Source organism: Globicephala melas, chromosome 3 (genome assembly GCF_963455315.2).
Source record: "Globicephala melas chromosome 3, mGloMel1.2, whole genome shotgun sequence".
Taxonomy (NCBI): domain Eukaryota; kingdom Metazoa; phylum Chordata; class Mammalia; order Artiodactyla; family Delphinidae; genus Globicephala; species Globicephala melas.
In genome coordinates, this window is record NC_083316.1 from 537,650 (window position 1) to 606,634 (window position 68,985).

At 64.6% G+C, this 68,985-nt stretch overlaps 1 protein-coding gene across 3 annotated transcripts; it reads right to left on the bottom strand.

Annotated features, from left to right (window-relative positions):
* Positions 1-2,135: 2,135 nt before the first annotated feature.
* Positions 2,136-44,368, bottom strand: SLC12A7 (solute carrier family 12 member 7). 3 transcript variants are annotated; one of them, XR_009563336.1, is made up of 25 exons: positions 44,179-44,368; positions 29,780-29,874; positions 29,381-29,503; positions 26,545-26,691; positions 25,269-25,323; positions 24,192-24,322; positions 23,727-23,968; positions 22,894-23,105; positions 22,220-22,387; positions 20,687-20,785; positions 20,225-20,282; positions 19,745-19,919; positions 18,980-19,098; positions 18,635-18,733; positions 18,202-18,321; positions 17,284-17,388; positions 16,672-16,840; positions 11,686-11,881; positions 11,284-11,453; positions 10,624-10,755; positions 9,891-9,998; positions 8,390-8,568; positions 7,792-7,806; positions 6,633-6,823; positions 4,729-4,853 (listed from the first exon to the last, which is right to left on the bottom strand). XR_009563336.1 is itself a non-coding variant. In XM_030856509.2 (24 exons), the coding sequence occupies exons 1-24, from the start codon at positions 44,300-44,302 to the stop codon at positions 3,515-3,517; spliced, it is 3,252 nt and encodes a 1,083-aa protein (XP_030712369.1). In that variant the 5' UTR covers positions 44,303-44,368; the 3' UTR covers positions 2,136-3,514. The 3 variants fall into 3 exon arrangements, 2 of the variants coding, with proteins under 2 accessions (XP_030712369.1, XP_060151621.1); XM_030856509.2 differs by lacking the exons at positions 6,633-6,823; positions 7,792-7,806 and adding an exon at positions 2,136-3,606 and having other exon boundaries at positions 4,720-4,853; XM_060295638.1 differs by having other exon boundaries at positions 4,726-6,823.
* Positions 44,369-68,985: the final 24,617 nt, after the last annotated feature.

The following is a 68,985-nucleotide window of genomic DNA, read 5'->3' on the forward strand; positions in this document are numbered from 1 at the left end:
CATGCATCAGGGGAAGCAGATGCCCTCCTGGAAGAAAGGCTGTGAGACAGAGGTGGCCGGGGTCAGCGGAGCTGTCCAGCCTGCTGCCCGCTGGGCCTGGGCGGGGGTGACGGGGAGGAGGCCCCAGCGCCGAGTCCACCAGGGAAGCCTCGTGGTGACTGAGCAAGTACAGAGAGATGCCTTCTGTAACAGAAACAAAGAGCCTCGTTACTTATTTAAGTGTAGATCTGGCTACTGGACGATCCCAACTGATCCGACCTGAGTCTTACTTCCTAAGGAGGCCCTCCCGGAGAGTGTGTTGCCGGAGAACCTGGCACGAGCGAAGGTCTTCGCGACACTAGGGGGCGTGGGCCCTCGGCTTGGCCACCCCACCTCCTGGTCCCCGGTCTGCGCGCCGGCCTCCCTCTTGCCCCCTTCCCGGGCCCGTGCTCTTGGCCGCTCCGCTCGTGCGTGCGGCCCCTGCCGGCCCCCGAGCCCGCGAGTCTCTTTCCTCGTGTTCCTCTGAGCACAGACACAACGTGGTCACTTATGTCTCTGCACCCGGGGCACCTGGTGTGGGACGTGGGAGGAGACCCTGGACCCCACTCCTGCTCCCAAGGCCACTCTCTGCCTCATTCCCTCGCTTCTGCCCTCAACCCTCGTGCTTCTCTGCACCTGAGATGAGCCCCGTGCCCCGACCCCGCGTGCCGGGCCGGGCTCGCCTGTGCCTGCTGCCCGCGGGCCCCGTTTCCGTCTGCTCCTGGGGGACCCACAGCTTGTCCTGGGACCAGGCTCTTCACGAGGGAGCCCAGCGAGCATGGAGCGTGAGTGAGGGAGTGAGTGGGTGGATGAGTGAGTGGACGCCGCCCGCCACCACCAGACGCAGGACGGCTGCTGCCCAGTCTGAGCCTGGAAGGATGGGGTGGGCGGTGCCCGCCACTGGCCATCGTCCGAGAAGTGGGACCCAGGGCCTCCCATGGGCTCCGTGAGCCACACGCTCCCACCGTGCGTACGCCCACAGCACCTCTGTCAGGGTTGGGGGTGGCTGGGAGTCGCTGCCCCAGGGGGGGCCAACCAGGGACGAGCCGGCGCCCCCAGCTGCCTCTTCGCCCTCCGAAGCGCCTGGCGCCGAGTCTGGCGGGGCTGCATCCCCACGGCGACCCCAGGCGCTCCAGGCTGAGGGTCCACGTGCACCGCGGCGACGGCTCGACCGCTCGGCGCCTCTGCAGACTCGGCGAACAGCAGGTGGGAGACACAGCAGGGCGGCCGGAGTTAGAGCCGCTGCTGGCGTCCACGGCGAGGGGGCAGCACGAGGGGGGCGCTGGGACGGAGCAGGGGTCGGACGTTGCCAGGGAAACCGGGGAGGCCCAGCCGCCAACACAGAGGTAGGGAGGCAGCACCGGGGCAGCGGCCGGGGAGGCTGAGGAGTCACCACCTTCTTAGAACATTTCTCTTCACCCTAAACAGAGACCCCGTGCCCACCACGGGCCCCCAGTCTCCACCCCCGCCCCTGTGGCTGCACCGTCAGCCAGTCTGGCTCTGGCTCTGCCCACCCTGGACGTGTAACGGGAGCGTGACGGTCGTGCCCGGCATCCTTCTCACAGCAGAGTGTTCTCGAGGCCCAGCTGTACTGCAGCACTTCATCCGTCTCAGGACTGCGTTACACACCGTCACACGTGTGCACTGTGCTCGTCCACGTGCGTCAGCTGACAGGCACGTGCGCTGCTCTACAGCAGGGCGGTTGTGAGCGCTAGGAACCGGCGCTTCCACGTCTGCTCGGGCGTCCATTCCTCTTGGCTTTTACGTCCAGGAGTGGAACTGCTGGGTCTCCTGGACCAGGGACCAGGGCCCCTGGTCACAGACTCTTTGCCGATTCCACCCTGATAGAAATTACAGGTGGAGTCGTGTCAGCCAGCAGCAGGATCTCACTGCTGTGCTGCACACCCAGCCGGGGGGGGGGGACGCAGGGCAGCTCCCCGTTGACAGCGGTTTGGTTTTTACTTCTTTCCGCCAATTCACGTGCTGACTCTTTCGCCATCTGAGTGTGCTTTGGCTGATAGACCTGAAATAAAGTCCTCCAAGAAGAGGGGGAGGGGGGCACCTCCAAACGTTTAATTTCTACGCTGAGCGAGTCACGGGAGACCCTTCAACATACTCAGGTTTTATACAATTTTATTCTTCTACTAACAAAATCATACAAAGGACCTAAAAAAGGAAAACGTGAAATCAACTTTAAAATGGCTGCAGTTACGGTTACACAGTTGACAGTGTGGAAAGGATGCCCTGTGTAGACGGACACAGCAGGAAGCAGGTGGAGGGCGCGGGCACCTCCGTTCCACGTGAGCCGGGGTCATGTGACTTAGGAGAGGGACTGGCGGGCCCCTCCCCAGATGCGCGAGGGGTCTGGAGGCCTAACTCGGCACTGACCCAAGACCCCCCCCCCACTCCCCAGCCCAGCTGTGGCATTTGGCACACGCTGTGGCCGCCGAACGCTGCCCAGCCACCCCTCAGAAGCGTCTGGAAGCACATGCTTAGCCCCTGCCTGACCTGAAATCCATGCACCAGGCCGATTCCCTTGGGAGCCCACGGAAGCCAGAGAAGGCCAACGGCTGGTCTGTTTGGAGCCCCTTTCACAGAAGCTATATCCTCAGGGTCAACTTTTATCACTCAGACTCCCCCAGGTGTTCAAATAAATAAATAAGCCATGGGGAAGTGAGGCACAAATTACTGCGACAATATACAATGGATGTGATCACGTGTGTAAAGTGCAAACAGTCCAGGATCATTGGAAGGTATCGTGTCAGTGCCCCCGATGTCGCTGGGTCCACCTGTCAGTGCCCTCAGTGGGGCTGGGACCACCTGTCAGCGCCCTAAACACAGCTGGGACCCCCGTCGGTGCCGGTGGGAGGGGACACACAGGCTCAGCTGACAGCCGGTTGCTGTAGCTGCTGATGTCACAGGCCCTCCCGCGGCTGCAGCCTCGTCCCCTTTCTCCAGCGTGAAGCGTGGAAGCTGAGATCACAGGCGGGCGCATGTCAGATGCTAAAGCGTGTGGCGCTCCCGGCCCCGAAGGCTCCCCCCTTTGCCTGCAGGTTCCCGGAGCATAAACGCAGGCGGACACCCAGCTGGGAAGCGCCGGGGCCTGAGCCCGGGCCCCTGAGGAGCCTGCACCCAGCTGCCGACGCTCCACCTCAGTCTGTGCGGCTTCTCGCGGGTCGGGGGGATCTGAGTGAACGTAACTGCACGACAGCCCGAAGATCCAACCCAGGGAAATCGATTCTAGAATCCAAGGGGCTTCCCACCTCCTCTGTCACCACGAGACGGCCAGCCACGTCCCAGGTCACGGCCAGCCTCGCCGGGGCGGGGGGAAGGGGGGCACGAGGGCTTCGCGCCTCCCCTCGGCCGCGAGGAAACCTCGAGTCACGTGCCGGCTCTTGGCCTGGACAGGAGAGCCCCCGGGGGCACCAGGTGCTGGTCCGCGAGCATCGCAGCGCCATCCGCACACCGCCGGGCACATCCCCGGTGCGGCCGAACGTTAGGAGTAGATGGTGACCACCTCCCGGCCGCTGCCCCTGACCAGGAGGACCCTGTTCAGCCCCTCAGTCAGGACCTCGAGGAACTCCATGTCTGGGGGCACCAAGTTAAGGACAAAGCCAACCCAACCAGGTGCGTGGCTGAAAGGGTGAACGGAGCACCTTCACCACCCAGGAGCCCACGGCCAGTTAGGCCTTGGCTGGAGAAAGAGGCGAGGATGGGACAGGGAAGGCCGGGACCCAGGGCCTTCGGGGGAGGAGACAGCCAGTGTGAGGGAACGAGGGGCACTGACCCTGCCAAGGAGGGGCCTGTCCACCCCCAAGACCCTGGATAGGCCGGAGAGTCCTGGTTACCACGAGGCAGAGACCCGTGAAGCGTGTGGTCAGCCTGAGGCTCAGAACCCGGGACCAGGCTGCGTGCCTCCTCCCACCTCGTCCTGCCCCCGGGGGACCGGCCTGTGACCCCGAGGCCAGGATGACAGCCTCGCGCCCCGCGGCTGACCCACGAGGGCTCCACCCGCCAGGGGGCTTCAGGGCACCTGGTGCCAGGAAGGGCTTGGGGGTGGAGCCACGGCTCTGCCACGTCCTGGAGACGGGCAGGAAGGGACCCGGCCGGGCGGGAGCTCAGAGCCCGGCGCCGACGAGGACCCAGAGCCGGAGCTGCAGCAGGAAGGATCGGGGTCGGTCATGCGGTGACTCCCCGCCGGGTCGGTCTCTGAGCCCACGTGCTCCTCACACACCACCCTGATCCAGGGGCCACTGTGATCCTCGTGGAGGCCCCGGAAGGCCCCCTCCTCAGTCACGTGGCCACACTGCCCCTCGGCCCCACTGCTCACGCCCGAGGCGATCAGGGGCGACTCCTGGGGCTCCCCCGCCCAGCTGCCCTGGGGCCCCAGCAGCTCAAACGTGGGACAGAGAAGCACACTCGCCCGCTGGCTCGCGCCCCCTGCTGGCCACGAGGGGCCCAGGCAGCCGGCAGGAGCCGCCCGCTCGCAGCCTCTGCGTGCGCCTGCCCACGGCCCCGCGGGCGGCCCGGGGCAAAGCGGCTCTGGTCTGGGCCACCTGGGCTGGCCGCCCCGCCCGACGTCGAGGGCCCTGCGGCTCCTGACCCCTGGCCCGGGTGTCTCCGCTGAGCAGGAGAGGAGGGGGTGTTACCCTGCTGCGGCAGCGGTGCCCCGACGTGGGGACGGCGCCCGGGAAAGGATACAGTTCTCGTCCCCCTGCCGGTTTCTGGGGGGGCCCGGCATGTTCAGCAGGACCAGCTGGGCATCCTGGGACTTGTCAAGGACGACGCCGTTGAGCTTCACGGCCGTGTGCATCCTCCGCACGTTGGACTGGTCCCTGTGGGAGGAGGACGGTCACTCGGCACCTCCAGCCGCGGTCCTGGGTGCCGGGCTCAGGCCCCACCCTGCCCGCTCCACTTCCGTCAGGAAGGCCGGGTGAAAACAGATCAGACCCGCCACCCGGAGCACCCCCGGCACGGCAATTGCACGCGGAGGCCAAGATGACAGCCGGGCACGTCAGCTTCTGCTCCCCGAGCACCGCCCCTTGGGCGGGAGCAGCCCCTTCGACGGCACAGCGTGCACCTCCTGGTCACGGAGTGTCTCCCGTTGAGACCCCTGCCCTGCAGCTGAGCCTGCCCTAAACGCTGCCCCTCGCTGCTTCCGACGCAGAGGGTGAGCGAGGAAGGGCCCAGCCTTCCACCCGCTCTGGAGGCCCCAGGTCCTGGAACAGAGCCAGAGGTGCTGGCTGAGCGCGTCCGCCATGAGGCCCAGCCCCGGCTCCGTCCACCCGGCCGACAGCTGAAAGACGAGAGCCCCCGCCCTTGGAGACCCGGACCCTGTGCCCGTTGTTCCCTGCCTGCCCGGTGCCCACACTCCTCAAGGCGGGCGGGGCATCCACTGCGCACCGGTGGTTCTCGAAGCGTCCCGGGCAACCAGGTCTGGCAGCGGCCCCCAAAGCAGGATCCCCAGGGAAGCAAGACTGGGGACACCAGGTGCGCAGGCACCTGCGTGCTTGTCCTCCCCCCTCCCCAGTGAGCTGGGTTCCGAGAAGCAGGGGGCAGACACCCCGGCTGGGAAGACCCGCCTCACTGCACCAGCACCCCGCCTGCGCTGGGCGCTCCAGCACCACCGCCAACTCTGGGGCCGCACACAGGATTCGTAGCTCAAAGGCCACCCGTGCCTCAGACATAAGAGGGACGGGCGGATGGGCAGACATACAGACAGAGGCCGCCACACAAGGGGAAAGGCCCCCAGGATGCATTCCAGGCCACACCCTTTGCTCAACGCAAGCCTTAAGCTAAATAAACCCAATTACAGCCTCCAATCACCAGGAGGGAAACAGGGAGACGGAGCCTTGCTGCCCTCTCTCCAATTTTATCCGGTAAAATTACAGCTTGGGTCTCCGTCCACAGCAGTCAGGGGTCTTTCGTTACAAGAACCGTGAATCAGGTGCCAGGACGGACCACAATTACCAGTGCGTTTGGGGACAAGGCGATCCCAGGAATGCGTGTGTGACACTGAAGGGCCTCTCAGGGTTCACAGTCTGAAAACACTTATAATCTTAAAATCAGGAGTTTGGGTCTGGACAGACCCGCAGCTCCAAGATGACAGGCCCTGTGGAGGCGAGAGAGGCACGGACGTGGGGCGGGGCAGCCCGTGTGTCCAGGAAGTTAACGGAAACCTTCACTGCCTCCACAACCGGCCACGAGGCCACCAAATGGAAGCACGTGGCCATGTGCTGAGCCTGGAGAGGGGCTTCCCACACGGGGTCCTCTGAGGCTGGGAACTGCGGCTCGGGCGGGGGCCGCCCGGGGCGGAGGAAGGCTCCGTGGGGGCTAAGGTGGAAATCCAGACCCTTGGCTCCAGACGGAGACACGGAGGAGGCTGGCGAAACAGAGAGAGACGCCCACACGCCCGGGGGCCAGCGAACCCGCCGCAGGGCGCCCACCGTGGGGAGCTTTAGTGGGGCACGTGCCACTTGTGGGCCGACCTCCAACCTTCCGGGAGCCCCTCCAGCCCACCCCGAGGAGAAGCCAGACGGGAGTGGGGTTCCGTCCGCTGCTCGCACCCTGTGGACCCCCGGCAGGCGCACGCGGGGCACGGGCCCACGGCTCACCGCGCCTTCTTGGGGGGGACACGCACTCCTGTGTCCACGGGTTTGTTTTTGTCTTTTTAATTAGGCGGCTTTACTCGTAGGACACTTCGAGGTCGTGAAAACACGGCAGGAAGTGCAGGACTCGGCCCAGCGTTCCCCGACTCATCTGCACGTTTTGTTCCCTCAGGGTGTGATGCACTCGGGTTTCGGGGCTGGAACAGGAAGTGCACCCCAAGTCCCGAGGCTCCACGGAGCACACTGGCCGGGCTCCCACGGGAGGGACAGCAGTCAGAAAATCATGGGGGAACAAGGGGTGGACAGATGCACAGACAGACAGCAACCCCAGGCGGGCCCTGCAGGCCTGGCCCTAAGCCTTCAGGGGCCGGCCACGCAGAGGTTCATCCACATCCCCTTCCCACGAGACTAAAGGTGGCAGCTTCCTATGGGGCAAAAAGGCACCCGGTGCTGGGCAGACAGGAGGAAACGCCGTCCTGGACAAGCTGAGATGAGGTCCGAACCCCCAGCCCCAAGGGATGTGGGTGAACGATCGCTACCAGCTACAGGCACAGCACACGCTCTGCTCCGCTGCAGAGCCGCTCAGGACCAACCTCCCTCCAACCTCAGTCCTCACGTGCTGCCCAGAGAAGGGGTTTGGGGTGCGCCCTGAGCCGCTCCAGACAGAGTGAGCAAACTAAACAGGCGAGCGCCACCTGCACACGGACATGCGCACGTGGCCCAGGCACATATACACGGACACGCACACACGGGCCAGACGCATATACGAGGACGTGCACACACACCCGGACACATACACGTGGCCCAGGCACATATACGTGAACACGCACACACACAGACATGCGCACACGGCCGAGGCACACGTACACGGACACGCGTACACACCTGCTGAGCACACATACTGGGACGTGCGTGCACACACAGAACTTGGCACACACATGTACACGGGCACACACACAGGGCCGAGCACGTATGCATGGACACATGCACACACACCGGGACGTGCACACACATGTACTCACGGGCACACCCACACATGGGGCCCTGCACACACACAGGGCTGTGCACACACTCGGACATGCACACACGGTTCACGGGGGCTGTGCGTGCAGCGCATGCCAAGGCAACCACGGCTACGAGGTCCCGCGTAAAGGGAGTGACTTACAGGCTTCCCCATTCTCTACATGGAAGAAAAAACAGAGAGCACGTTACTTTAAGCGGAAACACGACACACGCTTTGAACCGCTACTCGGCTCATCCCCGCTGCCCCTCTCATCTGACTGTGGCCCTCCTCAAGCACACTGACCCCTCGGGCCCCCTCGGGCCCCCCAGGCCCTGCCGATGACTCAGGGCTCCAGGGCTCTGCTCCGCCACCGAAGACCCGGGAGATACTGTCCTAGTCTCCCACTCGGGACCCCTCCCCAGGTCCAGCCACGCCACCAACGGGCACCTCTGCCAGCCCTGGGGGCCCTCAGCTCAACAGCACAGCCAAGAGCCGAGGAGGGGGACGGGCCCCGGCCCGACGGGCAGCCTGGACGTCACCGCGGGGGTTCAGGCCTGACCCCTAGGTGCTGGGACACCCACCAGGAACACTGACGGTGGCACCGCCGCCAACCCGCCACCCGCGTCCCCGCTGACTGGCGCTGGAAGGAGGCTGCGGCCCGGGGCCGGCTCTGGCCTCTCCGAGGCTGGATGTGCCCGCCGCTCCTCGCGGAGGCAAAGGGGCCCCTCGTGGCTGCGGGCTGCTGCAGGTGGACACTCACGGCTTCAGGCTGAAGAGGTCCTTGAACCCGGACACGCCGGTGTCCTTGTTGCGGTACTTCTCGGCGACCAGCTTCTCCTTCGTCCAGGTCATCTGCACCTTGTCCAGCGCGCACGGGGCCTGGGTCCTGGCGGCCACGGCAGAGTGGGAGGTGGTGTTCCTGTCGTGGATTAGCTGAGCCTGGAGGGAGAGCAAGACAGTGACCAGCCTTGCCGCGACGGCAGAAGCCCAGCCCGGGGGAGGGCGCGTGCGCGGGGCGAGGAGCCAGCCAGCCCCGGGCCCCACACAGAGCACAGCCGACAGGGCCTGGGGACATCTGGACCGGCCCTCCCAGGCCCCTCCTCCTGGGCTTCCAGACCAAACCCATCGTTACATTTCTGTCTCCTCCTGTTCGAGCTCTGAAAGCCCCTGAGAAAGGACCTCTTCAGACGTGCTGACGGGAGACGTTGACATGCACGTCTCCACACTGCACATAGCCCCGCCCCCCGCACACACAGGCTCTGCCTCGACCTGCTCATCCATCCATCGATCCATCTGTCCATTCATCCGTCTGTCCAACCATCCTTCCCCTCACCCACCCACCCATCCATCCATCCATCCTTCCACCCATCCACCCACCCATCCATCCTTCCATCTATCCACCCATCCACCCACCCACCCACCCATCCATCCTTCCATCCATCCGTCCATTCATCCGTCTGTCCAACCATCCTTCCCCTCACCCACCCACCCATCCATCCATTCGTCCTTCCACCCATCCACCCACCCATCCATCCATCCATCCACCCACCCACCTACCCATCCATCCATCCTTCCCCTCACCCGTTCACCCCCCCTCACTCGTCAACAGCAAAGGGGCTGTCAGGGAGCCCACATCCTTGGGGTGGGGCTGTGAGCGCCATGGAGTCTGGGGAAGGGGAGGTGCAGGGGGAAGGAGCTCCCATGTCACACGAGGTGCCCGGGAGCTGTATGCAAAGATGGCACTGACGACAACTAGGAGCCGGAGGCCTGTGGGGGTGACGGGTCAGCGCCCCCAGGAAACCGCAGCGGCCTGTGTGGCGAGGGCGAAGGTCACTCAGGCAGGGACAGGGTCGGGCCGTGCAAGGCCGCAGGGACACGTGAGCCGGGGCAAGGCTGGGAGGGGTGTAACGAGTTGGTGGCTGCTGGTTTGAGAATGGAGGGACAGGAGGAGGTGGCCAGTCGGGATATGATGTAAGAGAGGCGGGGCCGTGCACGAGCAGGACGGCCGGGCAGACACGGGCCCTGACCCCAGAGGCCTGTGAGGGCGTGACCTCGAGCCACGTGGCGAGGGGAGGTGGGGGCAGAAGTCGCGCCACCAGCTGTTCACAAAACCAGGTGTGGGGACAAAAGCTCGAGAAGGCCTCAGGGATGCTGTCCTGACAGTCACACGGGGTCCGGGAAAGGACAGGCCAGTGCGGCACCGGGGGACACAGCCCACGCTGTCCAGGGGCCCAGCAGCACCCCCGTGTGGCCCCACGCACCTCCCGCTCCTGTTCCGTCTTGGACAGCTGCATCTGCTTCAACATCTGCGACCTCTGCTCCATCACCAGCGTCCGCTCGTAGGTGAAGGCCGAGATGTCGTTCTCAACCTACAGGTTCCGAGGCACGGAAGCAGACACGATCACAGAATGATCACCACTCACCCCCTGTCCCCCAGCGAGCGTGCTGCGGGCCCGGGGGCCCCCGGGCCACCCTCTGTGGCTCACAGCCCCGGCCCCGGCGTCCCCACCCCTACATGTGAGCGTGCAGGTCACGACTGAACGCCCTCCACCTACCCCGGGGCCCACATTCACTGACACACGAGACACCCCCGAGAAGGCACCACAACCGTGGGCTCCGGACACAGGCCGGCCCACACGCGCCCCACAGGACCGACTGTAACCCTCCCGCCGGCCCCGGAGCTCAGATTCCTCAGGAGGCGGCCAGCCCCGTGGTCAAGCCCGGTCCAGCCGGGTCCTCCTCCCGTGAACCCACGACCCAGTCCAGCCACGAGAAAAGCATCAGGCGAACCTAAACTGAGGGACTCACTACACATCGCCTGACCCTCCTTGAAGCTGTCGAGGTCACGGAAGAGGAAGAAAAGAACCCGAGCCGCCGTCACAGCCAGAGGACAGAGAAAATGCCGCGACGGCCCAGCAGGCCGGCCCTGGGCTGTAAGGGCCGTGCGGACCCTGCAGGTGAGAGCTGCGTCCGCCCGGTGCCCGGCTCCCTCACCATCTCCACCACCTCCACCTCGGCGCTGATGCGCAGGTGGTACAGGAACGTCTGCAAGTCCTTCTTCATCTGAATGCTGTTGTCGTGCACCTGGGCCACCGTGAAGATACGCATCTGGCACCTCCTCCACACCTGGGGGGCGGGGGGCGGTCACTCCTGCCCGCTGTCCACTCCCTTCCCCAGTGGGGCCCCTACCCCGTGTGGCCCCTCCCCCATGACCCCTCCCCGGTGTGACCTCCCTCCCCATGACCCCCCTCCCCGTGTGGCCCCTCCCCCGTGAGACCCCCTCCCCGTGTGGCCCCTCCCCCGTGTAACCCCCTCCCCATGACCTCGCTCCCCGTGTGGCCCCTCCCCCGTGTGACCCCGCTCCCCGTGTGGCCCCTCCCCCGTGTGACCCCCCTCCCCATGACCCCCTCCCCCGTGTGACCCCCCTCCCCATGTGGCCCCTCCCCCGTGTGACCCCCTCCCCGTGACCCCGCTCCCCGTGTGGCCCCTCCCCCGTGTAACCCCCTCCCCATGACCTCGCTCCCCGTGTGGCCCCTCCCCCGTGTGGCCCCTCCCCATGACCCCGCTCCCCGTGTGGCCCCTCCCCCGTGACCCCCATGACCCCGCCCCCTACGCGACCCCATGACCCCGCCCCCTACGTGGCCCCGCCCACACCTTGTGCTGGCGCAGCAGGAAAGGCAGCAGCATAAGCAGACCCCCGTCATGCACGATCCACCACACGTCGATGTGCCCGTCGCTGAAGCGCTCCTGGTTTTGCGGAAACAGATCCACGTTCTTGGCCACCAGCAAGGCCTGCTGCGCCGCCGTGGTGTCACGGACGGTGTCTGTGGAGAGGCGGGCAGGTCACGGGGTCACAGGCCCACCCAGCAGAACCGAGCGGCCTGGACTCACCAGCGGGACGGGGGCAGGGGAGCCCGGGGTCCCCACGAAGCCCCTCGTGGGGCACGCCCCCCCATCACTCTGCGGCCCAGCCGGGGCGCCCCCGGGAACCGCCCAATGGGGGCAAGGCCAGGGGGAGGGGCTCCCGTCACGCGGCTTCCGAACGGCCCGACCCACCAACGAAGTTCTTCCAGGAGAAGGGGCTGTCCTCCCGCTTCCAGGCCTCGGGCCAGGCCATGAGCACCGTGTTATGCTTCATGCCCCCCAGGCCAGCCGACTGGATCAGGTGGGACATGCCGTCCCGAAGGTTGGACGACACCACCAGCTGGCAGAAGCCCTTGGCCTTCTCGGCGCCCATCAGGGCCCGGATGTTCTGCAGACACAGGCGGGTCGGGCTTGGGGTGAGGGGTGGGCTGGGGGCAGCAGGTCCCAGCACACACTCGCCTACCACACGGGGCCGGGCGGGCCCCAGGTGGACTCTCAGCCTCACGCGTGGGGGCCAGAGGCTCAGCGGGCGCCCCTCGGTACCTGGAGTCGAGGCCAGGGCTCGGCGCTCTTGGGCACTGCCTGCGTGTGCGCGTGAGCCCCAGTGCGCACACGCATGCGTGCCCACAGGAGAGCGGGGCCACAGGCCACCCCCTACTGCACACGGACACCCTGCCCTCACTCCTAGCTTGCGGGAACCTTGGTCAGAAAGCATCAAACCACACAGCTCTTCCTGGAAGGTGGTGGTGCGGGAGTGAAGTGCCCGGCGGGTGCACTGCGGCCCCTCAGCCACATGCCACGCGCCCGACTGGGGCAGCTCCGCGTCACAGCGCAGCCCGGCACACCGTGACCACGGCAGGCCTTCTGTCGAGGTAGCGCCACCTGTGAAGCGGGTCCTCTGCCGGCCGCGCCGACCGGCCCTCAGGGGCCTGGCTTGGGGGTGGGGCCTCAAGCCACAGGGAAGCACTGCCGCCCGACACCAAATGGAACTGCCCCCTGGAGTCCAACCCCCCGGCTCCTCCAACCTGTGCCTCCCCGGCTGGGACGTGTCCCCTGTGCAGGTCCCGCAATGCACTTTGGAACGCGGACTGCTTATCTCCGAGTCGCACAGGCTGTGGGCAGAGGGGTTCTGCCCAGGATGGACTCCACTCAGAATCTCACCCACACCTGAGCCAGGTGATTTAGAAGACGAGATTTGGGACCTTTGAACTGCGGGTACTTAGACGACATTCCTCACTTACTTGATGTTGTAAGGGGTTGAGACTTGGGAGGATGCAGTGATGAGATAAACGTACTTTGCACATCAGGCAGGTGTGCATTCTGGGGGCCAGAGGACAGACCACAGTGGGTTAACTGATGGTGGCCCCCAAAAGATACACCCACCTCCTAATCCTGAGAACCTGTGAATGTGGCCTTATTGGAAAAAAGTCTTTGCTGATGTAATTAAGTTAAGGGTCTTGACGTGAAACCATCTTGGATTATCCAGGTGGTCCCAAATCCAATGTCAGGGACAGGAGAGAAGACAGGCACAGAGAAGCCACGTAAAGACAGAGGTGGAGGGCTTCCCTGGTGGCGCAGTGGTTGGGAGTCCGCCTGCAGATGCAGGGGGCGTGGGTTTGTGCCCCGGTCCAGGAGGATCCCACGTGCCGCGGAGCAGCTGCGCCCGTGGGCCGTGGCCGCTGAGCCTGCGCGTCCGGAGCCTGTGCTCCGCAACGGGAGAGACAACAGCGGTGAGAGGCCCGCGTACCGCAAAAAAAACACAAAAACAAAACAAAACAAAAAAAGACAGAGGTGGAGACCGAAGGGACGTGGCCAGGAGCCCAGGGACACCTGGAGCCCCGGGAGCTGGACGAGGCAGGAAGGACCCTCCCCTGGAGCTCAGGAGGGAGCTTGGCCCTGGGGCACCTCGATGTGTGACTTTTGGCCTCAGAGCGCAGACAGAGTGAATCTTGGCTGTTCTAAGCCCCTGTTGCTGATACTTGGGATGGACGCCCCAGGACCTCATATGGAAGGTTGGAGCCACGTCCCCCCTCGACCACCCGGACTTGAGCCACCACGTCGAAGGGCTGCTGGCTCAAGAAAGAAGAGTCCAAACAGGTGCTTGGATGTGACCCAGGGCTGCCGTGGTGCAGCCGCAGTGCAGTTCAGGGATCCCTGGACCCACGCTTCCTGGAGACCAGAGGCCAGGGGCTCGGCCCCGTCAGGACACGGTCGCTCGAGGGGCTTAAAGGTCGCATGCTCTAGCTTTGAGACCAACAGCTTCTCAGGTCACTGGTGGAGATGCTGACCTGATGCTATGGCTTCAGGGAGACACAGCGGGGTTTTGTGGTTCTTCTGTCCCGCTGCTGGAAAGCCCACTCCGCTACCCTGGCCTCGCGGGAACTTCGAGGGCCCAGCGGTATCTTCGGGGCCTCGGGCACTACCTCCACACCCAGCTCCTGGGGCCCTGAGGACCAGGCCCTGTGGGACCTCAAAGTCAACGTGTGAGCCCTTCCCTGCCCCACAGAAAACGAGCCTCGTTCACGCCCCCGGGAAGGGGAGCGCAGAGCACAGCCTCTCCCACATCCCGGCCAGCGCGTCTCAGCTGCTGAGCCATCCGACGTGAGCTGCTCAATCCCCCTAACCCAGCAGGAACCTATAGGGCTCTCCCCTCGCGAGGCCTCTGCTTCCGCGGCGGGACACACGCTGAAAAACTCAAGGCAGGTCCAAGCGCACTGCCCAGTCTTCGACCTACAAAACCGGGTGGGTGCCCAGTGACCCTCCAGCGGGTGAGACGCTGTGGGCTGCACCCGACTGCAGCATCCCTGGGGTCCTCACCCTCTGAGACCCCGTGAGTGCCTCCACCCAGCCCCTCCCCTCGGGAACACACTTGGCCCTGAGCTGCATCCGTGCCGGACATCTGGGGCGAAACCCAGCTGTGCCTTCCTTTTCCCAGGGCAGCAACGGGACAGAGCCCTCCCAGTAAGAGACGCGGCAGAGAGGGGTCTGGGGTCCCCCTGTTCCCGGCCACACGGACCGGCCTTTACGTAAACTACCCGGCAGACCAGAACTGGAACCTGGCTCAGAGCCTCAGGGGCACGGCACCAGGGAGGGAGGCTCTAACCCCAAGAATCCATCCTAAGAGCAACCCCCGTGGACTACATCTAAGCGGTGTTCACACCACACTTGCTGACACCAAAGCAACGGGAACCACCTCCGTCCGCAGGACAGCAATTCCACGGAATAAAACTCAGAGCACGTCCACGAAACACACACCGTGCGGCCGTCATAAACAAAACAAGCACCCGGCCGACTGGAGAAGCAACAGTTCAAAGCAGAGAAAGTGTGTGAGACGGTATTTCTGCGGGATCGTCTGTTTAAAAAACACCAACAGGAGAAAGTCCAAAGGACACATACCGGGCTATGACGTTCCTGTCTGGAAAGAGGGCTGTGAATCCAGCCGAGTCAGCGCCATTTCAGGCAGGGGCTCGGAGCCTTCAACCCCCCGCTCGGTGCTGGAGCCCACCTCCCCAGCCCCACTGTGCCCGCGCCCATCCCCAGAGACGCTGGGAGGACAAGAGGACCCGCGAGTGTGAGAGAGGGAAGACGCTCCGTCAGCGCCTGGGCAACGTCACGACGAGAGCTGGGACCTTCCCACCCTCGGACACGGGTCTAGAGCTTCTTCACACCGACGCAGGGAGCTGTCGAGAAGGCCGAGGCGCCAGCACAAGGAGGCTGTCCCACCAGCGAGAATGATACACCACGTCTACACCCAGGGTCACGGCCACGACCCTGGCATCTACACCTGGGATCACAGCCACAACCCCAGGGTCCACACCCGGGGTCATAGCCACGGCCCTGGTGTCTACACCCATGGCTCACAGATGGCCAAGGTCACCAAAGAAAACGTGTGAGATCACCCAGGGAACTGTAACCCCTAAGGGTTGGGCAGGGGAAAAGGAGTCCAAGAGTGAATGAAACTGGAATACCAGACAGGGAGGATACAATTCTCAGACAACCGTGGCATCTACACCCACGGCTCACAACCAAAACTGGCATCTACGCCCAGGGTCACAGCCATGACTCCAGCATCTACAGACAGGATCACGGCCACAACCCCGGCGTCTACACCTGGGATCGCAGCCACAGCGCCGGCGTCTACACCCCCAGCCAACATCAACAACTACCCCGTTAAAGCTCTGGGCCACGACGATGCTGAGAGAATGGCTGGTGCCGCTGGCTGCCAGGGCGGGTCCCCGGGGGCCGGCTGTCCGGCCAACCAAGGAAGGGGCTGTCGACGCCTCGGGCTACACAGGCCACGACCCCCTCCAAGCAGCCGTGCCTCCCCCAGGTGCTCTGGAGACCTCTGGGCGCAGCCCGGTTTACAGACGCCTGGACAGCAGGGCTGACCCGGACGCCCGGGCACAGCGGGCAACCCTGACGTGGGGACGGCTGACGAAGGACCCACCCGAGAGCAAGACCCTGACGCCCCAGCCAGACGGGAGCCGCCCGAGGCCAGCAGCCGGCAGGCTGCACGCGGCCTGTGGACGGACGGGCGTGGTGGGGCTGCTGTGAGAATCGCCTCCTGTTTCCGAGACAGACACGCGGGGTCTGGGGTGAAGAGTGAGTGGTGGGTCGGTGTTGACACTCCCGGGGTGGGGCGGGCAGGCAGAGGTGACAGGACGTGGGCCACGCTGGGACGGCCATGTGGTACATCTGCTGTTTCTACATGTCTGAAATTGCCCACGAGACGGGGTTTGAGGCTCAGGCGCTGGGGCTGCCCCGGACCGAGATCAGAGGTCGCAGCGGCACCAGCTGAGCGTCCGAGTCAGGGTGACGGAGGCCTGGCCTGGGTGCCCGTGACCCGCCGCCCCCTCTCTGGTCCGTGGAGCCTCTGGACGGGCTGACCCGGCAGCACAGGCCCCAAACGTGGGAGCAGATGCGACAGGTGTGGGGCCCGCCTGTCGGGAGACCTGCCCGAGGCTGCTCTCAACAGCCCGGAGCCCCACCGCCGTCTGAGGTCCTGGGGCCACGCACGTCACACTCTCCTCCACAGGTTTCCCTCCTGCTGGTTTCAAACTGAAAAAGTGCCACCCAGGTTGAGACAGGACGCGGCGCGACACGCAGGGCTGCGCTCGGGCGCACGGCTGGAAACGCGACAGCGCGGCCCCGCCGCCCCCTCCCTGGCGCCTGGCCCACCTCTTCGGCTTGCCGGGCCTCCACGTGCTGGTCCAGGAAGGTGCCCTCTAGCACGGAGCCCACGATGGTCAGGCCCTTGCCGGCCTTGAGCTGCGAGGTGAAGGACAGCAGGCGGGGGTGCTTCACGCACTGCTCGGCGTCCAGGTTCACCAGCACCAGCACCTGCGGCCTGCCGGGGCGGGGGGCAGGGAGCTGTCACCACGGCGACTCGCCCCCACTCTCGCGCCAGGTGAGCTGCGTGAGCCCCCTCCCGGGCCACGTGCCCCAGGCTCCCTGCTGGGCAGCGGGCTTTCCGTGCAGCTAAGCCTCGGGTTCTGCAGGGGCAGCCTCCCCTCCCTCCTCCCAGAGGCGAGAAGACTGTCAGTGCCCTCCATCCACGGCAGGCCCCCGGGTGGGTCAGCTCGCCGCCCTCGTCCCCCTCCACCCCCGATGCATGACCAGCGGGCGCTGAGACCCGAGCTGACCAGCCCAGGCTGACGCAGGGACAAAGGTGCTAACAGCTTCCTTGACAACCGTCTCCTGACGGGGGTGGGGGGGTGGGCACCGTCTTCTCTCTGCAGCCTGCTTTTAGGAAGAGGCATCCGTGGGGTCAGAGGGCATGGGGACACTCACCTCCAGTTCTTGGTGTGGAGGGGGCCGTGCTCCACGTGCAGCAGGGCGTAACGGGCGGCGTTCAGCGACAGCCCCCGGATGCCGTCGCCCCACTCCTTCTCGGCCCTGCGGTGGGGGTGCGGTGGTGAGGCCCCGCCCACAGCGCACCCAGGTGACCACTCAGGGCCTCTCGGTGCTCCTGTGACAGAGGAGGGGGCTCCCCAGAACGGGCGGGAGTACGAAGCAGCAGGACACGGGGAGGGGCACCTGGCGGCACGGGGAGGGTGGCGGCGGCACTGGCACCCACGCAGGATCTCAGAGTCGGGGCCATCGATGGGGCAGAGGAAGGAGAGGGCGTGGGGGGGGGGGACTCTGACTCACAGGCCGTGGCCCGGCTCACCAGCAGGCCCCCAGACCCTCCTTCCAAGCCACCCTGGAAGAGCTGGGAGGGACTTCAGGCAGTGTCCCTGGAGGCCCTCCCACCCCCCGTGCCCTGAGAAGCCCACCCCACGTCCCACCTCCCCAGGGCCTCGCCCCCTGGAGGGGTCCAGGGGGTCCAGGGGAAATGCCCCAGTGACGGACCAGGGGCTCTGAGATGCACTTAACCTGCCCACCGCTTGGGTGTTTTACGGTGTACCTTTCAGAAACGTCTATTTCTGAAAATCCATTGCACATCAGTGCTACTGTTAAATAGATTTCAAAGTTTACAAGGAGCACTGCTAAAAAAGTACGTTACACTTACACACAGATACACGTAGATAAACCTAAGGAAACGTCGTAACAAACGACGTCAATTAGAAAGAGTAAACGTGGCCATCCACTGGTTAGGAGCTACAGGCCGAAATCCACGCAGCCCCCAGCAGGAGGCACGGGCTTTGACCCCTCCGCCGCTGGAGGCCCCTGAGCCCTCACCCGGGAGAGGGGCCGGCAGCAGCTCACCCACGGTACTCGATGTACTTGTAGATGCAGCCGGCAATGAGCATGGCGCAGAGCGCGTAGTACCAGGAGCAGATGAACATCAGGGCGAAGCACAGGCTCATGCCCAGGAAGGAGAGCGTCCTGGGGGACACGCAGCTCAGAGGGGGCCCACCTCACCGCCCAGGCCCCCAGGCCGGCACCTGAGCAGCCGCCTCGGGCCCCAGCAGACACCCTGCTTTGGTCTCATCAAGAGCACGGCAAGGCTGCTGGGACCGGCTTCTCCACCCGGACCATCCCAAGGGCTGAAACGGCCCCGAGGCGCCTACAAGAGACCCGGCTCGGAGACCGGGCCGGTCCCACGAAGGCTAGCCAGGGACCCGGGTGGCAGCTGGCCCCCAAGATGCACCGCGTGCCCCAGAGGAGGGAGGGGACCGGGCTCCCCACGGCCACTCACCAGTGGTAATACTTGAAGCGCGGGCGCCAGTTGGGCGTGCGCAACAGGGTCTGCAGGGCGCAGGCCAGGTTCACGAACATGTAGCACATGAGGAAAAACCTGGGTACGTGAACAGCGGCGTGAGGGGCGGGCCAGGTCCCGCAGGGTCCCGCTGCGCTGCCTGAGCCGCCACCACCTCCCCCGGGAGCCCCCTTGCCCACATCGCGGTCGCCTCCCGTGGGGTCTGCCTGCCCCGTCATCCACCACCTGGCCCCCTCCTCTGCCCTATGCCCTCCCGTCTGCCGTCCCCGGAGCAGGGGCCTCACGTCCCAAGGGTGGCTGCCAACGGGGCCAGTGGCCACTCACATGGAGAGAATGGGGGCCACACTGTCCAGAGAGGCGATGAGGATGCCGGTCTCACAGATCAGGGCCGTCAGCAGCAGGGCCCACGTGGGCTCCCCGTTGGCCTTCCCGTGGCCAAACACCTGCCAGGAGAAAGGCAGGTGGGCTGGGGCCACGGGCAGGTGGCCGCGGCGGGCGTAGGACGCAGGAAAAAGAGCTCATGTTCACGCGAGAAGCCGAGCTAGTTGGGTCCAACCCAAAAGCGGTCTCAGAGTTGCAGCAGAAACAGACGGACTTTTCACGACATGGCCTGGACCTCACCCAGCCACGTCCAGGAAGAAAACCCGACACCCAGAGGGCAGACGGCAGCCCAGGTACCGTCAGACCCCAGACGCCCTCATCGAGCGCAGGCAAGGAGGTGACACCCTCGAGCACTGGACGGGGCTCTCCCCACGGCACACACCCGCTGGGAGGATTCTGTGAGGGCCCGGCTGCAGGCCCTGGGTCCTGGAGCACAGCCCTGCGGGAGGGCAGGGCTCAGGAGGCCTTCCCACCAGCCTTCCCCCTGCGCAGCAGTCCTGAGAAGGGAAATTCAGAACATGCAGCAGACACAGGGTGGGACAAGAAATGCAGGCCTCGGGGTGGGCTGCCAGTCTGGAGGCGGGGATGTGGGCCCCACCATCTTCAACCGTAAACATCACGCTCCCGGGCAGGATCTCTGGCCCCTCCTGACGCGCTCCTTCCGGTGGGGGAGTGGGGGGCGGTTCCTGCTCTCAGCAGCGGGCTCACCTGAAGGAAAGGGATGATGCCGTCCCGGGCGATGGCCTGCAGCAGGCGTGGGGCCCCCGTCAGGCTCTGCAGGCCAGCCCCACAGGTGGAGAAGAAGGACCCAATGACGATGACCCAGGGGGACGGCCAGGCCAGCATGCCAATGACGAGGTTCCCCTGCAGGGCCTCCCCGAACCTGGAGGGGCGGCGAGCTTTCAGACACGAGCTGGAGACAGAAACCTCCTCCCACCTGCTGAGTGGGAACGGCCTCTCCCGGGAGCTCCCGCACCCCAGCTCTACCGGGGTCTGAGGTCACTGTGCGGGCCCCCAGCTCCAGGCTTGAGCGGGAGACAGATGCACAGATCAGACCCCAACACGTGGCCACAGGGCCACCTGCGACAAAGCTAGAAATCCTGGGGTTCTCAATCTCAAAGCTAAAATCACCTTCGAGAAAACCAGCCCTGGCCCCAGGAGTTCCCAGAAGCCATAAATGAAACGTACTTATCCCGTAAGATCACGCCTTCGATGCAAGCCCCGAAGAGCACAATGCAGGACAGGTCTGTGGCTCGGGTCAAGGACGCGGCGGGCACGATGCAGTAGCTGAACCCGCCCTGGACTGACCCCACACCCTGCCCACCCCGCCCTGGGCCCACCTGACAAGACCGTGACGTGAGCACACACGTGGCTACACGTTAGTGACACGTCACAGTGTGGTTACTACGCGTGGTTCTCGGACAAAGCCATGTTCTGCCACCAGCCCAGGCTGGCGTCCAGGAGTCTGTGTTTATTTTCCTAAGTCAGGCCAACGCCAGCCCAGCCCCCTCTGAGAACGGGTGTTGGGCCAGAACTACCCAAAGCAGGGAGGCCCGCCCGGAGGCACAGAGGGCCCGGCAGTGAGTGGAGAAGGGCACAGAGCCGTCGACCCTCAGCACCTGGCCCCCACGCTCGACCCCCCAAAGATACAAATGAAAGACGTGGTCACGATGGCCAGGATGGTTCCAGTGGGGATGGACTTCTGGGCGTCCTTGAGGTCCCCGGACCGGTTAGAGCCCGCCATGATGCCTACGGAGATGGAGGGAGAACTGATGGGTCACAGGGACTGATGGCGCCTGGGAGATGCCACCCGCCTGCCCGCCCACCCTGGCCCATCTGGGGCAGAGTCAGAACGGGCCTGGGACTTCCTCACGACGCAAAGGAGAGACCCCCAGCCTGCACGCCGGGCCTCACAGAGCCAGGCTGGACCTCTCTTCACGTCTTGGGCAGGCTGCTGCAGGGCACGTGGGCAGGTGCCCCCATGTCCCCCACGCTCTCCACGGGGACAGCCAGCCCAGCTGTGGAGTAGCCTCCACGGTGCAGGCTAGGGCATGGCTCATCCCAGACACTCGCCACGGACGCCAAGACCAGACCTGGCCTCCGAGTGCATCGGCCCCGACCGCATCCCCGCTGTGATCTCTGTTGATCCCCGTGGCCGGGAGTGAGAAACTCCCTGGAGAGTGAGGCCAAGTGCTGACTCACTTCTGGGGCCAGGCCTGGGTCAGAGCGTAGCTCAGCCTCAGCACAGACTCCTCGCTGGCCTCAACCCTCCTCCTTCCCACGCGGTGACTGGCCACCGCCGCCTCTGCCGCCGCCGCCCCCACCCCGCACCGGTCACTCCACTTGGCACATAAAGTGTAAGTGATTCCTACTGGGATCAAAGAAAATCCAGGTGGCGGCAGGTTCGTTCGACACCTGTGATCCTATCCCAGGCGTGGCCTGACGCGCCAGCACTGAGCCCGTGGGCGTGCCACGGGGCGTGGAAAGACCCACATCCACAGAGCAGGTGTCCCCACCCTGATCCCTGACAGCGGGGGACAGGAGTACAGGAGAAAGACCCCCCAGGGGCCGGATCCACAACCCCCCACGCCCGTCCAAGTGGCACCGGGGCCTCGGGGAAGGCGGAGGTGAAGTTCGGCGCGGGGCAAGCAGCCCCTGGCAGGCCAGCCTCCCGGAGCCTGGGGACAGGCCTGAGTGGGGGCCAGGCGCGAGGATGGCCCCGGGCCCCTCGGTCGGCCAGCGCCAGCCTGGGGGGCCAGGGCTCCACTGTGCTGGGCCAGGCTGAGGAGCCCCCAGGAGCAGGTGTGCGCCCACGGGTGCGTGTGTGAGCGTGCGGACCAGTGTGTGTGTGTGTGTGTGCACGTGTGGGGGACTGTGCACCGGGGCCCTCCGGGAGGTCAGCAGACTCTTATAAGGACACGGACGCTGCAGTTCCCGGCCTCTGACGGCCCTCGGGTCCACTGCTAAGGGCCAAGGTCGCAGGGCCACTCCGAATAACCTGGTCTCTCACAAGAACACGGACAAGCCCCTTGACGCCCACAGCTCCTGAGCCCCTGGCTCAGACACGTGGGGAACGGAGACCCCGAAGCTCATCTTTGAGCCAAAAGGAAAAGAGAGACGGGGCGGGGGTGGGCGTGTTAGAGCCGACAGGGCCCTGACCCGCCGGGAGCACCGAGGCCTCACCGGTCACGGAGGGGAAGTAGATGCCGACCAGCATGGTGAAGTAGGTCGTGATGTCGGTGAGCACGTAGGGCAGCCCGCCCGCCCTGCTCTCCTCCGGCACGGGCACCGAGGGCACGCCCTTCTTCTCCACAAACACCCCCTTCTCCGCGTAGGCACTCCACAGGTTATCTGGGGGGAACAGGCGCGTCACGAGACTCCACACCTGCCATCAGGGCTCCGGCATCGGGTGCCCATCCCCACCCCAGCCTCCAACTTCACACCAGGACAAGGACGACTGACCCGGAGAAACTGCCCTCTAAGAAAACCACCCTCTCCTGATCTCTGAATGAAAGATTTTGGTCCTTAAGTCTGATGAAAAAACTTACCTCATACAACAATCTACCCGTGAGGAGCTGCCTGAGGGACCCCACCCGTTAATTATTTCCCTTATCGACAGGTGAATCCCCCGTGCCTACCGCTTTGCAATTCTAAGGATAAAGGGTCAACTGAAGCCCTTACCTGCTGCCTGCAAGATTCACCTGGCGTCTGCGGCTCTGGGAGAATCAGCCCAGAGGGACCCCAACGGGCCAGCAGCTGGGGGCGGGGTGATGTGGCCACAGGCTGGGCGGAAGGACAGGACCCAAAGGACTGGGCTCAGAAGGCCCGGCCCCGGCGGAGACCCGCCGGACGCTCACCCAGGAGGACGCCGCTGACCACACCGGGGATGCCCTGGACCTCCGTGACGTTGTTCTGGGCGAAGTACTGGTCGCAGGAGATGCTGGCCGTGGAGCCGTTGCAGAAGAGGCCCCAGAGCGCAGTGGTCACCGAGCCATTGCTGGTGGCGTGGACTTTGGCACAGACGTCGAAGCTACGTCGGGACAGCGTGCGGTTCCCCAGCAGACAGACCCTGGGCGGGAGCAGGGGGTGAGACGCCTCGCCCACCGCTCTTCTCCGTAACCGAGTGGAGTTCGCAGGTCCCTCGTGAGGCGCTTCGGACCCCCTCCACTCAGGGCAACAAGGGCATTCGTGTGAGGGACCGGCCCTCGGCAGGTTTCCGGCAGCACCAGGCCCCGGTCCGTCCTGCCGCCCTCCGCTCTGGGGCGCCTGACGCGGAGTGAATGGCCCGCGTGGCGTGTCCACGTGCGCAGAGCGGCCGCCCCCACCCCGGGCTCCTCCTGGCTCAGCCCGGTGGGGCCGCACGGGGGCTCGCGCGCTCGCTCTGGAGCTACCCCGTTCCGCACGGCATCCTCTCCCGGCAGGGGACAAGAGAAGACCCTGGTCAGGGGCTTCCATGAGGACAGGGCCACGGCCGGGAGGAGCTCGGTGCTGCTGGAGTCACCAGGCCTGTCCTGTCCTCGCAGACAGCACGGCCACGAGAGCACCGTGACCTGTTCGCCCTCGACCTGGCCAGAGTGGGGACGTCTGCGGGCACAGGGCGCCATGCCCAGCCCAGCCAACGTAGTCAGCGGTTAAGGCCCGGGCCACAGACTGGTCCGGAAGCCGGCCCGGAGCCGGGCAGAGGACTCACGGGATGTCAGGTGGGTCGAAGGCGGTCTTGACGACGCCGGCATAGATGGCAAGGATGGACAGCACGACGCAGGCCAGGAACACCAGGGCCAACTTGTTGACGTACTTGACGCCCACGAAGACCACCGTGGCCATGAGGGCCAGCGTGCAGGTCCCATACACACGCATGTTGTGCAGCAGGGCTGTGGCCTCGCCGCCCGCCCCCTCAGCCCGCACGATGGCCGCACTGGGGGAGATGTAGGTCTGCAGGGCAAAGCGCGGTCACCCACCCCTCCCCAAGATGACCGCACGGGAGCGCGGGGCCAGGCGCGCCCCTGCACCTCCCAACGGGCCCTCTCTGAGGGGGCGCGGCACCGGGCTCCCCCCGCCCCGTGAGCCTCCACGCCAGCAGACGCCTCTGGGACACACCCTCAGGTCGCGCGTCTGCGGCCTGGACAAGGGAACCCGCCCGAAACATTGCACTTACCAAAAAAATCTCAATGGTCCCCAAAATGTACATGGCCCCCGCGAACGTGGTGCCCAGGTAGAAGCAGAGGCCCACGGCGCCCCCGAACTCCGGCCCCAGAGACCGCGATATCATGTAGTAGGAGCCGCCCGCTGCAAGTACGCCAAACGGGAGTAGCGGGTTACGAACCTGCCGCCGACCGCGAGCACAGACCTCCCGGGGCAGACGGCCTCGTCCGCGGGGCGGGGAGCCCGGCCGCGAGGGTGGGGACACGCGCCTGCGTCCACGGGCGCCCTCCCCCTGCTGGCGGCCGTCTTTGGAAGCTGTGACTAAAGGAGGGCGAGCCACAGTCAGGGGCCTGGACCCCGACGGCCGTGCCCGTACGGAGCCTGCGGCTGACGTCACACCCGAAACCTCGACTCAACTTTCGCCAAGAAGATTTAAAATACCAAGAGCTCGTCAGTCATCCTTTGTGTGTCACACCTACAGACACAGTGACACCCACGGCCTCGCCAGCCCGTCCCCGGTCGTCCTGTCGGCCGGCTGAGACCCCACTCGGACACTGGCCAGGGACCGTGCGTGACACTGGGCACCTGGAGGACATCTCGGGGTGCAGCCCCCCCAAAGAGCAAGTAGTGGACAGCGTGAACACGACAAGAAAATCCCTGGAGGCATTTACGTAGATTCCCCGAGGAGAACCCCAATTTCTCAGGGACCCCAAGCGCACGGGCAGGCTCTGGGGGACGAGCCGCAGGGGTCACCCCTCCCTGGCCTTAGAAAAGCCCCACTGTGCCCTCGATGGGGGGGCACGCCGGGGGGAGCGTCAGGTGCAGGTGGGGGCCGGGAGCCGCCCGAGTTCCGCTGCCCAACGGCAGGGTCACTGCCGACGGGGCCTCCGGAAGGGAAGGGGCTGGCCGCACCGCGGGGATGTCCGCCCCTCCAGATGTGGGGATCCATCCTGCAGGCGGGTGAGGGCGTGTCGGTGCTGGGACCCGCCCTCTGCCGCCGCCCGGGGTGAAGGGTGAACGTCACACTCCGTCCACAGTGGAGCCCACTCGGTCACTCCCCGCCATTCCCAGCTCCCCGCGGCACCCTCACCTGGGACCATGCCATTGGTCGCGATCGCACTCATGGAGATTGCGGTCAGCATCGTCTGCAGAAAGACGGGGGGCTTTTAGAAGAACGAGCATTTCCAAGAGCCACCCCGGGAGGCGGACGGCACCAGGCCTGGGGCGGCGCCCGCCTGCCGACTCCCGGCTGCCGACCTCAGAGCGCTGCTGGGTAACCGGGCGCCATAATGCTCAGGACCGCAGCTCTGCTCTCTCCCAGTAACCCCCAAAGCTGAGCTCCCGTGAGCCCCCAGGAAACACCCAACTCGGGACCGCCTCCTGCTTCCAGTGGGCGCCCGCTTCCTGATGGGATGCGGGGGGACCCCCTGTAGGCCCCCACCCCACGGGGCTGGGGGACTGTCAGAGCCTGTCCAGGGCGGGCCTTCTCACCCGCTGCGCAGGAAAGCGGCCACACCTGTGGGCTGGGGAGCAATTACTTCACAACCCGAGGACCGGAAGAAACAGCCCCCGGGAAGCCTGCAGCCTCAGTGCCCACCTGACTGGCTCCTGCCAGGGACATTTCTAGCTTGACAAAGGCCCTGCTCTGTCTCCTGCTTTTCATCGGCTCTTATTGGGGGAGAGGCGGGGTGATTGCTCCAAAGACACTTCCAGGCTCATTAAGCGAATGCAGCACGTGCGGAACAGCGAGAACCTTCAGGCAAGACCTTCAGACACGACAGCATAGGAGCGGGAAGGCCGTGGACAGAGGCGGCCCGGGGCGGTCGGGGGACGCAGCTGGGGGACAGGCAGGGCAGCAGGCTGGGGTCGAGGGGACCCTGGCTCATCTGCGTCGTTGGATTCTTTCAGGCAGGTGGCACTTGGGGGGCTCAGAGCAGCGGAATCACCCTCCACGTAACAGCGATGGAGAAAGGGGAGGAGGGAGGTGGGGTGGGCAGGTGCTGAGGGCCACTTAGGGGTTGAACCAGGCACGACAAGCTGTCGCAAGAAAAGGCTCCTGGGCCGCTAAGGCAGACAGGGACGTGGGTGTGGAGGCCACGTGGAGGAGGGCCTGGTGAGCCGGGTGCAGGGCTAAACGCGTCACCAGCGGGCAGGGGACCTGGTCTAAATGCAGGACGGGATGGCCGTGAGTGGTGGCCACCAGGGGACGCTGACCCTTGGCTTCTGCGGAGGCGGGCCCATGAGACCGCCCCCAGCCCGTCAGCAGCCGGGTGCTGACCTGCGCCCACACCAGCGCAGGTGAGGGGTGCCCTTGGGGCCGGGGACCCCGGAAAGCCCCGACGTCCAGCTGCCCCCGCCCCACTCACGCAGGTGCAGCACATGGACACGATGAGGAAGGACTCCAGGACGCCGGCCGCCCCCACGATCCAGGTCAGGCGCAGGAAGAGGATGACACCCAGGATGTTCTGCAGGCATGGCAGGTAGACGCCGATGAGGGTGCCCATGCGGGGGCTCTGCAAGAGAGCGGAGCAGGTTCCGGGGCCGGCAGCGCCTCCCCCAGAGCCCCCCTGCCCCCGCCGGGCGCCGAGTCCACACCGTGGGTCCCAGAGACTGTGAAGAGGTCAGGGGACAGGAAGACGAACGAAGACCAGCAAAGGCCCAGCTTCAGTTACGCGGAAGGCGGCTGACGCGAGCCCAGGGCTTGGACAGAACCCACAGTAGGACCCTTGAAACTGTGTACAAGCCCCTGGGTCCTCGTCTGACTCAAGAGTGAATGATTGGGAAACGTGAAGACGTATCAACAGAAACAGACAACAGCTGTTGGCCTGGGGAACTGGCAGTAATTCAGACTATAATTCTGCCGTGTCTCAGAGTCACGAACTCCCAGTTCCCCGAAACACATAGATAAAGGCCTGACACACCTTCCTAAGTTGTTTCTGCGGGAAGCAGACGCCCACCAGATGGAACCTGCTGGCCACAAGCACACAGACCCCAGACCAGCTGAAACCAGAAGGCGGACGATGCTTGAAACTTCACCTTGATGCCAACCAATCCGAGAGCTGCCCACGAGCTGCCCACGCCCTGCTCCACGAGCTGCCCACGCCCTGCTCCACGAGCTGCCCACGCCCTGCTCCACGAGCTGCCCACGCCCTGCTCCTTGACCACTGTAAGACTACCCCCTGCAGGGTGGGCAGTCCCTGAGGCGCTAGCCCGCTGTGTTCCCTCTTTGCCTGGCAAAGAAATAAAGCTACTCTTTCTCTTTCCTCCAAAACCCTGTCTCCGTATTTCTATTCAGCACTGGCGTACAGGGGCCAAGATTTGGGCAACACCCTCACTGCCCAGGAGCAGGGGGGCGGGGCAAAACCACGTCACTGCCCCGGGGGAAGGGAGGGGAGGGAAGGGCTCGGCGCCCCCTCCATCAGGGGCACAGCGGGAAGGTGGGGAAGTTGGAGAGAAGACGAGGAGCAAGCCGACCTGGGCTCTGCCCGCAGCGACCGCAGCCCAGGTCCTCAGGAGAGCGCGAAGTGGGGGGAAACGAGAGGCCGGAAGGAAGGGTTAGGGACCGACCACCACTCCCTAGGCCGCAAGGGCGCAGAGGCACCAAGTCCAGAGAGAAATCTGCCGCGTCTTGACCCACCGGCAGGAAGTGCCCAGCGAGGGGAGGGGACCCAGCGAGAGTTCAGAGAGGACGAGCCCCCTGTGAGCGACCCCCTTCCCGAAGGCCCCGCAGCACGGCCAACCAGATGCGGCCTGGGAGAGGGTCACCCCGCCGCGGGGTAACCGCAGGAGGGTGCCTGACAGAAACGCCTTCCCCAACCCCAGACAGACTACAGCCGAGCAAAGCTGCCCAGAGGAGAGCTCGGGAACGAGGCCGGGGGCCAGCCCGTCCTGCCCGCCGGCCAGCGTGACGGCAGCATCAGGCGACACAGCTGGGATTTGGGGACACCTGGCTAAAAGAGCAAGAGAACGTTTAATGGGGAAGCTGCTTAAACTTAGGTGAATAGAAGGAAAAAAAGCTGGAAAGATCTGCTTTGGAAACATTTCCCGTGAAAGGGGACAGGCTGCCTGAAACGAGGCGTCCTGTGGAGGCTGGGGAGACGTGGCCCAGCCCGCTCGCTGGGCCGAAAGGCGGACCCCCCTCAAAGGAAGCCGGGGGGCTTCTCAGGGTGAGAATGGAAGGTCGACCCACAGGAATGCCCGCAGCGAGAGAGTTGGCATGGGGCTGGCATGGAGCAGAGACCCCGGGGAAGTAACCCAAGGGGGCGCCCGGGGAGCATGGAGGTGGGTCAGAAGCCTTGGGCAGACTCGGCCTGAGGCCTGGACAGCACCCGGCAGCTGGCTTTTCACACCTGGGCCCTGAGCGCCAGTGTCCGGGGCAGCCCGCCCCCCCCCGCGGACCCGTGTCCTGTTTGTGGATGACGGAAGCGTGGCGGTTCCTGGCTGGGCGCAGGACGGTGGAGAAGGGTGAGGGCGACACAAGCTGAGAGCAGCTCTGGCCCCTGCCTTTGGCTCAAGGACCGTGAAACACCAGATGCAAACCCTCCAGTCTCACGGGTGCGGGGCCCCCACCCGCCTGGCCCGGCCCTGTACAGTGGCGAGATGACCCTGAGTTGTCCTGAAAGGCCGTGACGGGGCCCCCGGCACTCCCATAGAAGGCAGCTTTGAAGGATCAACCTGGCCGGTTACAAGGCCCAAGATACTAGAGGCGCCCAGACCCTGGAGAAGGCACTTTTGGGGGACCGAGCCCCCATCTCTGTGCCCCCTGGTCAGAGGGACAACAAGGGCCGCTCCCACGGACCCATGCCCGGGGGTGGGGCGGCCGGGTCATCCCGCCAAACCCGCCCACCTGGCCACACACGGTCGTGCTGAGGGTCACGGGTGGGCTGCGTCAGCCTCTGGCACAGGCTCCCGGGTGCCCTGGGGACAGAGGCCAGGAGCTGCCCGCTCGGGTCCCGATCTGCCCCACGCACTGCGCGCAGCTCGGCAGGCTGGGCTTACGGAACCGCCCCAAGGTCTCTGCACAGAATCCTCGGAGAGCTGGGCGCATCTTAGGAGAGGCTCCCAGAGGTAAACCCTCAGAAATAAGGCTCCCAGGAAGGTGGCAGCAGGACAAGTCCCGCGACTGAGAAGCGAAGGGGGGGGTTCCAGGGGATCCGGTGGGGGAGGGCGGCCCTGGCGCGGGGCGGGGCCGGGCTGGGGCACCTTGGCCTGGCGCCGCCGGCTGTCCTCGGCCTCCTCGTGTTCCACCACGCCCTGGCTCAGGTTGGTGTAGTTGGCCAGCTTGTTGAGTAGCGAGGACACCATGGGGTTGCTGTCCATCTCCTCCTGTTTGGGGCCGAGGCGTGGAGTTAGTGACCTCCCCACCCCGAGACGCCCCAGACCGACCAAACCAACCTCCCAGCAGGGCTCCCGCTCTACGTGCCCAGCGGGTCAACGGTCAGGGCTCAGGGCCCCGGGGCTCCCCGGACGGCCCAGGCCCAGCCCCTCCGCGGGGCTCCCTGAGGCCTCTGCCCGGACCCCAGGGCACCGTTAGGCCGGGCTCTTCTCTCGCGGGCACTGCCGCCTCCGCTCTGAAGGGGAGAGCAGGGGGCGGTGACCCACCTCAAAGAGCGCCATGCTCTTCCTTTCGAAGGCTCTCTCTCCGTCCACGTCCATGCTGCCGATGAACGGGCTGTTCTCCCCGGGGTTTCCATCTCCTGTGGGGAAGGGCTCGCTCAGATGTGAAAGGAATTAAAGGCCACTAGGGAACAGGAGGAGGGGCCCGCCAGGCGCTTGTCTACGTGCCTCGGACTTTCCTAAGTTACCTGTCAGGGGGCGAGGGGCCAGGTAGAGAGAAGGCCAAAGGTGGCGCTGGGTCCAGGAACCTCAAGTCCCACCCCGGCCCTTTTGGGTCCCGCGGGACAAACGGCTCGAGACCAGCAGATCCAGACAGGCTGGCCCGCGACCGTCCTCGGCGGGGACGGGGTGGGGACCAGCACTTGCACCAGGCGGCACAGAGGTTCGCTGCTGTGTTCTGACAGCAGCTCAGCTTTCCAATCCCCCCAATCCTGGTGGATTACGGCGGCCTCACTGGCGACCCCATTAGCTCAGGGCACAGTCCCCGCGGGGAGTGCCACGGAGCCCACACGTAGGCGCACGGCCGGCAGGTGGCCCATCGCGGCTGCTGTCTCCATGGCTGTTTCTGTCAGGAAGCCCTGGCCCGCCGTCCCCAGCTAGAGTATATCAAGGCCCTCGGTGTGGCCAGGCCACAGAGGAGCGAAGGGTCAGCCCCGACTCACCCTGGGAGCTCCTCCCAGATCCTGAAACGCGAGCCTTACCACGTTCTCCCATCAAAGCAGAGAGGAAAACCCGATGGCATCGCTCTGACTCCCAGCCCTGCCCCATCCCACCGGACCTGGAGCAATGCCATCCCAGAAGCCACCCTGGGCCCACCTGCACGTCAGCCCCACCCACAGGCCTTCCGCGTGTGATGTGGCCCTGTATCAGAAAGACCGAGCGAGGACACCAGGAAAAAGCGCTCCAAACTGGCTTTTCTCAGGCCCCCAGGGGCCTTGGGGCAACCCGGAGCATGACCTTAGCAGGGAATCACCTGCTCACCGGGTCCCGTCAGAGGTGACACGGGACTTCCTGATGGAATCTCCCAACCCCCCAGAAGGAACCAGAGCCCAGACGCACAGGGAAGGGGAGCCCACAGTCCGTCCCCTGTGAACTCACGTGCCTGCCCCTCACAACGGACACAAATTCGGGAGCCACCAGGGTCCAGGCATCGCCCCTCACCCCCCACTCAGCTGTCCAGTCCCCCCGAAATCCACAGACCCCCCCCCGGAAAGTTCCCAGGGTCCAGCCCGCGGAGGCCGCATGGCAGGCAGAGCCCTGCCCTCCTGCCGGACGGACCCTGTGCCCCTCACTGCCGAGCCCCAGTGACCAGCTCAGGGGCAGCAGAAGGCCCGAGGAAGCCAGTGGCCGGGGAACCGCTTGGCGAGGGAACCACCAGCAGATGCTGGGACCAGGGCCGACACCTGGAGGGGACGGGGCAAGGACCCCCCCACACACACCACGGCCCCACGAGCCACCTGCTCAGTACCGTGGGGCAGGGGCAGTGCCAGGAAGAGCTGACCACCCACCGACCCAGGGGTCAAGGTGAACACGAGGGTCGCAGGCTGACTGACACCCAGGGGAGGACATGACTGCCTGGGTCCCCGGATTCCAGCATGAGGAGCTTGAAGCAAAGCAAAGGAGCCGCCGGCCCTCTTCAGAGGCCTCGGAGGACACGGGCCGGCTCCGGAACGTTCTGGAAAGAGGAAGAAGATGGAAGCAGCCCGATTCTTTCCATAAAGGACATTATTGGGCTGACGGCAAGATCTAAGTAAGACTTCAGTCAATGAAAACGTCCTGACTTTGGAAACCGTACTGCAGGCATCATGAGAGGAAACGTGCTTGTTTTAGGAAACACACAAAGGGCATCGCACCTGCTGCCTGTTCTCAGCACATCGGGAAGGAACGTGGGAAGAGGGGGAGGGGGAGGGGGAGGCAGAAGGCAGGTGGGACCAGTGCTCAGGCAGATGACACGTGATCCCGTGCTCTTGAAAGTTTTCTCAAGTCCAAGTTCTGAAGTTGGGTCAAAACAGCTTAAAAAATGCAACCACATTCAATTAAACAAGAAATCCCTCCTGAGCGCCCTCCCCCGCTCTGCAGGCGTCTGCGGGAGGGCGCCAGCCTGTCTCCCTCCTTCCTGCTTCAAGCGGGCTCCTGCCCGGCACCTTCTTCCTGGTGATAATGACTGTATTTTTCTGGTGGTAACAATCCTGTTTCCGACTGGGTTTCTGGTGTAAACGGAAGCCGCAGAGAGCTCTCTGCAGACCAGACTCTGGAGGACACGTAGGCCGGCTCTGTCCTGGTCAACAGGCTTCAGCCACGCAGGCCAGGGTGCCGGCCACCCCGGGAGGGGTGTTGGGTTCTCCCTCTGCCCCAACCTTGGACAAATTCGTGGCTCCCAGGTCTTGTGTTTCTCGTCCAGGGAGAGGCGGCCACCACGGACAGGGCCTCCACTCAGCTCAGGCCCGGCTGCCCCGGTGCCCCTGCCGCCCCCGCCCGGGAAGCACAGCCTGGTCCAGGGGGCCCTGGGGGTCTATCTGAATGCCCACCGGGCATGGGGCAGATGGGCACCTGCAACCACGTTCAATCCACAGAGACATCTTTCTTGGAGCATGTGATCCTCCTGCTGGCTGGGAAAGTGAACCACGACCTCAAACAGGAGCTGAGACAGCTGGCCCATCCGCCGCGATGAGGGCCGGGGGGTGGCCCGGAGCCGAGGGTCGGAAAGGAGCAGAATGGGCGAGAAGCGCCTGGGCGAGGGGCCCAGGGAGGCAGCCAGGAGCAACTGATTCGAGGCAGGCGGACGGCAGTGGCTTATTTACACACAGGACGACCGTGGAGACCGGGGAGTGGGAAACGGTGCCGTGAACGCCCCACAAAGGCCAGGATGGCCCGCCCCGTGGGGACCCGTGTGCTGGGCACGTGTGCACAGGAAGCCCGGGGACGGCCAGGACTGGGCTGTCAGGCCGTGAGGCTCTGGTCTTCCGGCTCGCTGCTTATAACCAGAATTAACGCACAGAGAATGGGGAAACACACACAAAACGCACCGGGGGAACAGCAACACACGCCCCAGCGTCTCCGTAAATCCCCCCACCCCGACTCCCCTGGTTTGGGGGCTGCACCGCCCACACCAGAGGTTACGGCCAACAGGGAGTCTCCTTATCCATCGTAAACCACCGTCTTAATCGCTAATCCTTTAACGAGAACACGTTTCCCTTCATTTCTGAGAAGGCAGTCCTCGGGCGTGCTTTCCGAAGTGCTGGGGGACCCAGCGGAGAGAAGAGCCTCCCGCGGGAGCCTCGGGCAGCCATCTCCTCCTCGACCTGCTGGAGCTGAGACTCTTGGTTAAAAACCAAACGCTTCGGGCTTCCCTGGTGGCGCAGTGGTTGGGAGTCCGCCTGCCGATGCAGGGCACACGGGTTCGGGCCCCGGTCCGGGAAGATCCCACATGCCGCGGAGCAGCTGGGCCCGTGAGCCATGGCCGCTGAGCCTGCGCGTCCTGAGCCTGTGCTCGGCAACGGGAGAGGCCACAGCAGTGAGAGGCCCGCGTACCGCAAAAACAAAAAAAATCAAACGCTTCTACCTGAGGGACACACCTGCGATCCCATCCCACAAAATGCAAAACCGTCACAAGCTACCCGGGTGAGCCTTAAAATTCCCTTAATTGCTTTCACCGCTGGAGAACACTCAAATCTCAGTTCTTATTTTTCAAGGGAGGGGCAGGTTACAACTCAAGTCTTCACAAAGGAAACTGGTACAAACCCCGCCAGGGCCTGAGCCCTTGGTACACGCTGGGGGCTCTGAAGACCTCAGGCTCCGGGTGGACACCCCTCCCGCCTCCACCGGGACTCTGATGGCGCCCGGCACGACCCTGCCAGGCCCGGTCGCGGCTCTGAAGAGCAGGGGTCCTCCTCTGGCTGAGACCCTCCCCCCACGTTTCGGGGAGGAGGCCGCTCACCTGGGCTTGCGCCGGCTGCGTACTCTGCTTGGTCATGACAATGAGGACCCAGGACAAGCCCGAGCAGAGGGGATCCCGGGGGCGCAGGGCCCGCCTCACCGGCCCCGCCGCCTCCGTCCTCCTGGGGCGGGTCCCCTGTGGTGCCCCCGCCGGGCACACAGCCCGGAGGTCACCGGGCGCCCTCGCTGCGCAGCGGTGGCTGCCGGGCCATGTGGGAGGGGCCCCCCAATGGTCAGGTGTCCTGGGCCACGCCGGCCGGCAGGGCAGAACCCACACCTGCTGTCTCCGGGCAGGAGCGCTCAGGCCTCGTTCACCTTTCACCTGCTCTAACGGACGGGCAGGGCTGGGCCGTCAGCTGTGTAGTCAAACAGAAACGGCCTGGAGGCCACGCGATTAACACTCCCCACCACCAGCAGAGCTGGCTCCCCGCCTCGCGCACAGGTGGGGCTTTCGGCCTGCTCGTTTCACGCGGCAGGGGCGCCGCCGGTGGGGCTCACTGCGCAGAGATCACAGCCTGACGCGGTCCAAGGTCACAGCACCCCGCAAGTCCAGGACCCCCGGACCCCTAGTGTCCAGCCGGGCGGGCGCAGTGGGCGGGGAGGCCCTGCCAGGCCGGGAGGTCCCTCAGAGCCCAGCCACCTTGCATGTGACTCACCCCTCTCGTCACCGAGGAAGGAGACTGATTCGGTTTTAAAACAAGGATCCTTCGGCCAGTAAACCCACAGGACACCATGGCCGGGACACGTCCAACCGGCGGGGGTGCCCGTGTGCTGGGGACGCCCGAGAACGGCCACGCTGCGGACTCGGCACCAGGAAAGAGGGGCCACAGGTGCCCGGGGCCCGAGGGGACAGGAGGGAACTGGGGGTGACGCGCAGAAACAGCTGACGAATACGCAGCACCCACAGCACCGCCCCACACGCCGGCATGGGGAGGGTGGGCGCCCACGCGCAGAGCTGCCCGCCAGGGAGTCCGGAGCCTGGGACAGGTGACCCCCAGCCCGCTCACAGCTGGTGAGTTCAAACAGCCCGGGGGCCGCGGGCAGGTACCACATGGCCCGAGCGCCGGCCGCTCGGTTTACGGCCCCTTGGCCTCTGGCTCCACCACCAGCTCTGGACTGCCGACGTGCGCGCACACCCGAGTTTTGCTTTTCCAGGACACGGCAGCCAGGTGCCGTAACTAACCTTTTTAAGCCTTTACGATGTACATTTACTGGCCGCCCCTGCAGCGCGGGCAGCGGCAGGCTGAGTAGGAGGACAGAGCGGCACCGGGCGCTGGCTGAAAAGGAGGCGCCCACAAAGCCAGGATCCACTCGTTCCAAAGGCTGGGGCGGGGGTGCTGCAGAAAAGAGAGGCTTCACGGCAGAACCTGACGGACACCCCAGTGCTGAGCCCCGGTGCCGGTGAGAATTCACGTTCCCTCCGGGGCCTCCCGTTAAACCCACACCCCGCCGAGCCGCGAGAAAACCATCAGACAGATGCCAGTCGACGGCACCTGCAACACACCTGGCCAGCAACCCTCAGAACTGCCCAGATCACAAAAACTAGGAAGCTCTGAGACACCGTCACAGCCTAGGAGTGGCCTGTTCAAAGCCCCCTCCCGTGCTCCCGGCGCCCCCCGCGCTCGAGGAGCCCGAGGAAGCCAGCGCGTCAGGGGTGGCTCCCAGCGCGGCCCAGCCAGGCCTTAGTGTCCACCCACCTGCTGGTCTCCCTCCAGGTTCTAAAGAAAGTTCCAGGAACCTGGAGCACCTTTTGAACACGGCACACCAAGCCCACCGCCCCCAGGGGCCGGGGCGGCATCCTGCCCTGGGCTCCCAGGATGACTGGCCAGCAAGGCCGGACCAGACCAGGCCCAGGACCCAGAGCTGCAGACCAGCCTCGGCCCAAGGCCACCGAGGAGCCCCCCCAGAAACGGGCGGAACAGCGGGTGCCTGGCAGTGAGAGCCCAAGGCCCGGGGAGCAACCGTGGCCAGGAAGGGGCGAAGTGGGCAGGGCAGCCCTCCTCCTCCCCGTGAGGGGAGGCAGCAGCGAGCTTCGCATGAGGCCGTGTGTCTCGTGTCATCACGGGCGTCCTGAGAAGCCCCCGCGCCCGCAAGCGCCGGCCACACATCCAAGCGGACCCTCCCCATCCGGTGCAGGCCTGACACAGCTCAGAGCGCCGCTGCCTCCACCAGCCCGCGCGCCCGGCCCTCGGAGACACACGGCCCCCCGCCGAGGCGGCCTCTGCTCTTTCCACCCGTCCTCGATCTGCTTCTCCCACATCCGTTTTGATGCCCGGTTTCTGGCTCCATGAAATGCAAACTTAACCCTGAGTAAACGTGGTGGTCACCAGGGACAGCGTGGGACCTGGTGCTCTGGACGAGGGGGCGGGAACAGGAAGCCACCAGGAGAGGCGCGTGCGTCCTCAGCATCGAGCGAACGCAGCAGGGCCTTCGGGGCGGGAGGGGACGGCCCAGGCCAGAGAGGCAGGCGGGACGGGGGCGCCAGCTCGGGGGCCAAGTGGAGCCCGGCAGGCCCGGACCCAGTGGTCAGAGCCCCAACCCCACTGAGGGTCCCGAGTGCAGCGTCCTCCGTCTCTGGTCACAGCCTCCGCCAGCCCCGCTGCAACCTCTGCGCACAAGCCCTCCCCTCGCAGTGCGCCAGCCTCCCCCACACCCTCAGCCCCGGGCCAGCGTTCGGGATTTCTACCACTGTCTTTCTCTTCGGGAAGAGCTCCCAGGGGAGGAGCAGAGAGCGACCTCTGAGGCTCAGAGCCAGAGGCGTTCCCGAGGGTCAGCTGGGCCGGGCCTGCACCGAGGCACGGGCAGCGGGCGGCCCGCAGTCCTGCCCTGGGGCCGCGGGGCCACCTCCCACCTGCCAACCTAACAGTGCGTCCGACTGGCCGGCCCCCGAGGCTGCATCCCCTTCCAAGTGGTTCAGCACTGCAGCGGAGTTTTTAGGTTCCACGACCCTCGGGGTTAACTAATGCCCTCTGGCCCTTGCCCCCTGCCCTCCGTGCTTTGCAGCCAGGATCAATGCTGGATCTGAAATCCAGCGGCCTGGCCACCTGGGCCAGTGGACTCCCCGAGGGGCACAGCCTGAGAAGAAACCGTTTGGCGTTCAAGCCAGAAAAAAAGGAAATGCTTGAGGTCGAGAGCTCCCGTGCTTTCACAGCAAGTTTCTGGCTAAAACAGAAACCCGTTCTCTGGCGAAGACAGGGGAAACACTGACAGGACAGGAACCACCCACAGCCCGGCCAGCGGGACGCGGCCCCTCGCCGGGGCACCTCCCAACGTCCTCTCCTGGAGGGCTGCCTGGGCCTCCCACCCAGGCCTCTGGAGCGAGAACTGCCTGCCCACAGGCGAGAGCCCAGAGGGCAGGAGGTGGATGTGCCCCTGCCCCTCGGACCTCCATGGGCCCTTGCCCAACCCTCAGGCGTGGCCTGCGGGGGCACCTTGCCGGCCGGAGGCCCAGACGTCCAGAGATGCTACTTCCCAAGGGCCTCGCCAGGTGACCCTGTGCGCCTGGCCCCCAGCTGCCCCCCACCAAGCACAGACCCCGCTGCCTGGGGCCGGAAGCAGCACCGTCCAGGCCCAGGACCACGGGCACGCGGGTGGCGGCAGGCCGGCTCCGCCCTACCCGAGAGTGCTGTGCGTGTGTGCCGGCACCTGGAACCCAGCACCTGGTGGGGCGCGGCGGGTGTCCGCTGGGAGAGGCGGGCAAGGCCGGATCACAGCACCTCTGCGAGGCCTTCCGGAAATGACACAGCCCTCACTTCTGGGAGCACCCTGCCACCAGCGCCCCCCGTGACACCAGGTCCCAGCCAAAATCAGAAGCAGGCGGCACAACCGAGGGGAAAGAGCCTGCCTGGCCCAGACGTGCCCCTGCGCCCGCTAAGCTGCCCCTGCCGTGCCCCCTGCACCCGCTAAGCTGCCCCTGCCGTGCCCCCTGCGCCCGCTAAGCTGCCCCCGCCACCCCGCGCCCGGGGGAGGGTTCTCCCGGGCGACCCCAAGGACCGGGGTGCTCGCACACAAGGACTCAGGAAGGCTGCGGGCACTGGAGGGACACAGCCGCCCTTCAACCCGGACCAAGGTCACGGCCACCGCCCCGGTGTCCGCTGCTCCAGCCAAGGGCTTCGGCCCAGCCGTCGGGCCAAAGACACCAGCTCTGGCTGGCACCTTCTCCTCAAACCTGACACTCGCACAGTCGAGACAACAAGGAAAGTACCGGGATTCTCGGCTACTAAGAGGCAAGAACACAGAGGAACCAGCCAGCCACACACGTTAACACACGTGTGCAAGCACACAGAGGCACACGGGGCACGGCTGTGGGCCACGGCTCTGTGAGCTGCTCCCCCAGAACAGTAAGTGTTTCAGGGACTTCCCGCCCGTCCAAAGGACCTGCCCTCCCAGGCTGGACGCGCTCCCTCCTGGGCGGCGTGGGCCTCCGGTGGACTCGGGGACCCGGCTCCCCGCCACCCCTCGGGGTCTGCTGCCGATCCGACCTCTCCCTCCTCGGGAGCTGGCAGTCGTGATCCCAGCCTGGGGGTGGGGGGAAGGGCTCAGGACGGCAGGGCCGGCCCAGCCGGGGCAAAGGCGGGAGGTGGGCAGCCGGGAGCCCCACCAGCCTCCCGGGGCGGCTCCCGTTACCGACTCAGGCTCCTGCCGGGCTGCGGCCAAGACCCTCCATCAGAGGGAAGAGGAAACCCAAGAACCACCCGGCGCGTCTCTCCTCTGATATCAGCTCCACAGGCTCCCTCCCCAGTGACCGTCCCGAGAGCCTCCCTGAGAACCCAGGCCTGACCCGTGGGCGCCGTGACCAGATGGGGCCCAGGACACGGCCACCTCTGGGACAGGCCGGCTCCAGGAGAGGGAGACAGGCACACGGAGAACCCCCAGGACGGCGCGGGGCCTGCACAAGGCCTCCCCATCACCCTGGGGGGGCGTCCCGCTCACGTGGACTCGTGGGGTGCCCCCGCCTCGCAGACGGCGCCAGGCCACAGGCACACGCGGACGCCCAGACGGGCTCAGCTGCAGGGCGGCTGCAGGCCGCTTAGACGGGAAGCAGTTCTGGCTGCGAGCAGTAAACGCAGGCCCAGGAGCCCAACACCCAGCAGAGACCCCAGCGCCACAGGCACAGGGAGCCAGGGACTGCCCGAGAGCAGCCCTGAGCACAGGGAACTCACAGCTGGTCATGGGGCCCACCCAAGCCTCAGGAAGCTCAGAAACAGAGCTTCCCTCTCCTCCGCGATTGTGTTCTCAAAGAGAGAACCGCCCCAGGAAAGAAAGAGGAAACAAACCCAGCCCAGGGCCCCAGGGCCTTGCCGCTGAGCCTGGCCAGAGGCGCGGGCAGCGAGGCCACGCAGACCTGGCACCCACACTTCACCCCCTTCCCGGCCAGGAGCACGGCCCTGCAAAACCCCCCAGCCACAGGGGCACCTGGACAGGGCCCCTCACCAGCGCCCCCGGCACAGGGCTCCAGGGCCGACACGGCGCCGGGGGCCACAGACGGAGGAGCGGCCATGGATCGGGGGACCGGGGCGCCTCATTCTCCGGCTGGTCCTGCTGAAGCTGCAGGCTTATCTGCACAGACCAGACCTCTGCTCTGAAGAGGGAGTTCCCGCTTTCTCATAAAAGCAAGGTGTAACCCTTTGTGCTCTGCTCTCTGTGCCGGGCGGCCCTGCCCCAGGGTCCCCCAGAAGAGAGCCCAGGGCAGCCACCCGCTGGAGCCCGGACGGCCCCTGACCGTCACCCTGGCTGGCCTAACACTCCCAGAGCCGCTTGCAGACGCCTGCTCCCCGCCAGCAGCGCTGCTGCAAAGCGACTACGAGAGGGACGCCCCCAAAAGGCACCTGGCTGCGCGCACGGCAGCTGACACTCACGCCAAACAGCAGCCTCTGCCCTCCAGCCTCACGCGCCCAGCAATGCCCAGCCCTTCAGGGGGTAACGGGAGACTCCCAGAGACCAGCCAGCAGCACCGTCTTCCCATCCGCCTGTGCCTCCAATGTCTGCCCCGAGCATGACCACAGTCCCGCTGCTGTGCCCCGAGGACACTGGCCCTGGGAAGGAACCCCCGGCCCAAGGCCACCCACCGCCCAGGGCAGGAGCCCGGGCCAACCCACTCAGGTGCCAGGACCTGCTCGGGTCCGCTCAGGACTGTGGCCACAGGCCTGCTGAGCAGAGGCCTCCCTCCACGGCCTGGTCTCCCGGGGGCAGGGAAAGGACAGCTCCCTCGCCTACGGGGTCCGACCTGGCAGACGCCCCTGGCCATCCCGGCCGCCCCCTGCTCAGTCTGTGATGCCCTGAGCTGCAGTAAATCAAGACCCTGGGTGACCTGGGCCCACACAAGGCCCCTCCCCCTCTCTAGGCAGGTCCCTCCTCCAGCGGCCCCGCGAGAACTCCCCCCCACCACCGCCAAGCGGAGAGTAAGCCCGCTGCCCACCTCCAAGCAAGGGACACGTGGGATCAATTATTTGAAAACAACGGGGTCCGCGCGGAGACCATGGGCTGCGGGGCCATCCTGGTTCTGAAGCCCTGGCCGTGTGACCGTCCGGCCAGAGGGGCCTCTGAGCTGCAGGCTCTCTGTGCGGTGGGGGCCCCATGTCACTGGGAGCTGCTCTGCCCAGGTGGGGCCACCTGCCCCCGTTCATAAGGTGGTTGTGGCCTCAGGCGCGGAGCGGCTGGCCCTGCAGACAGACCCCCTCTGCTCGTGTAGCCACCTCCAGTGACATGGGCACTCTCGTGGGCCTGGCCGCACAAGGGGACCGGTGGGATTCAGCCTGTCCATGTGCAACAAGGACCAGCAGCAGCCTGTGCCCCGAAATTCAGCCCCCGGGATGGGACGGGGTGAGCCGGCCTGAGACAGGCCCCTCGGGGCAACGAGTCAGGGTCTGACGCCATGGGGCGCTGAGCTGGCCCAGGGGGATTCCACAGAAGGGTGGCATGGAGCCAGCTGGGGTGGGGCTGTCCTGCCGCGGGCACGCGCGCGCGTGTCTGTGTGCATCTGGGAGGACTGGTGGGAGGACTGCCTGGTGTGTGTGTCCTGGGCGGCCCCTGGCAGAGCGGAGCCGTGGGCTTGGCTGGGCTCTCTGTTAGGCAAGGAGAGGGCCCCAGCGGCCAGCAGGGCTTACGTGCGCCGAGCGTCCTGGGGCACGCTAACTGCCTCTCTGCCCGGCGCCTCCTGGGGGCTGGGGGGCAGTGGGATTCCCCGCTGGTTGGTGATGCCCTGTGCGCTGCTGGAGAATGGGGGACCCCTCCTCGCCCTGGGGCCCCGGGAGATACACGGCACCGCCCACTCTTTCCTCGGTGGATGAGGTGCAACCGACTTTCAGGGGTCAGCCCTTCGGACAGCCTGCGCCGCCTGCCCTTCCTGCTCAGACGTCCCCCGCGCCAGCATGACGCATCCCTTCCTTCCTGGACCCAGTGGCGGAGCAACGCTCGAGGCTCTGTCTCGGGCCCACTCTCCGGCCGCACTCACGTCCCAGCGCCCAGGGCCTCGGCTTTGTGCTCTGACCACCCCAGCGGCAGCAGACCCTCGAGGGCAGCGGGCACACGCATCGGCACACATCCCGCTCCCCGTGACCCACGAGCCCCGCAGGACGAAGGTGATGCTCCCAGGGCTGCCTGGGTCAGTGGCTGGGGGCGCGGGTCCCCTTCACAGGGGGCAAGAGAAGACCCCCGGGTGACCCACGGGACCTGAGCGGCAGAGCATGAAATCACGGGAAAGGAATCCAGAAAGAGGAACAAGGAAGGAAGAGGAAGCCCCAGCGGAGCTGTGGGCAGCTCCCGGGAGGAACCGGCAGGAACAGCGGCCCTCCAGCGCCCAGCCCACGGGCCTGCGGTGGGGGGCAGTGTGGTCGGGGCCACCCCTCTGGGGGTGCACGTGGACCCCCCCACCTCACTGCCCACAGGCCACCTTCCCACCCCTAACACGCCAACTGTGGGCCTGCCGAGCGGACACGGCCAAGGTCAAAATAGCAGGGGCAGTTCAAGGCCAACACGTGGCATTGGCCACCGCAGCCTGATGAGGCCCAGAGCCCCCGACAGCCAGGAAACGGGCCCCGGCTCCACAGGCTGACGACGGGGCTCCCCGGCAGGCCCAGCCTGGACACAGGGGCCGAAGGCAGCCCAGGCGCCGCCCCGTGCCACAGGCTCACCGCCTAGGCCGCCAGCCTCAGGCCAGGCACAACCGAGGCCGGCCCCACCAAGCTCTGGGCCAGCCAGGTGGGCCTGCAGACGTGAGCGCGGGCCCCCTCACCTCCCTCCCACCCTCGGCCTGGCGTCCCGCGCTCCCTATTCCCACGACAGCCCCAGGTACGCCTCGGGAGGGTATCCCCAAGCCTGCTTCACCAGCACCACCGGGAGGCCCACCCAGAAAGCCAGGTGCCTCCCTGGAGGTTCTAAGGCTGGCCACGGAGTCACGAAGGAACTTCAGTGACTGCGATGAGCAGGTGTGGCACAAGCTGGACCACAGGGTAAGGGCCCCGCACGCGGGTCTTCAAAGGGGCTCCACGCAGCGGTTCCGGCTCCCGCAGGACTGTCCCACCAATGAGCAGGGCGTGGGGCTGCGTCCCAGGCTCCCCGTCACGCTGGCGTCACACGGCCTCTCCGGGCACCGACTGGTCTGACGGCTTGCGTTAAAACTCAGAACCCAGCTGAGCAGACCCCGAAAGGCAGCAGCACGCCTGCCTGTGACCCCGTAGCGGGCTCTGGCCAGTTCCCCAACGCCTTCTGCGGCTGTCTCTCTACGGGAGCACGAGAACGAGCGAAGAACACAGGCTTCCCAGGTTGAAGTTCTGCGCCAGCTCGTCTAAGTGTCACAGGTGCAGCTCAGACCCTAAAGGGTTTGTTGAAAAGCATGCAGGACGCCCACACTTAGCGTTTGCCGTCGCTCCCGCCTCTGAGAGCACACAGGCAAGGCGGGTTCCAGACGAGCCGGGAGAGGGATTAGGGCTGAGAAAGCAAGAGCCTTGGACTGAGGGCAGCTGGGGGCTCGAGGCCAGCCGGGCAGGCAACACCACGGCCCTCCTGGCAGCCCTGAGCGCAGGCCCAGGGGCACCGAGCTTACAGAGAGCCACCGAGGCCCGTCCGAGAAGGAGCCGGCAGGCAGGGGCCGCACACCCGGGAGGGCTGAGGGTCCCCGAGGACACGACGGCTCCTGGTGGCCGGTGAAACGCCGCTCGCCCAGAAAGGCCACACCGGGACGCGCTAACCGGAGCCGCAGTGAGAGAAAGGCTGGGCTTACGGACTCTGCCTTCAAGTCCGGCCTGGTTCCGGCCTCTGTGCCCACTCCCACACCCACACCCACGTGCAGAGGAAAGCCGGCGGGCACCCGAGGGGTGGGGCGGGACCCTGCCGACCCGCCCCTGCCCACTAGGACGGCGTGCTGCCCCCAGGGGGTGCCCGGCCTCTCCTGCCAGGCCGCAGGACCTGTGGCCTCCACTGACCTCGCCCCTTTTCCTGCCTGGAGCAGGATACCTCTTCCCCAACCCTCCATTTCTAGAGGGGTGCTGAGCCCCAGATGAAGCAGCGGACTCAGGATGACCAACCTATCAGCTGCAGAGACGCCCGGGCCTGGAGCCCAGATGATGGAGGAACAGGCCTGGGGATGCCCCGCACCAAGAGAAAGTGAAAGTGCCAGAGACCTCCTGATCCCAGGAGCGAAGTGGGCAAGGAGGACCCTCAGCCTGAGTGCAGCTCCCCCCCGCCCCGGCAGGGACCTGCAGTCCTTCCTGCTCAAGACCCCGCGGAGTGCCGGCCTGTCCCCGGTCAGCCGGGCTTATCTGACTGGCGGCCCTTTGCCCCACCGCCCGAGAGCACAGACGAGCAAAGCAGAGGTGGCTGGGAAGGAAGCAGCCAGGCGCTCCTGCCCCGAGGAGCCTTACCACGGGTGGGGACCCCACCGGGTCACCGGGCCTGGGGGGCCTGGCAACTCTCGGAGGAAGAGCCCCTCCTCGGTCTCCACAGCTACCCAGGGCGTCTCACACCTCCCCAGGGGCCCACCCCGAGCGGGAGAAAGGTGCTTCCTAGGCCCCGGGGGGGGGGCATGGGGGCGCAGCAGAGGAGGGCCCACCGCCCCTGAAGCCCTCGCCCAGCGCCTCCACCACTAAGCCTGGAGAGGGGGCTCGGCGAGACGGGAACCACAGAAGCAGGCAAAGCGGTGGAAACTAGTGAGGAGTGAGAGGAAGGCGCGGGCTGGGAATCGGGGAGGGGGAGCGGAGAGCAGCCCCACACCCCTTCCTCGGGCGACGTCCCGGGCCCAGGTCGCCCCCCCTCCCTGCCACCCATGCCACCCCCTCCGCCGCGGCCTCCCTCCCTTCCCCCTCCTCCCACCCCACCCCCTCCCTCCAGGGCCGCCCCCTCCTCCCTGCCCTCCCTCCCTCCCCTCCCCTCTCCTCTCCTTCCCACCGGCCGCCAGCCCCGCGCAGCCCGGCCTCCGCCTTTGTCCCGCGGGCAGGTGCGGCCGCGCTCACCCTGGCTCGGGCAGTTGGGCTCACCGCCCTCGGGGGGGCCCGGCGCCTCGGTCTGCTCGGGACCCTCATCCTGGCCGCCGTCCGCCCGCGCCTCCACAGGCACCACGGTGAAGTTGGTGGGCATGGCTCGCCCGGCGCCCCGGCGTCTCCGCGCGCTCCCGCCGACGAGGCCGGACTAGGGCGCAGGGGCGGGGTCAGCGCGGTCCGCCCCCGCCTCGCCCCACGTGACCGCACCTGGCTTCCCCGCGAGCCCTGGAAAAGTTTGCGCTCGGTGGGCCGGGGCGGGGCTCCTTCCGCTGAGGACCCGCCCCCAGCCTGCGTCCGGGCGCTGCCCGCGCCCCCGGACCCCCAGTGCCGCCCCGCCCCCAGCGGCTGACTTTCGGTTCCTGCACAGCCCGCTCCCCCGCTGCCCCAGGCAGGCCTCTGGCCGGTCTGTCCCCCTTGCCCCCGCCCGCATGGCCATCCCCCTGCCCGCAACTGTACCCCCCTCCGCCCTCACTGTCCCGCTCACCCCGAGAGTGGGACTGTCCACCCCGGCCGAGATCTGATCTCCCCTCCCCTCCCCCTTGCCTGACTGAGGCTCACCGAGCGCTTCGTTTAGGGAAGCGCTTCCAACTGAAGGGAGCCACGGTTAGCAGGGCGCCGGGTCCACAACGGACACAACCGCGAAGCCACAAGTCACCAGGGCTCTGCGGCAGGACCCCGCCCACCGGGGTCCCCAGGCCCATCCCTGCCGGCTCGGGGGAGACCTCCCCTGCCCCCACCCCACTAGGTTCTGTCTGGGGAGGCCCCCGGGAAAGGAAGCTTGTAGGCTAGAGCAGGGAAGGCACAAGGTGGGACTCCACACCCAAGCCAGGCACTCCCCAGGATGCCACCTGCCTTGTAACCTGCCATCACCTGGTAGTTTCTTAAAGACACAGGAAATCTGTGTCCAAGTGTCCATCAAAGAGAAATTAGCCCCCAAAGTGTAGCATTTAGGTGCAGTGAATCACCCCAAAACAGTTTTACAAAAATAAGGCAGAAATACAGGTGGTGTGGGCAGAAACGGCCACGACGGACTGCAGCAGAATAATCCGCCGCTCTGACCCCGTTTGAAGGTGCACGTGAGTTTCTATGAAGATGGGGGAGGCCCATGCCTGTCTCTGGGCAGGGATCGCAGGGAAGCGCCTTTCCCTGCACTGTGCTCTGTCAGCGACCAATCGCAGAAAATCAAAACCCGAAAAGCCGCCGCCTCCAGGCAGGGGGCCCAGGCTCCCACCTCTGTCCCGGGTTCCTGGCAGAAGGGGGCCTGGCCCCCCGGGAGTGCTCCCCTGTCAGCAGCCCCACCCAGGAGCACACCAGCCTCCTGAGGCGGGGGTGCCCTTGGCCTGGGCCACGGTCACAGCCCACCTTGCACCCAGGGGGGATCTGCAGGCCCGCGGAAGGGGCGGCAGTGTCGGACGTTAGAGATCAGGGCTGCGATGGTGCTGGGTGGCGTCAGCGGCTCTCCAGGTCAACAGCGTGGAAGGTGGGGAAAGGGCCGCCCCCAAAGGACGGGAGCGCTTCCAGATGTCCTTCGGTGAGGGACCAGCTCCGTGGGGAAGGTGGGGGCGCCGCCCGGGGGCAGCACGGAAACAGATGTGGCGCTGAAGGGGGTGGGAGGAGCACAGACCCCCTCCCTGACGTTGCCCACAAGGACCCCATGTCTGACCCCGATGTGGTGGCTCAGAGATGGGCTGTGGCCTCTTCCCTGGACCTGCGGCCCTCTGCGCAGGGGACCCCGGCCCCCGCACACCCTTCCGGACAGCAAGTCCCAGCCTGGAAAGATGAGGCTGCAGCTGAACCTTGGGCAGCAAAGTCGGAGGACCAAACACAGGCTCTGAACAGGAAAGGAGATGCCCCCCCAACCCCTGCCGACGACCCTCGGCCTCTAGCCTCGGTCTCCTTATCTGTAAAATGAAGGGGCTGGACTTGCTGATGAGCTCCCGTGGTCACCAACACAGCTGGACGAAGCTGAGACCCCCGGTCTGTGGGGAGGCTGGCAGCCCCCCTGCCCTCGGGGCTCTGCCGATGAAACCTCAACCCCCACTGCCCCCCAGAGGTGGCAGTAACTTGGGGTGGCAGTCAGTACTGAACTTGCAGAAGTCTTTGTCGGTGACCCTGCATCCAGCTCCCCACTGTGACCCCCTCTGTGGCCCCAAGTCCAGGACCCCCACCCTGGGCCCCGGCTGTGCTGACCCAAGGCCCACCCACGCAGAAGCCCTGCGGCCAGGCTGCCTGCCCAGGACCTAACTGGCCCTGGGTTCTGCAGAACAATGGCCTGGCCCCTGAATCACGTCATTGTCACCTGAGAAGCAAAGGAAACCCAGCCCTCAGCAGGTGAAAGGCCTGAGGGGTGGATGGGACGGCAAGGGCAGACGTCAAGGACATCACCGGGCTGAGTGCGTGTCCTTGCACTATTCTTGCGCCTTTCTGTACGTTTGGAATTTTTCAAAATAAAGTAATTTTATAATTCTAGGTAAATAAACTTCCTTGTTTCACTACACGTAAAATGGATAAACGACAAGGACCTACTGTATAGCCCAAGGAAGTATACTCGGTATCTTGTAATAAACTTTAATGGAAAAGAATCTGAAGAAGAATATAGATATGTGTAACTGAATCACTTTGCTGTACACCTGAAGTTCACACAAGTTTGTAAATCAACTAGACTTCAATTAAAACAACAAAATAAACAGAAGTTCCTTGTTTCTAAGTAACGCGCAGCCGTATCTTGAAACTCGGTCTCCACACCCTCCTTTCCTCCTGCCCCCAGCTGGCCCCGCTCTGCCTGTCCCCAGCTCAGGACGTCATGTGCCTGGTGGCTGGGTGGCCCACTCTTGGTGCCGCGATGCCCCAGGCTTGCCCACCCTGCCCCTCCGCCTCCGGGATCGGGGTGCGCACACAGGAGCAGGCAGCACCTGCCCGAAAAGTCCCTGTCGGGTGGCATCTGAAGATGTGCAGGTGGGACCCCCACCAGCACCCCCCCCCCACCCCCGGCCGAGAGACCTTGCTGGGCGGAGGAAAGGAAGTGACGTTAAAAGAACACACAGGTAGAAAGCACAGGGCTGAGCACTAGAGGGCAGGGATCCAGTCATAAGGCCCACCCTCTGGGAGACCCCACTGGGCCTTCCGGGGCATCTCCTGGGAGTGGGGGATGGGGGATGGGGGTGGGGTAAGGGGATGGGGAATGGGGTGGGGGATGGGTGGGGTAGGTGTTGGGGGATGGGGGATGGGGGTGGGGTAGGGGGATGGGGGATGGGTGGGGCAAGGGTGGGGTAGGTGTTGGGGGATGGGGTGGGGTAGGAGGGTGGGGTAGGGTAGGGGGATGGGGTGGGGTAGGTGGATGGGGGGATGGGGTGGGGTAGGGGATGGGGGGATGGGATGGGGTGGGGTGGGGTGGGGTGGGGGGCACAGCCCTGGGAACCCGGTTTTGCCCGAGTTCCCCCAGGAGGACCCAGAGCCCCTTGACAAAAGAGAGAAGCCCCCACCCTGAGAAACCTTTCCCTGTAACCTGAGGAGTTTGCAAAGAGCTTTCCAAAAACCGCAGGGAAGGAACGCAGGCCAGCTCAGCAGAACCGCGAGCGACCCGGCCAGGCCCAGCAGGACTCGCGACAGTCACCCCATGGAATGTTCTGACAACCGGACAAACTCAATCACCAACCAGGGCCAAAGAAGGCTGCTCTGGGCATGACTGGTCTCGGGGAGTCTCCTGCCGGAGACTGGGGTCTTCCCACCAGGAAAGTGAGAGTGGGTCTGGGAGGAGGTGGGACATGGTCCAGGACAGGCCAGAGAGGACTTGGGGGAGTCGCCGGCTACAGGCTGACCCCAGACAGCCGCACTCAGAATGAACTGAGCTGAAACCCCGAAGACGCCGACCGTTCCTGGGGGTTCTCCCCGGTGCGCCTGGGCAGCTGGCGAGCCTCGGCCTGGCTTACGGGAAGAGAGTCGGGGTCCGACCAGTCGTGGGAGGGACAGGGAGAGAGGCAGGCCCGGCTCCCGGGAACCCCGCAGCCTCGGTGATCAGAGCCCTATTGTTTTAATTCTCAAAAAAAGGAAGTGGTGGCTCCCCGTTGCCAGAGGAGAGCACGGCAGACCTCCCCGCTGGCGGACGGTCTGGAAGAGGGTGGAGTTGCATTTTATAACTGGGCCAGCAAGGAGGGCCCTGACCCATTTTTGTGAAACCGAAGTCTGGTATGTGAAAATTCAACCTGGGAAAGCACAAGTGCTCCTCCTAACCTGAGACCATAGGTGCTGGAGGCGAAGACGTGCTAGGCGAGCTTAAAGAATTCGTTCTCTGATTCGCAGGACATGTGAAGGCTCACCGGTGACGCTGAAGGAAGCACCACTGACAACACAGCGTTTTTCAAGCAACTGGGATCGGGGATGCAAAGGCCAGACCCATGGTCACCGCCGCCACCTTTCCCAACCCTGTCCTGGGGGCCACAGCCGGAGCCCAGACGCCCGGGGCCCTCGCCAGCACCCCACGGTGCTCCCCAGAACCCCCGAGGACCGTCAGCTCCATGGAAACTCTGGGAGCAGGCGCACGTCTCCGCTTGGCAACGTGCGTGTGTGAAACCGTCTCCCGTCCACTCCTGTCCACACACAGCTGTCACGCTGCCCGTCTCGCCCATGGTCAAGTGCGCCAGGGCCCCGGCACCCAGTCCCAGCCTCAGGAACAGCCGGGACTCTCAGGGCATCAGGGGTCCAGGCCGCGTGTCTCACCCACCCTGCCATCTCCGCGCCAGCCCCCAGCCCCCTGGGCTCCCCTGCCTCACACCCCCAGGCCCGAGATGGCTCAGGGCGCCGGCGGGGGTCCTCCCACCCTTCCCCAGGAGGCCACATCTCAGGGTGCAGAGCAGGGACACAGCCACCCCCTCTGGACTTCCCCAAGAGTTCCAGGATGGGCGGCATGGGCTGGCCCCGGCTTCCTGTGCCAGGACGGGGCAGGGGCAGGGGCTGTGGGGACAGGAGCACCCAGCTTCAAGCTCTAGTGCTTCTGACCTCCCTTCAGGCCCAACGGCTCCCCTTTGCTGCTCTGTCTTCCCTCCAAAATCCTGTCCCCCGCAGCCTGGCACACGTGCAGGCGGTTCCCAGCCTTGCGGTCCCACTAAAAGCCGTCAGGCTCCACCACGTGGCACTGGTGTCGACTTGGGACCTTTCTGCTGACGTGGTGGCCAGGCTCCCCCTTTCACCCTTCTGAGTGCCGTGGGTCTCTCTGGGGCTGCAGTGAGCCTGGCCTCCTGGCAGGCTCCCAGGGCACCCTGTGGGGCGGCCCCTAGGTTGGCCAGCCCGTGAGGCCATCGGGGAGGCCCGAGGCCTGCAGGAGCACAGCCTGAAGTCAGGGCTGCAAAACACAGAAGTACACAGAAGTGATGACTGGGGACTCCTTCGTGGCCTGGAACCCTCCATGAAAGGAAACTAAGCGGTCTTCAGTAGCATCAGACACTGCTCCTCAAAGACGCCATCGGGGCAGGAAAGTGGGCCCCAGAGCCCAAGGCCGCTGCCAGCCGTGTTACCGACCCAGGCCTGCCCGGACTGTATAAGGACCACTGATACACTGGGGGTGTGGACTCCACAGTGGAGGTGGGGCAGCCCCTCCAGGGACGGGGTCCACCCATCACTGCAGGAAGGCCCACTGCGGGCCAGGGTGGGACACGGGGACTTCCTGACACGCCGGGCATGTAAAACAGGCTCCGTCACCACCCGGCGACGCGTGTGCGCCAGAGACACCCAGGACGGTCCCAGCAGCACCGTCGGGTCGGCCCGGCTGTGAACACGCACACGCCCATCAACAGCGGCGGGCAAACGGGACGGCGCGTGCATCGGGTGGGATGCGCGCGGCCACGGGACGAGAGGAGGCTGCCCCGCCCTGCCCACCAGGTGCTCCAGGGCAGGAAGACCTGCGCGTGGCCAGGCGCCAGAATGGCAGCTCCCAGGCAGGCAGGCGCGTCTGGAGTGCAGACCGGGCCCCGCTCTGACCTGGATGGGGCTGCGCGGGCATCCCGGGCACAGAACACTCAGGGCGTGGAACGGTGGGCGCATCCCTCACAGGAGAAGGACAGCAGGGCTCTGAGGCGTGTTCTGAGCCAGAGTCAGGCTCAAACCGACCCGTGGCATCCAGTCCCGTCTGCAACTCGCAGGGAAGAACGCGGACCCCTGAATCACGGCAGGTCCGCACCCCTCATCTTCCTGGCAGCTTCTGTCCGACCGTAAGAGCAGCCAGCAAACACCTGTGACATCACAAAGCCGTGTGCCCGGCATCGGAGCCCATCGGAGGTGCCTCGGTCCCCAGAACACGGTCTGCTTAGCCCAGCCGGCAGGAGGCCCTGATGGGGGCGGGCGCCTGTTCCCCTCGGGTAGCTCACAGCCTCCTGGGGAGGGTGGGGCCGGCGTCCAGGCCCCCAGCAGGGCTTGTCCCTGGCGCTCCCCGAGTCAGGGGCTGCTCGGACTCTTCGTGCAGAGGACCTCAACTAATCACGGAGGAAGAAAAAGACGACCGACCGCAGGCACAATAAAGACACCCGTTCTGCGGGGCCCAGAGAGGCTGTGCGACTTGCTAGATGTCACACAGCCTATGGGGGCTGGGAAGGGGCTGTGCCTTTCCTGGACGCGAGCCCGCTGTCGTCGGGACCTCGCCTGGCCCACATCCACGGGTGTCCTCGGGAGCCAGTACGAGCTCTCCTAGGGAAGGACAGCTACGTGCACACGCAGCCTGGGAGGGGCCGGGGCAGTGGTTTCCCTGATGGGGGCCGTGAGAGGGTGGGGTCACAAGGCTCTGGGGGAAGCGTGGGCTCCTTCACTGACCAGTTCCTTCATCAGCTCAACGCTCCATCCCCCAGCACTACAGCTGAGGCTGGACACACAGCATGGACCAGCAGGGCCATCTGGTCTGGGAGGCGAGTCCCCAGGCTAGAAGACGGAGGGGGACCAAACACAGGGCATGAGGAGTGGGCACAGGGGGAAGGAGGCCCGGCCAGCAGGCGGATGGAGGGGCAGCGGCGTGGGGAGGCCCTGTGGTACCAGCTTGGGGCCCAGGCCCAAGGGGAGCAGACTGCAGGCATCTCCCCGGACGGGCTGTGGCATGGGGGCTGGCCAGGAGGCCGCCGGCTGCGCTGGGCGCTGCGTGGACGGGGAAAACGGAAGACGCCGGGGCGGGGAGGACGTCTGCCTTCCTCTGGCCAGCGTCTGCTCGAGGCATCTCGCCGGTCACCTGGGGGTCTGTGCCCCAGACTCCCAACCCCGGGGCAGCTGAGTAGGGCCTCTAAGCCTCCTCAGGGGACTGGCCTGCCTGGGGGCCAGGAAGCAGGCCAGGCGCTGTCTCAGAGGTGAGACCCCTGCCGCCCCAGCCCCAGCCTCAGCCTCCGTCACTTCCCACCCTTTCGGGGCTCCCTGTGCTCAGCGGGGGACACCCTCTGGGTCCCCGCAGCAGTGCTGGGCGGGGCCCCCGCCTGCAGGTTCCTGAGGGGTCTCAGGAAGGCTGACGTCGGGCACTGCAGCCCTGTGGCCCGGGTGGGGCTGCAGTCCTGGCCCCTCTGGTCCCAGCGTCCCTACTCTGTCTCTCAGGACCGGCAGCCACGTCGCTCCCCCTCTCCCCGAGCCCCCACGGGGGATGGCCGCTGGGTCACTGGGTCAGCCTGGAGTCCGCCACCGGCAGACACAGCGTCCACCTCTGACCCCCTCGCAGGCCCGGTGAGGACCAGCTGAGGTTTTGGGGTGCAGCTCAAACCCGCCGAGTGTCACCCTACATCAGCGGGGACCTCGGGCTGTGGCTCAGAAACGCATCACACCGTCTACTCCTCTCAGCTTTTCTTTCCCTTTTTAAAAAAATGAATTTTGTTTAATTGTGGTCAAACACCCAGAACATAAAGTTAACCATTTTAGCTGTAATTGAGTGAGCAGGCCAGTGGCATCAGGAACTCTCACGCTGGCAACCACAGTAAATCAAGGAGGCCACTACGTGGGGTCACTCTGGTGCCCTGGTGGCCGAGACGTCAAACGGAAGCCCAGCCACAGTCAGAGCGGGAAGCGCGAGACCCCCGTCACACGGAGCCACCGTCACAGAGAGGGGGCTCCCCAGGGAGGCCACACCCCGGCTAGGCCCACCAAGCCCTGCTGTCTCCACAAATGCCCCCATTCCTAGCGGGTGGGGCCCCCACAAACACTGCCAGATTCAGATCCGTGCTCACTCACACAAGCTCTGTGCCCCCGTGTATCTCACCTTTCACCACGTGGGTGTGCGGCCATCACCGCCTCCATCTCCGGGGCTCTTTCATCTTGCAAAACCCTAACTCCCCGCCCCCTCCCCGGCCCCAGGGACCCGCCACCGCCACCCTGGTCTCCGTCTCTATGGACCTCATTCCTCCTGTCCTTATACAGGGGACATGCACGGTGCCTGTCCCTTCCCGACCAGCTCAGCAGGGTCCTCAAAGATCTTCCCGTTGCAGCTTGTGTCCGAATGTCCTTCCTCTGAAGGCTGAATCATAGTCTGTGGTCTGAACGGACCACACTGTGTTTGTCCATCATCCGTCGATGGACACCTGGGTTGCTTCTACCTCTTGACTCTCTGCTTTAGTACATGCTTTCCCCTGTACAGAGTGGTGGGGAACACTGTCCGGGGTACGTATCTAAGTAAGAAACACGAGCATCTGAACTATGTTCCCCTTTGCGTGAGGAATCACACAGAGGTGCGCACGCATGCACACCCCCCCCAACCCCCGGCCCCGGGAGGAGACAGGCGGCATCTCCACGGCTGGAGGGGAAGGCGCTGGATGCTTTCCTGGACCTGCTGCATTTGGGGGCATGTGCCAGACTCACTGAGACAAAAATACTTTACAATCTTTTAAATTAAACAGCTGCTGAAGCCCAGAGATAAGCAGGTCACCCTCCAGCGCCCGGGGCAGTGATTTCTATCCTATTATTACCCACAGCACAGATAAAGTGACCGGGACCTGTCCCAAGGTCACACCAACGGTCCTGAGGCCCAGGGAGAGGACCTACCGCCCACGGGCTGGGGCCCCGCGTGGCTCTGGGCTGAGACCTCCGCACACGAGCCTCTGAGGGACGCACGTGTGCATGTCTGGGGGCCGCGGGGACACAGACCTGGCTGCAGCCGATTCTGCCAAACGTTTCCCAAGCAGGCTGAGCCGCCACCCCAGGCTTTAAACTTCAGATCTGCTTGGCAAACTGAACCAAACCCACCTCCTTTCCTTGGCTTTCTTCTGCTCCATGAAGAGACAGAAGGGAAGTATGTCTTTTTTTTTTTAAATAGATCTTTGTTGGAGTATAATTGCTTCACAATACTGTGTTAGTTTCTGTTGTACAACAAAGTGAATCAGTTATACATATACATATGTTCCCGTATCTCTTCCCTCTTGTGTCTCCCTCCCACCCTCCCTATCCCACCCCTCTAGGTGGTCACAAAGCACCGAGCTGATCTCCCTGTGCTATGCGGCTGCTTCCCACTAGCTATCTATTTCACATGAGGTAGTGTATATATGTCGATGCCACTCTCACTTCGCCCCTGCTTCCCCTCCCGCCCCTGTCTTCAGTTCATTGTCTATGTCTACCTGTTTATTCCGGCCCAGCAACTAGGTTCATCAGTCCTTTTTTTTTTTTTTTAGATTCCACATATATGCGTTAGCATACAGTATTTGTTTTTCTCTTTCTGACTTGCTTCACTCCGTATGACAGTCTCTAGGTCCATCCACCTCACTACAAATAACTCAATTTTGTTTCTTTTTCTGGCTGAGTAATATTCCATTGCATATATGTGCCACATCTTCTTTATCCATTCATCTGTCGATGGACAGCAAAGGAAACCATAAACAAGACAAAAAGACAACCCTCAGAATGGAAGAAAATATTTGCAAATGAAACAACAAAGGATTAATCTCCAAAATATACAAACAGCTCATGGAGCTCAATACCAAAAAAACAAACAATCCAGTTAAAAAATGGGTGGAAGACCCAAATAGACATGTCACCAAGGAAGACATACAGACGGTCAAGAGGCACATGAAAGGATGCTCAACATCACTAATCATTAGAGAAACGCAAATCAAAACTACAATGAGGGATCACCTCACTCCGGTCAGAATGGCCGTCATCAAAAACTCTAGAAACAACAAATGCTGGAGAGGGTGTGGAGAAAAGGGAGCCCTCCTGCACTGTTGGTGGGAATGGGAATTGGTACAGCCACTATGGAGAACAGTATGGAGGTTCCTTAAAAAACTACAGATAGAACTACCATACGACCCAGCAATCCCACTGCTGGGCCTATACCCTGAGAAAACCATAATTCAAAAAGAGTCATGGACCACAACGTTCACTGCAGCTCTATTTACAGTAGCCAGGACATGGAGAAGGCAAGTATGTTTGGTTAACAGTTTCTGAGTTAGATAACTATCTCTCAGTTTACCTCATTTAAACCTTAAATTCTTGGCTTGAATCATGTGAGAGCAGAGAGGGCTGTGCTAGTAAGAATAACTTACATCCTGCTTTCACAGAGAACAGCTTTTTGTGTGTAAGGACTGCAAGCCACTAATTTCTATTTTCTCAGGGCAATGAGTTAAAAATACACTTTAAAAATAAGCTCTGATCGCCACTGAAGGCCAAGGTCGCTCAGAATCCGCCAGGCCAATCTGTGCCCAACGCAAGAGCCCGATCCTCCCAGAGACAAAGTCCAGGGGCCAAACTCTGTGATGCAAAGGAGTGCTGAGCACAGAGGAAAAATAAAATCAGGGATGAGACCGTCTAACTGCTACAGTCGGCTCCCGAGGAGAAAGCGGATGCACATCAAAAAGGCAAAACCAGAAAAGACGTGCAGCTCCAGCTTGGGAGGCAGTCAGAGGAGGGACGAGGCCAGAGGGGACAGGAAGAGTGTTTAAGGTGCCCAAGGAAAGCGGCTGCCCACCCAGGTGCCCACGCCAGCACATGTGGTGGTTGAAAAGGAGAGATGCCTGCACCCCGATGTTCACTGCAGCACTAATTACAATGGCCAGGACATGGAAGCAGCCTAAGTGTCATCGACAGAGGAGTGGATAAAGGAGATGTGGCACATATACACGATGGGATACCACTCAGTCATAAAAAAGTGAGATAATGCCATTTGCAGCAACATGGATGGACCTAGAGATTGTCATACTAACTGAAGTAAGTCAGAGAAAGACAAATATCATATGATGTTGCTTATATGTGGAATCTAAAAAAAAGATACAAGTGAACTTATTTACAAAGCAGAAACAGACCCCCAGACATAGAAAACAAACTTATGGTTACCAAAGGGGAAGTGGGGGAGGGATAAATTAGGAGTTTGGGATTTAACATGCACTCACGACTATACATCAAATAGATAAATGACAAGGACCTACTGTACAGCACAGGGAACTATACTCAGTATTTTGTAATAACCTACAAGGGAAAAGAATCTGAAAAAGAAAATATATACGTGTGTGTGTGTGTGTGTGTTCACATGTGGGTGAGCTGTACACCCGAAACTAACACGACATTGTAACTCAACTCTACTGCATTTGAAAAAAGGCAGGCAAATAAAGACACCTCCAGACGAGCAAAACCTCAGAGAGTTCTCCAAGCTGGAAGCAGCTAGAATAAGGCGCTCAACAGAAGCACAGAAACACAGAACAACCGAAGCATAAGGACCTAGGGAAATGCGCCAGAACGTGACTGCAGAAGCCGGCAACGGCCACGGGGTCAGTGTTTAAACGCGCAAAGCCTTAAACACATCGGTGGGTTAGACACAAGCAATGGCGCCCAAGAGGCGGGGGGAGTCCTGGGTTCCTGGGCTGTGTGGAAAGTGCTAATTTCCCCAAACAGGCAGAGGGCAACGCCACCAAGAACAGGAGGACACGTGACTAACCAGCTAACGGGAGACAGCACAAGGGTAAACATACTTGAGACCAAAGAAGGCGGTGGAGGGAGACCCACTGAGGGGGGAGCCCCCGGCCCCTGCATTCGTGACAGAGCCCCACACGGCAGGGTGACAGAGGAAACGAGGAAACACTTCACTCCGACAGAGAGCCTGAGATGCCTCTCTAGCGATAGGACAAGTGGACCAGAAAAACTCCCGAAGCTGTAGAGATAAAGATTTGAACCACGCAGGTAACGAGACGGACCTAACTGACAGATTCCAGAACACGCACCCACCAACCACAGACCCTCATTCTCCCCAAATTCACTAAAACAGTAAGTAAAACAGTAAGCAAAACGGATCACGGTCTGCACCACAGAGCCAATCTCAACTGATTTCAAAGAGTGAAATAACACAGCCACATCCTGGACCCCAGAGACACGTGCAGGAAATCAGCCTGAGAAGTAATGGGGACCCCCAGGTGCCTGCAGCTCAGCAACTCATTCCAAGAAACCCATGTGCTGGAGAAGAAGCCACAGTTGAAGGCAGATAATATTTTGAATTAAATGATAATGAAAATACAGCCTAGCAAAACGTGTGAGAAAGTGTGGTCAGCACGGCAGAGCCTGCGAAAACGACAAAGGCAGTGTGGTGGGTCCAACTGGGTCCCCCAAAGACGCGCTGATGCCCTAATACCCAACAGCTGTGAACTTGGCCGTATTGGGAATAGGGTCATTGGAGAGGCAAGTGAGTTAAGGTTAGGTGGTAGGGGTTGGGGTGGCCCTAATCCAACACAACTGATGTCTGTAAGAGAGATTTGAAGACACCAGAGGAGAGATAACAGGGCAGGAGGTCAAGCGTCCACAGAGGCAGAGGGCAGAGAGATGCAGCCACAAGCCAGAGACACCTGGAGCCCTGGGAGCTGGAGCGGGCAGGAAAGGTCCTCCCAGAGCCTCTGGAGGGAGCGCACGCCTTGATTTAGGACTCGTGGCTTCCAGGCTGTGCGAGGGCACATTTGTGCTGCTTTAAGCTACCAGTTTGGATCATTCGTTGCAGTAGTTTGAAGAATTTGATACGGATAGTAAGAAGATATCATGGATTCACCTCCAGGATCCCCAGCGGTGGGAAAGGGGTGGCCTCCAGGTGCCCGGCCGGCATTGGCCGCCTCCACCCCAAATGCCACTGGCCTCGATCCAGGGCCGGGCCAGGGCCTCCGAAACTGCCACGGAATAAACATGAGAGCACCCAGGAGTCATTGTCTTGGGGGAAAGTTACAGCCTGACTCTGGTGGGGTATAACTGACATGATTAAATTGGAAGGAAATAAAAGATCCCGGCTGGGATTACATTCACAAATGCCAGACAGCCCGCTTCCACGGCGCTGCATTATTCCTCTGCCCCGAAACCAGGTGATTCAGAAGGAGAAGACGTCTGGCTGTCGTCAGAGGCTGGGAATCTGTGCTGCGCCCTGTCACCCGACTCCTGGGCCGCGAGCCTGCAGGCGGGGGTCAGCCCACGTGGGAGGCACATCCACGCCAGGGCAGTCCAGGGCACCCGATGCTAGTCTCCCCTGAAAAGGAAAGTTAAAAAGCCCAGGAAGCCTTTGATGTCACCTCCATGACTTTATTTCTGGATGTGGTTCAGAAAATAGGGTGAAAATCACCGAAAATGGCACCTGTTTGGTCTACACAAGGCTAGTGACCTTCTGCTGCCCATCAAGGTGGCAGCTTCGGCAGCTCCAGGACCCTCCAGAGGCCACGGCACTGACTTCTGCCCGGTGCCCTCGCGTCGACAGCAGGAGGAAGGGGAGAGGCTTCCGCCCGTCCCTGGACCTGCAGCCTCGGACACACCTGGACGGGCACCAGTAGAGAACCCTGGGCTTCCAGGCCGCCTGGGGCGGAGGGGAGGCAGAGGATGAGGGCCACCAGAGGCGACAGGGGAGGGGGCCGGGAGGGGACACGGCCCAGCCTGGCATGGGGGAGGCGGAGCTGCTTCCTCTCACCAAGGGGAACCCCTAGGCCAGTCTGAGGGGTGCAGGCCAGGGAGCCAGATGGCAGGGGCCAGGGGCCTGTAGGCATCTGTCCAGGGAGGGTGGTCTGGGGGCCGGGGGCGGGGGAGACACCCTGAGACGAGCTGGGGGGTTGGCAGGAAGGGGAGGGCCCAGGAGTAAGTAAGGATGGGAGGTGGGACTGCAGCCTTCGGTATCTCCTCCCCAGACCCCCGGCCTCCTGCAGGATCTGAGAGGAGCCAGGGAGAGCGGAGGTTGGCCCGCGGCCCAAGGAGACCCGAGGACAAGGCAGCTCCCAAGGAAACAGGCTGGGGCAGCAGGACCAGGTGTGACTCGGAGCCCCCGTCCACGCGGTCCTCCCCGACCCTTACCGGCTGTCCCGTTACTCGCCCGACGGTCACCTGGAGGCCCGGGGCCTGGACGCCACCCTCGGCGCTGGAGCCCCGCTGCAGGGCTGAGGAGGAGGCCGATGTCGGCTCCACATGTGGAAGGTTCTGGAAACTCACGACCCCCCTCGCCAGCCTCGGGACACACACAGCCCCAGACGGCCACCCCGCTTGTCGGTGGTCACCCTGGGCCCTGAGGACAGCAGAGGCGGCCAGTCCAGGGTCCCCACCCCTGCTCCGTGTTGGGGACCTTCCCTGCCCTCTCTCACCTCGCCGTCCTCACCCGTAACCAGGTGCCGCCGGGGGCCGCCACCCTCAGCCCCACGTCCCCTCTGGGCGGGTGGCAGCCGAGCTGGGCCCCGGCCGGACTCCGGCCCTGAGCAGCGGCCAGGCCTCCTGGGCACTGGGCGCAGCTTCCCAAGAGCGACGGTGGAGATTTAGGGAGAACGGTGTGCTGGCTCCGTCCACTCAGCCTGCTGTGCTGACCTGCCTCTGCTCTTTCCCTGCTCTTCCCGGAGACGCCGTCCACTCTCCAGACTCTGCCCCTTGGGCATCTCCCCAGTCCCCGAGGTTGTCCCGCCGCCCCCTCCCCTGCCGTCTCCTCCGCCAGTTCAGGTCCCTCCCGCCAAGCGTGGTCCCAGCCTCCTTCCCACCAGGGCCTGGGGGCACCACCACGTCCTAAAATCACTCTAGGGTCAGAGACAAGACGGCAGAGCAGAGGGACCTCAGCCGTGAGCACAGCAAACTCACAAGTAAGCGCTGAACGACGTCAGCAAAGAGGACTGGGTCAGCCGGAAACCATACTCCACGTCCAAAGACACAAGGAAGAGAGCCAGCGAGACGGTGGGAAGGGCGCACGAGCGATACGACAGATGCCATACCCGGGGGTGGGGGAACCTGCAAACCAGAGAATAATGACGCCGCAGGGCTGCCCCACAGGAGTGAGAGTTCCCAGCCGCAGGTCAGGCTCCCCAGCCCGGGCTCTGGCAGCGGGAGGAGGAACCCCCCGAGCATCGGGCTGCGACGCCGGCGGGGCTCGACTGCAGGAGCTGCGCGGAACTGGGAGAAGCAGAGTCCGCTCGCGCAGGGCGCACCCGGGCCTCGTGCGCACCGGGCCTGACCAGCCTGCGGGTCTCGGAGGGTCTCCCGGGAAGGCGGGCTCAGGGGTGGCTGCAGCCCTCTCTGAATCGCTCTGGGACGACGCCCACGGTCACAGGGCACCGATGGGGGTTGCCAGTAAACACACGGTGCCCGGTCAAATTCAAATTTCCAGGCAGTACTGGCTTTTTGGTGCGTGCGTCCCACACGCTGCTCGCCCTAAGAATTATTTGTGTGTATCTGGAGCTTGGACGTAACGGTGCCCGTGCCACGGGCTGGGCCTGCCTGCCCTGCCCGGGTGAGGGTGGAGGTGCGGATGGGCAAAGCTGGCCCCGCCGCTGAGGTGTGGCAGCCTCGGCCTCGAGGTCTCCGGACCTGAGCGGAAGATTCTCCAGTGGCCGGGGACTTGGCCCGCAGGCCCCCCGGGGGGACGATTAGGCCAGAGGAGTCCAGCAGTTAGGGGCGTATTTTCATCTCTTTCGTAGGGGACGGGACCTTGCAGCCGGGGTTGGGGGCCGGGGGTCGGGGGGCGTCCCAGTAAGTGCCTCCCGGCAGCAGACCCGGCCACGCCGGGGGTCATCACTGACCAGTGTCTACACAGTGGCATCCCCCAGAGAGCGGGGGTGGGCAGGAGGCTAGAGGGGCCTCCTGGAGAGGCTCCTGCTTCCGACTGGACTGTCAGGCTTCCTCAAAGAAGTCAGAGACTGGGGGCTCGGCTGCTACGCTAGTCACCTCCCCGGGTACCTCAGGTAGCCGAGATACGTCCAGACCACGAGGCAGCGACCGTGTGACAGGCAGGCAGAGGCAGTGCCCCGCCCCCCGCCTTCAGGTGCGCGTGCGCAGCAGGGAGAGCGGCTCGGCCGGGCACCGCGGCTGCTCTCGGGACAGCCCGCCAGAGCCCGTCGAACGTAATGGTGCCGCGGCCCTGAGCGAGCCACAGCGCTGGTCCCCAGGCAGCCCCAGCTTCCTGACCTGGGGCAGCACACGTCCCCAGCGGGTTAGGAAACCTCAACGCCCGTTAGGGTGGCTGTTATCAAGCAAACAGGCTAACAGGCGAGGACGCTGAGAAGCGGGAGCCCCCGCACGCTCTTGGAGGGAACGTGAGGCGGTGCAGCCGTCCTGGAAAACGGAACGGAGGCTCCTCCAAAGATTAAGCGGAGCTACCGTGTGGCCCAGCAATTCCACTCCCGGCACCGACCCAAAGACCTGAAAGCAGGGTCTCGAGAGATGTACGTCCACCCAAGTTCACAGCAGCACATTCACAATAGCCAAGAGGTGGAGGCAGCCCAAGTGTCCATCAGCAGATGAAGGGTAAACCACACGGTGGTCCGTTCACACAGCGGAACATTATTCAGCCTTAGAAAGGAAGGCAATTCCCACACAGGCTTCCAGATGGACCTTGAGGACAGACATTATGCTCAGTGACATACACCAGTCACAGAAGGACAGATCCTGTAGGATTCCACTCACGTAAGGGACCCAGAGGAGTCAGATTCCTGGAGACAGAGGAGGACGGTGGGGCCGGGGGCCGGGGGAGGGGGAGGAGGAGCTAGCGTTCAACGGGTGCCCAGGATCGGCTTAGGAAGATGAGAAAGTTCTGGAGAGGATGGTGGTGATGGCTGCACAGCAGTGTGGGTGTGCTCAACAGCAGTGCCAGCACTGGCCCGGTCTCCCGCTCACCGCAGGCATCCTTCCTGGCCTCTGCTGGACGCGCACTGCTGCCCAGGGCCAGGAGATGAGTGGGTCCTTGAGGGGGTGGGGAAGGCAGGCCAAGCTTCCCAGCTGGACATCAGGGTGTGGGGCTGTGCCCCTGGGGCAGGTGTGGGACCCCTGGGGCAGCGGTGAGCCGGGGGTGGCCGGGAGGGGAGCCTGGAGAGAGGAACAGCGGGGTCTGGACAACAGAATGGGCACCGGCAGAGCTGGACGGCCTCCAGTGCCTGCCCTGCCCAGCCCCAGGACTGGAGGGAGGACGAGGGCAAAGGGCACCTGTGTCTGGGGTGTGTTTCCACTACCTCGGCGAACCCGCAGGGGAAAAGGAAGGATCCTTCTCCAGACCCGCAGGCCTCCGCGAGATGCCGAGGGCGTCTGGGATTGTAGGACCATGACCGTGACCGTGGCCGTGGCCGGGGCTGTGACTGGAGCCGTGCCCGCAGCCGTGCCCACAGCCGTGGCCGGGGCTGTGACTGGAGCTGTGACCGGGGCTGTGACCACGCCCGGCCAGGTGAAATCAGCTCCTCACACCCTCCCAGGGGCCTGTGTGGGGACCGAGCTGCTCTGCCGGTTACACCGCGGGTGACTCATGACTCAGCATCCGTGGGGACTTTTCCTCGGAACAGAATCGCACCCTCCTATCGCAAGGAGGCCAGGGATCTGGGAGAGAGGCGATCAAGGCCCAGAGAGTGAAAGAGAAAGCGGTCGACACGGGCCGCCCGGCCAGCTCACAGGTCGGGGGTGTGAATTCTCCAAGCCGGCGGCCGGCCTGGCTCCCTCCAGTTGCTGTTTGGCGGGTCTGCCGTGGAGGCTGACACCTGCGTCCCCAGGCCCAGGCCTCACCCTTCAAGTCACGCCCGGGTGCCTGCAGCTGCAGGGACTTTGTTCCGGACTAAGTGCCTCTCGGTGAGCCCCACCACCCGGCTGGCAACTCTCCCTTGGCCATCACGAGGTTCCAGCTCCCCTGTGTCCACCCCACACAGGCAGGGCCACGTGTTCCCCTCCGGAAACCTAAAAACGTGCCAACAGCCGGAACATTCGAGTCCCGCTCCGCACGCAGCCCCGTCACCTGCCCCAGAGACACCGAGCGCACGGCAGCCGGACCACAGGTGACCACGGCTCCTCGGCCCACGACCTCTGCAGCCACCAGCCCAGAAGCCGAACTGCAGCCTCAGCAGCGACGGGCCCCGGTCAGCACCAGTCTTCTTCCAGCTCAGGACCGACCACAGAGGCTCAGCGCTCCCCTCACCAAGCTTGTGGGACGCCACCTTCCAGCCCCCCTCGGCCTCCCTGGGCCACGGCCCCTGTCAGGGCACCCGTGCCCGCTCTCGGCTGGGATGCTCTCCCCCGCGCCCGCCTGGAGTTTTCTGCCGAACAAGGGATTGGCGGGGCCGCCCCCTCACCCTGTGAGCTCAGCAGGTCTTCACTCACATCCACAGCCCCATCCTGGAGCCGGCACTGCCCCAGGGCCTTTGCACTTGGCAGCCAAGGACACATCTTCCTGGAAGTGGCCCTTGCAGCTGAGGCCCCCCTTCTCACCCCAGAGCATCATCAGAACCCACGGTCAGGACGGAGTGGGGAGACGGCCGGGCACCGACATCTGAGCTGTGCCCGCGGCAGTCAGATCAGGGCCCCGCACGCGGTAGGCAATCCATCCCCCCGGCCCCGCTTCTGAGACCAGGGACGTTTTGCACCCCCACTTCGCGACCTGCCTTTAGGTTGGGGATAATCGCTAGGTTGAAGCTTATGACGCCTGGGCAGGTGCCGCTCCGGGAGAAACCACTGGCCTCCACGGGGCAACCCCACTGTGCTGGGCGGCTCTGGGGCCTCAGCCAGTCCGAGGTCCGCCTGCCACCCTCACTCCCTGTGCTCGGGCCACCAGCGGCCTCTGCCGGGCCCCACACCCTCCCGGCCTCTGAAGCCGGTGAAGGTGCCCCCCCGGGGTCAACCAGGCTTTACCTGGACAACGCAGGGCCCCTCTGAGGCTGCTTGCGGCGGGGCCGCTCCCTCCGGGGGTTGCACTGATTCGAGGGCCTTCCGGTGGGGAGGGCTCGCCCACAGGCATCCCGTCACCCAAGAGAGGCGCCAGTCGGCACCACCGCGAGTGGTGGGACTGCCATCAGCAAGCCCTGCGAGCGCCCTTTGCCGTCAAATAAGAGTGAGTGAGAACGAGGCGCCCACTGCCCCACCCAGGCACCACCTCCCCGCTTGGGCAGACGGCACCCGTGGGTCCTCACCCAGCTCCTCTCGCGCACGCGCTCCGTGCCAAGGATGCTGCGGTGGCCTCAGCCTGGGGCGGCGCCCTCCGCATCCCCAGGACCGTTGTCCCGTCTGCCCCTGACATCATCACTGGCAACCCTGGAGCCGCCCCCGTGCTGCCGCAGCAGCGGGCGGGCGGGCGAGACACTCGCCCCACAGGTTCCGGGTCACGACCAGCTTCCGCGCAGAGCGAGTCTGTTCCCAAATGTGAACCAACTTCACGCCGCCCGCGGTCACCGCCGGGACAGGACACAGCGGCCAGGGACGGACACGGCCCCGCTGAATTCCAGGGGACACCTTTGTCCCTGCAAGCCGGCAGCTGATGCGAGAACGCTCACGGCCTGTGCTCGGTGCCGCGTCCCCGTGGACACCGTGAGGGGCGCTCGGCCGAGGCGCCGGGGGGGGACCCCTGGGTCTGAACAAGGGTCTGCGTGGGAGGGCGCTTTGGCCACGGGGAGCCGGTGGGGGTCCCTCCTGCAGGGCTGCTCTGAAGGCTGCGGATCACCGAGTGGCACTGGGGGTGGCGAGGCTGCAGGGCACCGGTTGGGGGTGGCGCTCCGCCACTCGCCAGGTCGCAGCCTCTGTGAGCTCCTCGGGTCACCCCTCAGTCCCGCTCTCTCACTGTCCAGCCCACCGGCTCCAGGACACAACGATCCCCTCCCACTGGTTCCGGGGCCGCTTGGGAGCGGGTCCAGCCCCCTCCTCCTGGTGTAAGCAGACAGTGGGAGTCCCTGAAGACAGAGAACCAGGCACGGCTTCCTTGACCTCAGAGAAGATGTTTTTTGGCCTAAGCCACTTCGTCACTGAAGCCTGGCCACAGTGCCTGCCCTTGGACAGGTCTCGGTAATCAGTGATCTTTAGGGAAGTGAGGGAACGTCGGAACAAACGACAGTAGTCAAGGAACAGGAGTTCAAGGAACGCCAGTTCCGTTCATCCCTAGTTCCTCCTCGAGGGACGCACACCACAGCCTGATCCAGCCTCTGAGCGGTCCTGCAGGAACTGCGGCCCCCACCCAGCGGAGGCGGGACAGCGTGATGATGCGGACCCGCCCGACTTCAATACCTGCCCCAGCTCTGTGCTGATCTCTCCTCTGCTCAAGCCCCTTCCAGGAAATGCATGTCCCGTTCACTTGAAACTGCCCCAATCTTGCTTTTCGGGGAGACCCTGCTTTGGGGAAGATCCCGGGTGTTCTCCTTATTGCCGCAAGCAGTAACACATCCTTCCTCTCCCGCCCTCTGGCTTGGTTGTGCCTTTGGGCTCAGCACCCACCAAGAGGCGGGCCCGGTTTTGGGGTAACACTGGGGCCGCCTCAGGAAGCCCTGTGAGCCCCAGGGAAGGCGGGTCCGTGGTTCTCGGGGAGGATGTGCAGGGCTCCTGGGCTGCAGGGTGGGCGCTCCAGGACGGGCTGTGGGTGCAGGCTGGGGCCTGCTGCCCCCTGGCTCCCCCTCCAGCTCTGTAGATGCAGACGGTGGCGCTGCCCGCAGGCCAAGCCAGGTGCCCAGAGCAGCGAACGGAAGACCCCCGGATGGCGGCCACACGAAGCCACGACGATGCCACACGGCGGGGCTGCCCTCGGAAGTCTGGGGAGGCAGGCTCAGGCGTTGTGCCTAGTCTCCTCTGCACCCAGGGGGCTCAGGGAGCCCCAGAGACACCTCCAGGCAAACCCATCTGGCCCCCAGTGGCACCGCTCAAGAGCCCGTGTGAGGGTCCTGCAGCTGCTGTGACCCGGAACCAGGAGCCGGTGGCTTAACTCAGAAACGTCCGCTCCCGGCTCCGGGGCTGGAAGTCTGATGGCGCGGTGTCGCAGACTGCTCCCTCCAGAGGCTCTGGGGGAGGGTCCTTCCCGCCTCGTCCAGCTTCTGAGGCTCCAGGCGGTCCTGGGCTCGTGGCCGCATCCTTCCAGCCTGTGCCTCCGTCTTCACGTGGCCTCTCTTCTGTGGGCCTGTCTCTTCCCCTCTGTGTCTCTTAAGGACACATGTCTTGGATTCAGGGCCCTCGGGTAACCCAGGATGACCTCATCTCCAGACCCTTAATCACATCTGCAAAGACCCTTTTCCCGGTAAGGTCCCATCACAGGAACCGGGGGTCAGGGCAAAGGACACATCTTTTGGGATCACCATTCGGCCCACTAATAGCCTCAGAACCGGGTCCCACACACATGCCCAGAGCAGGGGCTGAGGGCCGTGCACGCAGGGTGGGCAGTGCAGAAAGCAGCGAGTGCCCTGAGCCCCCGGCCCCCCCGTGGGGGGCACAGCCCGGCAGAGACTTGGGGCAGTGAGGCCTGGCCCGCCCAGCAGACAAGGCTCTCTGACACGTGGTCCCAGACGGGCGGAGAGGCCTCGCCGGACCCCTGGGCAGCCAGGCTCCGCATCCGCGACCTGAGTCCCCCACCGCGGGTCTGCTCATCTTACGTGCATCCGTGAGCGCCCCTCCCCGTCGTCCCAGCCCCCCACGTTCTGAGGCCCTCACGATCTGCCCTTAAAGCGCGTTTCCAGGACCCCCTGAGTGCCCATGCTTCCGGCCACCAGGCCCGGGAAGTGCGCAGCTAAGACCTCTGGCCACAGACGCGCCGCGGCCCCCGGCACATCCTCGTCTCAATTCATCGTAGGCAGCGGGCACAGACACCTCCAGCCCAGCGTTTCAGACCGAGGTGTGATCGGGGCTTCCCTGCAGCAGTCGGCGCCCCGAGGCAGCCACCCTCAGCAGACCCGTGGCAACACTGCTCTTGTCAGGGGCGCCGTGAGGACCTGCAGGCACTACGCGCGTCGGACGGCGAAACCCTGCAGGGCGGCAAGGACCAGGCAGGTTTGAAGGTCGGGACCCCGCAGAGGGCGTGCAGTGGGCAGGTGCCCACGCCCTGCAGGCCACCACAGGGACCTTGTCCACCGGAGGCAGGGGTCTCGCCTTGTGCCATCTGCTCGGGGGAGCACCAGGCGCTCAGGACCTGCAGCCCCTGCCCAGGTAGGGGAGCCGTGGCCTGTGCGGCGCGGGCAGCCTGGCGGCAGCCGGCTCCACCCGTGCTGTGGCCCAGGGGCCCCTGAGGTCCCGGGGGCAAACGCTGACCGCTCTCTGAACACGGGCACATCTGTGTCTGGTCCCCTCGGCTCTCTAACACCCCAGGCCAGTGGACACAGGTGGGTGGGACGGAGGTGGGCTGCTGGCCTCACCTGCCAGCTTCACAGCCCCTCCCGCCCCCCCCCCAGGGAGGTGGCCTTTGGTAACAGGTGATGAGGGCTCAGCGGCTGCCCAGTGTGCCCGGCACGGCCTTGGCCTTTGCTCGTAAGCACGGTACCGCCTGCTCTGCTCAGTCTAATCCAGGCGGAAGGAGCGCTCGGGTTTCCAGGCAACAAGAACAGGAGCCCGGCCCGGGGGAGGGCTCAGGTGGCCGGCAGGGGGCGGGGCCAGGGTCGGCAAGGAGGCTGAGCTGAGACAGGCCCGCCTACGGGGACGGAGGCCGCGACCCGCTCACGCGTAACGAGCACCTGTGTCCTCCTGCGGTCGTCCCTCTGCGCGCGTCTGTGTCCTGAGCTCCTCTTGTAGGGACGGGTGCGACGAGGGCCACTCTAGTGACCTCCTCTACCTTAATTGCCTGTTTACAGGCCCGTCTCCAAAGACAGTCACATTCTGAGGTCCTGGGGCTCAGGGCTCCGATAGAAGAATGTTGGGGACACAAGCCGGTCCGCAGCACGGCCGTCACGGTGTCACAGCCTCACAGTGTCACGATGTCACGGTGTCACAGCTGCCCCTGGTCCACCACCTGTCATCTCCTGGACGGAAGCCCCGAGGTCCCGGGGTTCTGTTTTCTCCTTTGCTGTGTCCCCAGCTCCTGGACTGTCTGACTCAGCAGCTGCTAAGCACACGTGGTCAGTTAAGCTTAAATTTAAATTAATTAAAAAATTTAAAAGTTAAATCCAGCTCCTGGGTTGCACTGGCTGCATTTCAAGCGGTCAGTGGGCACCTGTGGCCAATGGCCGCCGTACGGACAGCACAGACGTTCTGTAGGACACCTCCGCCCAGGGTACAGGGCTCACAGGAATGAATGAATGAACGCACGCCAGCATGGCCTCCCGTGCCACGCGGTGAGAGAGAAATGAACGTTCACTGTGTCGAAGCCACTGTAACTCGGAGACCCAAGTCCCATCCCGTGAGGCGAGTCGGAAGCGCTCAGGGGTCAAGGGCTGTGGTCACCACCTGGAACGACGGCCACTCCCTGCAGACCCGGGAGCTGGGCACGGCCTCTGTCGTGGCCCCGGGGCCTCGGGGCCGAGCCTCACCCCAGCCACACTCGGCCACAGTCACGCTGCTCTGCCTCTGGGCCCTGCGGGGCCGGCCACCCTCCCGGTGGACAGGGCCACCCCACAGAGACCTGGACTGACCCGGTCCCTACACGCTCCACGGGCCGGAGCGGCACAGGGCTGCAAACCCTGGTGACCTTCCTAACGGAGGAGGAAAGCGTGCTCTCCCCCCTTCTCCCCAACCCCCTCCTTCTCTGTCTGCATCTCTCTGTCTCTGTCTCTCTCTCTGCCCCCCTCCCCCAGGCTGAACCTACTGCCCAGAAAACCTGGCAGTGAGCTGCCCGCTGACCCGCCCCGGGCCACTGGCCATGTGGTACCACCCCACGGGGCCCATCCCCCCACACCCCCACTCTCCTGGTGGCCCCCGCTCTCCACGGGGCCCATCCCTCCACCCCCACACTCTCCTGGTGGACCCCGCTCTCCAGGCAGCGTGTGTGGAGCTCAGGGCAGACAAACGCAGCTGGACAACCAGAGAAGAAAACGGACTTTACTCCCCCGTTCCCACCGCAGCGTGGGTGCCAGGTCCTGAGTGCTGGCGGAGGCCAGCGGGGGCCAAGGAGGGCGCGGTCCTGTGCATCAGGAGACGCAGTTCCCCTGAGGGAGGCCCTGTGTGTGCCCCGCCTGCCCCGGAGCCTCCAGCACCCCCGGCAGCCCCCCTGGAAGGTGGCCGTCCCCACAGCCCCGGAGGTGAGCCCGCCCACGGAGCTCCGGAACGTCCCAAGCATCCCTCCCCAAAAAGCTGGAGATGCTCTGAGCCGTGTGGAGTGTGAACCTCCCCGACTCTTCTTGGGTCCCGCCCCGCTCTCCCACCCGAGCTCCAGGCAGGGAGGCAGGGAGGCCGGCGCCACACACCTGCCTCACTCAGAGGCCGTCCGAAAGGACCGGGCAGCCCCACAGAGGTCAGAGGGCGGCTGGATGGCGGGAGGGGAAGGCTGCCTGGACCAGTGGGCTCTGAGCCCCTCGCAAGGGCCTCGCCGCCACACACATGTGCACACACGGACACTCGTGCACACAGAGACACAGGAGCACATAGACACACATGCACGCGCACGCACGCGCACACACACGCACGCTCCCTGCCCGTGGTCAAGACACAGCACACACGTCAACCCAGGGCACCGCCCGCCTGCTGGGTCTCACCTCGCGTGTGGCCCCTCCAGGGCAC

Bases quoted from the DNA above. Each gene is read 5' to 3' on its own strand.
- SLC12A7 (XM_030856509.2), bottom strand. From the start codon at position 44,302: ATGCCCACCAACTTCACCGTGGTGCCTGTGGAGGCGCGGGCGGACGGC. The intron at 22,388-22,893 runs GTGAGCGTCCGG...TGTTCCCCCCAG, and splicing joins GGTCAGCGGCGTCCTCCTGG to ATAACCTGTGGAGTGCCTAC. The intron at 16,841-17,283 runs GTGAGTGTCCCC...CCGCCCCGGCAG, and splicing joins CTCCACACCAAGAACTGGAG to GCCGCAGGTGCTGGTGCTGG.